At 44.9% G+C, this 72,089-nt stretch overlaps 1 pseudogene across 1 annotated transcript; it reads right to left on the reverse strand.

The window, feature by feature from the left end:
* Positions 1–46,661: 46,661 nt before the first annotated feature.
* LOC308643375 (transmembrane protein 132B-like) lies at positions 46,662–57,855 on the reverse strand (annotated as a pseudogene). Its single transcript has 2 exons — positions 57,837–57,855; positions 46,662–47,735 (listed from the first exon to the last, which is right to left on the reverse strand). The product of its transcript is annotated as a transmembrane protein 132B-like (transcript).
* Between the last annotated feature and the right edge of the window lie 14,234 nt (positions 57,856–72,089).

Here is a 72,089-nt window from a genome sequence, read left to right on the forward strand (position 1 = left end):
ATGATTCTGGAGACTCCACTGGACTCGGTTGTCAGTGTCACCACAAGACAGACATTACATGAGCTAGTGTTCCTACCCTATAGCTGTGAGCCTGGAAATCAGAAGCACGGACATTCCCAGTTGGTGTGGACATCTAATGAGGAGTTAAATTTCCAGCCAGGGTTCTAGATATGGAAGGGCCAAGGACACAGAATAGAGCTTCAGAAGCCAGAGGAGCCAGTGTTCCTGGGAAAACCAGTATTCAAATATGCTCTGTCTGCATTTTGTTGAATCCATGGATGTGGAACCTGTGAATTCAGAAGGGCAAATTGTGAGTGTGAATGTGTGTGTGTGGGGGGGGGGTGTGGGTGTGTGTGTGGGTGTGTGTGTACAGAGAGAGGTGACACTCTAATCTGAGTAGTCAAAACTCTACTGATTTCAATAAGAAATATCCAGCCCACATATGTTATGGTATTAATTGCAGAATGGTAAATTTGACACAGCTTGATAACAATATATCTTGAAGATACAATAATCAATATGTTTTACCCAACTCGTGCTTGTTTGTAAGACCAACGATTCATGTTCTGAAAGCACAAGTGTGGTCTGTGAAAACACTCCCCGCTTCAGTGCTCCGGGGCACTATGCTTTGAGTGTGGAGGTCATGGGCAGCGGCCCAGCCCATGCTATGAGAGACCCGTGTTCAGTGTGAATGTGACCCCCGTAATCAGGTGGGAGTGCAGTGGTCTCAGTGAATTCATGTATTAATCTCAGGCCATTATTGCAGTCCCATCACGGGTGCTAAGGAGGAGCGTGGGCATCAGTGTGGAACATAATCTCCCGTTGGGAATTGCAAGTTGGGGGCACATTTCTTCCGGCAGCTGGGCTTCTGTTCATGAGGGGCACATGCCCCTGACCATCCCGGGTCACCACAGCTGCTTCACGTGACATGCACGCCCGTTTCACACACGCAGGGCTGCAGGCTCCATCCGTACCAACAGTTTTTTTTTCCCCACAAAATGAGCCACATGCATGGTTCCAAGTGATTGATTTCTCTCCTTTCAGATGTATGCAGTGAATTTCCAAAGCATTAAAATGGGGTTTCGGGGAAGGAGTAATAGAAGAATGATTTTCTCTAAAACACAGGTCTTTCACATCTTTGGAATTTGTTTTTCTAATATTGCTTATTTATCTGTCTATCAGTAACAGTGGCAGATACTTATATTTTGATGAAGGTTTTTAGAAAATATGCCAGTTTGGGACCAGGAAGAATGACTACTAGGGAAAATAAGTTCCATATTTATTTAAATGTAATTTTATATTTATTTGTGTTTTTCTCCAAAGCAGAATATTGCAATATACCAACTTGTTCCAAATGTAATTCTTCATTCAGGGGAAAACTTTTACTTGTATCTGCTGCCCCAACCCAGAAGACAGAGTGGCCCTTGGAAACACAGCTGCCATCTGAAATGCTCTCTTTATTTTTCTTCAAAGGGAGTATGTCACTTTTGGTTGTTTCCTCCCCAGATTTCATCTGCTGTAACCTCTGGCACTAGGAGGACGAGGATGAGATTCTGAGCATCTGTGGTGATGAGGATGGAAGAGGAGACCTTTAGAGGAGGAGGAGGAGCAAGCTGAGAGGCCCAGATGTGAAAGGTCATCCGTGTGGAAAGCGAAGCCCCCAAGGACAGGGACAGGGAGAGAGCCAGCCAGGAGCTCAACCCTCACGGAAGGAGGAAGGTGACAGGAAGGTGATGTGGACAGTGCCAATTCCTACCACAAAGACACGCAGCCCTGGCTGAATGTCCTCCACAGCACCACGGTTCACAGTGATAACCCAGGAAGAGCAGGCAGGACCAACAGGACACTACCTCATGCCTGGGATCCAGAGAAAGAAGGAATGGTGACAGTCTGTGCTGACAGAGAGGGCAGATGAGGTCACCCGGCATGAAGTAAGAGGGAACTTTCAGAGCAGAGAGTTTTCAAGTGGAGAATTTTCTAGAAATGTAGAAATTTTCTAGAAATATTTCCAAAATTCCTTAAGAAATAGAAAAAAAACCCCAAATCTCAGAAGTTAAAATAAAGATAAAGAATTATTCACAAAGTAAGTACTGAGGATTAAATCTTATAGTAATATAAAAGTCATTTTCTTGCCAACAAATAAGGTGTATCTCAGGGTGCAAAACCCAACGTCAGTAAAACCCATCAGTGAAAGAGCAGAGCAGATCAGACATCCTCATGATCATATGCAGAGAACTTAAGATCCAGCACATTCCTCATCAAAAAATCCTCATGAATAAAAAGTCAGAAGCAGAACAGCAAATACCCTGATGGTATAGGAAGTGCCTTCAGCTCACTGGGACGGCCCACCCGAAGCCGTACTGCATCACGCCTGGGGTGGACCACGAGCAGAATTGTCCTCTCTGGCCTGGAAGGCTGGACTGTGCCTGAGTGCCCCCCAGTTCAAAGAGAAGTGACAAACAGCAGGGACGCACAAGGGCTAGAGCATGAAAGGCAGCCACCATCTGCAAGTGACACAAGCAACTCATGGGACACTCCAACCATCGGGAGACCACTGCCTTCTCTGGCTACGACGCTCTCTAAAGCACTTCTTATAGGAATGGTTCTCTGCTCTCTGCAACTTACATCAGTCCAGGCCATCTGGCCACCTCAGTTCTGAACTCAGACCATTGGTATTCAGCATGTAAAACCCCAGGAGGGACAGGGGCTGGGGACCTCTTCACCAGACGGTTTGGGAGGGCTGTACTGTGATCACCCAGCTGGGTAATATGCTTTGACTCCTATGCAGAGACACTTCATCTTCCTCTGAGGACAGTGGTGCCCTGGGCATTAGCATGGATGGTTTAAGTGTGGCAGTCACCCTGAACTACTCACCCACCTCAAGGTGAGCCATTTACTCACATTCTGGTTCCCCAGCCCCCACTGCCTGTTGTCAACTTCTTTGTCCTAGGCCTGCAGAGCCTGCTCTCTTTCTTCTTGGGGGTACTTTGTTGCCCTGGATGTTGAACCTGGCCACGGGACTTGCTTTGATCCATGCAAAGTTAGTCAAGGTGACGTAAGCACGAGATTTTAAAAATATGTGCCTGTGGTTGCTCACCCAAGCCTTGGTGCTTAGCCCACACCCACCCAAGATGGATGGGTCAACAGCATGCTTCCTCCTCAGACATCTGTTGAAGATTAACATCCCCTGTTTCCAAGCAAGGTCAGAGTCATTATCTATGATCCTCCTCTTACCGAGTGTGTCATCCGTATTTAAATTTGCCATCCAGCCACATACCTTTTCCCATTTCCACAGATATCTCACTCCTCCTGGGCCCTCGGTGAGGAGTACATATAGAAATGGTCCATCGTGGCAGGAGACAAAGTACCAACCTCTCTGGAGAGTAGATGGTTTCCCATGAACAGATGGGGAGAGGAAGTCTGCAGAATTCCCTCTCTGAACAGTGTTCCACATAGAAAGCTGGACTCTGTCAAGCTAGGGAGGAGATTCTAGACACTCTGGCATCTTGCTATATTTGAACAGGGTTTGCAGATTTGGGGCCGGAGCCAAATTGCTTAGAACATCAAGTGTGAGCCAGCCATCCTTCTCCTCCCCTCCCGCAAAGCTCTTGTCTTCATTTTCTCTAAATAAATGTTCATTTTCATTTTCAAATACTCGCTCTGCTACATTGCCTGCTGTCTTCTGCCATGATTGCCTCTGGCTCCTGCAGAGTTGGAACTGGGAGGGAGGAGCTGGGACAGAGGAAGGCCTGATGTCTCTGACCAGAGGGAGCCTCCTTGTGAGCAACTTCAGCTGAGTTCTCTCTCAAACAGTCCACGGAATCCTGGGGAGTTCCACATTGTCCCTCTCAGAAGAAGCAGTGTCCTCTCAGGTGTCCTGAGAAATCCCTGTCCCCCATCACAGTGTGGGCAGGTCTGCAGGTCTGGATCCACAGGGGACCCCAGTGACAGTACCCTGAGACCTCCCTCCTCCACCTGCAGCAAAGCATTTCTTTCCCAAATGGAGAGCGGGTGGCCTGATACCTCTGCCAGGCATTTCTAGAAGTGGGTGAAGAATCCATGCCTGGGCCCCCATGAACCCCAGAGAGCATGAGTCGCTGCACCGGGGTTTCCCTGAACTCTGGAGCAGCTTCCCTCCCTCTCCATCCACATTCCCTTGGACATTCCCCCCTGCCGGGTTTGCCAGAGAAACGTTCAAATTGTGACATTTTATTGAGGGCCCTTTCTGGACACAAGGACCCATTCTGCCTTTGCCAGAAAATGAACACCTCCGCTCTCCCAAGAGCTGTCCTTGGAGAGCACTGGTAGGAACTGGTGGGTAAGGACCTGAGTCCCACTCACTACCCTTTAGGGCCCTGAGCTCCAGGTCCTGACTTTTCCAAGACTTGCCTGTCTCAGCTGGTGGCCCCGTGGAGACCAGGTTGGCAGTGCTCCTTTTATATGCTCTTCCCTCCCCGTCTCCCTCCCCCATCCCCACCTCTGCTTTCTAATGACAACCACCAAAGAGAGGAACGGACTCCTTACCTCTGTCTGCTTCTAGCAGACAGTGACCAGAGAAGAGCTCATCCTACACTTGGATAATTTTGAGAAAAGAGCACCAACACTCCCCCAGAGTAGGAGGACACTGGAACTAAAGCGCCCAAGCACTTGGACCTGCCGCCTTGTGAACTTTGTGTACCATTAACAGTCTTTACAAGTGGTTTCCTATGACCTCACTTTGGAAAATGGATGTCCTTCTTACCTGCTGTTCACTGAAGCCGAAACCAATCCCTTATCCAGCCTCGTTTAGGGGATAAGAATTGAAGAGAAATACTGGGCCCCCAACATTGACTTCATTTTCAAACACGCACATGCATGCGTGCGCACACAGCTCAAGCCCATGGTCATTCCCAGCGTGGTCTCCTGCTATGGGGCAATGGCCATGTTTCTCAGAAACTCTTCACTTTCAGTGTTGGCGCTCCTGGGCATGCAAGCTGAAACCGCCATCTGCAACCTGAATTGGAAAGAGCCACAACGGAGAGACTGCAAATACAGACTTCCAATTACCAGATTTAGTGGATATTAGTATTTCATAAAGAGACTTAATCTATTTCATTACATTTTACATTAGTTGTTCTAGTAAATCTTTCCCTACCAGCAGTAGTGATGAATTTAATAGACTTTATAAATAATTGGTCAATATCAAACGTGTCATAAATTCACCCCAACTTTGGAAAGAGTCCCAGTAGCTACTTTTTGTGTTGTATTCTTGTAAATGGTTCATAACTCACAACTAATCCTGGTTTAAAATGGGACAGATATTTGTGTCAAAAGACAAGTTTTGTTTGAGTGCAAAAAATGTGTTTAATTCCCTCTAATTATAGATATCAGGAATGGTAAACCAGGGCCAGCACATTGCTACAGACAGTTTTAATGAATGACTCAATAGTGGGAAAGTCCAAGGGAAGTAAAATAAGTGAATTGCAAATTAGAGAACAGAAAGCTTCAAGAACTCTTATTGCTTAACTTGAAATGGACACAAGATTTCTGGTTGAATTTTGTAATTGTTGGTGGTGGGTGTATGCCATAAAATAATAACGTCTTGATTAAAACAATAAATTTATATTCTGCATCCATGTAGGTAAAGCAGAAACTGGTGATGTGTTTTAAAATATTAAATTTCTGGGTGCGACTTTGGGATAAATGGGCTGTCTTGACTTTCAGTCCTTTAGTCTAGCGAAGGGCCCAGTCATTTGCCAGGGCGGGTAGTGGTCTTATGAATGATTTTCAGCTCAGAGGTAGGTTGCATGTAACTTTCATTCTGGGGACTGGACTTCCTTAAAGGCAGGTAAGGATATCTTAAAAGTACTTGGCCTTCTTATTAGCTCAAAGGAAAGCGTTTATTTAAGCCTCAGAGAATGTAAAATTGCGTTCTTTGGGACTCATTTGACAGCAAAGTCAATATTCCTCTTTAACTCCCAGAGGCTGACTGCTGGGGTTCTGTTAGCGGGCACACTGCTATTTAGTAATTGAGAGACTCAGGGAAGTGGGCAGAAAATGCTTTCATGGGCCACTGGATCCAATAACACTGAACTTTTATAATACTTTCATGATTGGAAATATTGGATATTCTCCTCAATTAATGCTTAGACCCCAGAAATGATATCCTTTCTCAGAACATGAAAGCAATGCCAAACTCAGCAGCGGGTCTTTCCACAGCTCCCCATCACCCAGCTCAATGCTCACACTTGAAGCTGCTCTGACAGGTTTCATTTATTTTGAAGAGTGGTCGTCATGCTTAGAGACGTTGGGCTGCCTTATCAGGTTTATGATGCTTAGTAACAGATAAGAGAGATCCACCGGAGTGATGTAGGCATCTGCCCATGTGCCAGGTTGCTGTGACCCGTGCTAATGTAGGTGTCTGGCAGGTGTGTCTAAACCTGGGGGCCATGAGGGCCGTGGAGCTGACGCAGATCAGCGGGCAGCGTGCCATCTTGGGACAGGAGCGCAGTGTTGGAGACTGAGCCCTCAGCACTCTTCTTGCTGGTTCCCAGACCAGTGCCCTGTGCTCTTGGCTCAAATGTGTGGTGGATGGAGATGGGCACTGCTTTCACAATGTCCCTTTGTCACCTAGGTCAGCCTTGACTTGGGAGGGGGAAGGAAGATTCTCTTCAAGTCTGAGACTGGTGAGGGCTGAGGTTCTGTGATCTCCTAGATCTGGGGACCTGTGCTTGATCATGACTATGGGTTATACTAGGGAGAGCAATCACGCTGTGTTTCCAGATTCATCCCGCTAGGTCTTTTTACTGACATTGGCCATGATTCATACTTTTTTTTTTAGGTTCTGGGGATTGAACTCAGGGGCACTCAACCACTGAGCCACATCCCCAGCCTTTTTTGGATTTTATTTAGAGACAGGGTCTCACTGAATTGCTTAGCACCTGCCATTTCTGAGGCTGGCTTTGATTTCACGATCCTCCTGTCTCAGCCTCTTGAGCCACTGGAATTACAGATGTGCACCCCCATGCATTTTTCTATCAAAACTTACAGAGCAGGTCTAGGGATGTACAGAGGTTAATTAATGGGGAAGAGTGAACACAGAATGACAGGAGCTGTGGTTTATAAGTTGATACTTTTGAATATATGTAAATAACCCGCTGTATGTGTCACATTTAGTTATATTGACACAATGGAATATTATTCAGCCTTGAAAAGAGGGAAGGCTTGATATATACATAGCAACATGTGTGAATCTTAAGAGCCCTATTCTGAGTGCAAGCCAAAAAAAAAAAGAGAGAACATAATGTACAGTTCTGTTTGTGTGAAATGTCCAGGTGGACAGATGCACAGACACAGACTGCAGACTGGAGTGTGCAGGGATTAGAAGGTGAAGGAATTGAGGATAAACTGCTCCATGGGTAAAGGGTCTACTTTGGAATGTGAAAGCACTTAACATCAGGCAGAGTGGTGGGCTCCCAGCATGTGGGTATAGTGACGACCACTGCGTAGTTCACTCTCTTGGTGGATAATTTGGTCGGTAACCAGAATGGATTGAGGGATGCCTGCGGAATTGGTAGGTTGGTAGAAACAGGGTGCTTCCTGAGAAGACTGGTGTGAGAGTCAGCTTTGGAATGGGGAAGCCCCCCTGAATGCAAGTGGCATCGTCTAATAGGCTGAGGGCCTGGATAGAATGGGGTGGTGGGGCGCTCTTGCTGGAACATACTCAACCCTTCCTGGGCAGGTGACTTTCCTGCTCTTGTCCCGTGTGCATATCAGACTGCAGGTTGGTCAACTTTGAATGTGGTGGCTTGCACCCATGGACCTTCAGGGGACTGCAGAGGCTTCAGCCTCTAACTGGGGCTCCACATAGGCCCCCCTCTTGTTCTGAGGCTACCAACTTCCTGGACTGAGAAGCTACTGGTATTCGTAGCCCTCCAGGCACCAGCCACTATAGAACCTTTCAGCCTCTGATATTATAAGACAACCTAATAAATCCCTTCCTAAAATTATACATTTTCTGTTCCTTCTATGTCTCCAGAGATTCTTAACATGACTTTAAAATGGTTAGCTGTATGTATGTTCTTTGAATTTCTATTCAATACATTATTATAAATGACATTTTTGGATTTTTTTCCTTCAGAGGTTGCACAAATATTATGGCATTTTGTCAACCTGCATTTCCTGCACTTTCCAGACTTCATAAAAGATCATACGGAGTCAGCATTCAGGGGTCACGGAGAGCCGTCAGAAACCTGATGCACCGCAGCCTCTCTGGCTGCAGCTCCATGACCCGCAGGGAAATCAACGGACAGGGGAGGAGTGGAACAGGCTGAGCGCCACTGGAGAAAAGTGAGTGTGGAGTGTGGAGAGTTCGACTGCAGAGAGACGCTCAGGGTCCTCCAGAGAAGACCAGGACGTGATGTTGAAGTCCTCAGAAAAGATGGGAAGGCATATGGGTGCAATTGGGGAGGGACCCATGTGGAGAAGTTAGAAAAGAATGTGAGAAGCACAGGCAGATTTAGAGAAAAGGAAATGGCACACATTCAGGGAACTCATCACGCACTGTGTCCCCAAGCAGCTCCAAACCTGCTCTGACCTGTGTTGAAAGGGCAAGACCTTAAGCCTGTTGGCACTACAATAAAAGTTGATTAAAAGGCGAACACGTAACAATATGGTACACACATACTTCAGGCCCCTTAGTTCAATGGAGGCTTTGTACACGAGCACCATCCCATTCCTTTCCCATAGGGCTCTGGCAATCACAGGGTCTGCTTTAGGATGACACGCCCAAGACCGGCCGCCTGTGCACACGTGCAGTCTGGAGGGGCAGGCAGACACCATCTGGGAGGTGGATCCCCAGATGAGTGAGGTGAGTGGCCTTGAAGACATGCTTCCAGTGCTTCTGATTGGAAAATTCCAAAATGTGTTCTACAGAGTTTCAGAAAACCCCACTCTCCCACAGTATGACAAAACATAAAGTCATGTCCTGTGGTGCCTCGTCCCCCTCCCCCCACCCGGCAGCCTACTCCATCTCCCTGTAGCTTCACTTTCACCTCTTGAATCACCAGCTGCCAGCAGGCCTGTCTCAGGGCACAGTCCGGTGCTGGCACTTTTCCCTGGGCTTGTTGCTGGTGTGACTGGTGCTGCCTTTTTCTTGCACCAGGTACGTCTGTAGCTCACCATCTCTGCAGCAGTCAGGACAGACACACGGGGGAATCAGTCAGAGCAGGAGTTTCTTTTCTCTCATTCAGATCTATCTCCAGCAGTGAGCTTCCATTACTCCGAATCTTACAGCCTTTTCTTTCAATAGCTGATATCTACCAAGGCTTTCCTAAGCATCCAACCACATCTTCCTTCTTTCCCCACTCATGTTTCACGTACCAAACTGTATTTAACTCCATTACCCAATCACATTAGCAAGTGTGCAACCCAAAATGCTGTCTGTTAAAAAGTGTGCACAATGTGGGAGCAAATGTAGGGTCTGTTGATAGCAAGTCTCATTTCTAGAGGGCCTAGTAAGGAGGTCCGTGTAATTGTTGAGGGTCTCGTTAATGACGACTGAATTATGGGAAAAGGGATGAATGTAATGAACATGAGAGCTAAGAGCTAGATTCAAGAAGTACCACTGTGTTTATTTTACATACTATAATTGATGTGGATCTAATATGTAATGTGTATGTATATTCATAGGTATATATACATATGCATATGCAGAGAAATCTGTGACCATCTGAAATGATTTTATGTGATCATATTTTTTTTGTGCTATTCACATATTAAACTTCAAAATCTCACTGTGCACATCAGAGACCTGGCTAGATGGCTAGACTTGCCCAACCAGTCCTAGGTTCTGCGGAGTCTGGGAAATGCCAACCGGGTTAAACCTGCAGTCCATTTTATCCACCCATGCCAACACGTAACTCGACTCTGGCATGAACATGAGATGACACTGTGTTAGCAGAGGCTCCAGATCACTGGGCATTTTAATTAGACAGGAGGAAACTGTGCACAATTCTTTTTCAAAGTGAGCTATCAAGAATTATTTAACTGTCTGGACAGAAATGCCAATGCAGAGTGAAACACTGCTTAGTAATGAGAAACAAAAAAAAAATAGAAATTTGTCAGCCTTTGTCTTTTATTATAAAATCAAACCTACTGAGCAATATAATACACATTTTTCTAGCTCAGACTTTCAGCTAAAGGTGTACAGAGAGAGAGAGAGAGGGAAATGTTTGCCTGGTAATATGTATTCCTACCACTCTCTTTCTCTAGGGTCTTATTTATAGTAGAATATTCATATTAGAAATGAGAATCCTGAAAGAATAAAGCATAAAAGTTCTAACTTAGATTCCTGGATATTTATTAAGTTCAATTATATCACTGGTTAAAAATAAAAGAAATTTTTGCAACAGAAACCTTCAGCTCCTTCTAGCAATTGACTTCAATCAGTTTAGCTTCAGTTTAGGTCATGATGAAAAAACAATTGATTGTAAATCATTAGTATTGACAAAATAATTCTTGCCAAGCTTTGAAGTGCTATTGGGATGTGGAAATCTGACGACGCAATGGTGAGCAGGCCAACGGTGCTAACGAGCTGGCAGTCAGACCGAGATGAATCAGATTGCGATAGGTCGATGGGCAAGAAGACGGTGCTTTGACTGAAGAGGGGGGTCAGGTGATGCCCAGGGATGCGGGTATCACGGCTCCTCTTCCCTGGGTCTTCTAGTGTCTTTGTCCCTTTCCTAAGAGCACCCCGATTCATTTTACTATCTGTGTAAATTTAACATGGCCCCTACTTTCCAGTGCCAGAGAAGTGGGCAAAAACGTCTAACCCTACTGAGGAGGTATTTTCTGAGCAAAGAGGCAAACACCTCAAATGGCTGAATTTCCATCCTCTCCAAGACACTGCTCTGTCCTCCAGATGGTGCTTGACAAGAGCAAGCACCATTGTGGTCCCTGATTCCTTCTTCCCTTCTGGGTCAATATATCCAGCTACCAGCTAATCTCCTTGTCCATCCAATACATTATCCAATAACTTATCTTTTAAATTAAATTGTTTACTTTACTTTCATGTCAACTAAGAATTCCATGTGATTAAACACACAGTTCAAAATTTAAAGCTTTTAAGAATGGATACATCTATTGAGTATGAGAATGAATGTTCCCAGGTATTCTTAAGTGTATGTGGAATGTGCGGTTTCAAAACCCAAGAACTTTCTTCCCAAATACCCTATATAGAAATTGTCCTCCTGCAGGCTGTCTAAATCATGCAACTGCTGGAAAGTGCTCCACAGGTTCAGGGACTGGGGGAATCCATGTGTCTGGGAAGGGTTCAGTGTTGAAACAGACAGGAGAGAAATTCCATACTGAAATATGAACAATATTGGCTAAGTATATATCTTTAAACACTTAAAATTACGTTCCTTACATACAATACATTACACAAGTCATGACACCAACTAGAGAGTGCATTAAAGAGATAATAAAATCTTAGCCAAGACATGTGGGTTAATCCATCTATGCACTGTGACCGAGACTGACCTGTCCCCTGAAAACTGGATGCTATCATTGCTTCACATTGTGCTGTCCCTGAAACCTGGCATGCAAGACCTCTTTATGATGGTGGGGATTGTGTAATGGGTCCTCAGAGCAGAATGTGAGCAGAAGTGACTTGTGTCATAATGAAGCAGGAAGCTCAAAATGCAGAGGCACCTCGGTTTTCTCATCCTCTCTTACCGCTGGCTTGTGCATGTTGAGCATGGCATGTTGGAAAATAGAAAAATACAAAGTGCCATTTACAGAAGTATTACACACAATCAGGACAACTGCTTTCATATTAGGAATAATGGAAAAAAATTTCTACTAATTTGAGCTCTATTTTGGGGGGTGTTTGTTACAGCTGCCAGCAGCAGCTTAAACCTCACACACATGCATACACACAGGTAGAGCCCTGTAGATGTCTCTACCTGTTTATGGCTTTCTAGGTCTGGAGACACAGTTTTCTTTCATTCACTCAGTAGGTGATGCTGGAAACCTACTATGAGCTAGGTGTTCTACAAAGGGCTGTGGACAGAGTTTACTGTTTGATTTCCTAATGCGCTGGTTCTGAATCATTTTTGTCTGCAGATCTCTCATAATTTTAAAAATGACCGATGACCCCAAAGAGTTTGTATGTGTGACTTAGAATGTTCACCTTCACTACATTAGAAATTAAAACTAAGCGTTTTTTTAAAAAAAAAAATCATTTAAAATAGTGATATAAATCCATTACAGGTTAACATATTTCATGAAAATAATTATATTTTCCAAACCATAACTGATTGAGAGGAAAAGAAATATTTAAGGTTTTGCCAACATCGTCAATGTCTAGCTTTATAGAAGTCAGCTGAATTCTCAGTTCTGCCTTTACATTCACTATGCGAGAGTGTCATTTGGTTGAAATTTATGAAAAATATATAGGCTTACTCAGATATGTGAGAGTTGGAAAAATGGAAGCATTTGAAAAATCTTTTCAGATAAGAGTCAAAATCTATTTTTTGATACTGCACTCCAAATCCACAAGTGGTGGTTTCTTAAATATCAGGTGTATTCATGAATTTGAAGCCACATCAATGCCCATTCCATACTCTGCTATATTAAAAACGGTTAGTTTCTTGCATGTAGAATAGTTATTTTAGCTCTTCATGATTTTTAACGCCACACAGTCCTCACTCATTTGGAAGCTGCCTGGAAGGCAGAACATACGCTTTTCATTATACACCCCCAGTCCTCTCCTTCAGAGCTCCACTGACCTCGTCAGCATCATTTTTGAGCCCTGAGAAGCTGTTCAGCTGGTAGGATTCATGCAAAATTTCTGAAGCTCTCAGTTTTACTTGAAAACTTAAATTTTATCCTGGGAAGCAAGTACTGTCAATTATTTTCTTTGAAGTGACAAACTCGATCCATTTTTGAGAAAATATATGCCAAACATCAAAATTGGAATAACTCCATTTGTCAGCTGATCTTTCATGGAAACAAAAGGAGTTTCATGACAGAAGGAGGAGGAGGAGGAGGAGGGGGGAGGGGAAGGGGAGGGGGAGGGGGAGGGGAAGGGGAAGGGAGAGGGGAGGGGGGAGGGGGAGGGGGGAGGGGGAGAGGGGGAGGAGGAGAGCAGCTATCTTAGTTCAACTTACCAGAACTCAAATACTAACAACACTGATTTCTTCCAGACCATCCTGCTCAGTATGAAGCAGTGCTGTTTTAAGCAACCTTCTCATGTCCTGCACAAAATATTTAAAGAGATCTGTCATGAAGTGTTGAGGTTTGGTAACATTAAGGGCATTCACTGCATCATCAGGGATGATAATTGTGCCCACCGGTTCACATGCACTCCATGCCAAGGATCCCACCATTTTACTCTCCACCTTCAGTGCAAAGGCCAACAGACTTGGTCAAGGATAAACCATGGAACAGGTTTTCAAATGTCCATTTCAATGCTACTCTTGCTTTCTGTCAAACAATCACATAAAGAAGAACTTGGATGTTTACTGGGAACTTGCCCAGATAAAAATAAGTAAGACAGCAAGCCCGCCACATGAGCAGAGCCACACAATTTTAATGCAAGCATGTGATTCTGAGTATGGGGTCTTGACTGATTTTCATGAAGGCAGCTAAATCTTTAAGATGAGATAAGGCATCATGAGAATGCTGCAGCTCTGTAATTCCAGTTCTGTAATTCCTTGCACTCGGTTCTCACCCACCAAGCATCCAGCAACGTCAACTGTGCAGAGCTTTAATGTTCTCTGGCCAATGTGCATGCCTCGGGGCAAATGGAACTTGGTAATTTATCTATCCAAAAGGGTCAGTGCCTTTCTCCTCCATTTAATTTAAAAACAAAAACAAAAACCTTTGACTTTCAGCTAGCATATAATATCTCCATTAAAATATTCAATTTCCTCTCTAAACTCTGAAGGATTAGTTACAAAATGATGCTCAAGTATGGGACTGTATTATTATTTGATATGTTCTGTGAATAAGAAGCAAGAAATTAAGACTTACTAAAATAAAGGAAAGCAGTATTTTGTTACATTTTTCACCTCAAAGTTCCAAGTAGATTTTTCAAAGCCAGTTTCTCCCTTTGATGAGATAGAGAACTATTTCACCAGCCACTGTATTGTTGTCCAGCATTTTATGTAGATAATGTTGTGCTAGTTTGTGAAAATTGGTCTTCAAATATCCCTTTTGAAATCTAACTTTCCGTCTTCAAATATAAGAAAAATTTAATGTGAATACAATTCATATTCTACAATAAAAATTTATCATATCATAAAATCATAACATTATGCCAAAATAAAACTAGAAGTTTTTGAAAACAAAATATTTCAAAGCAAGGCAAGAGTGTGGTTGTGTGTCTTCAAAGATTCAAGGAAACCTCTGTGTTTTCAAATAGCATTTTATGCCCATAACGAGGCTGTGGAGGGGAGCAGGCAGAGCTGCAGATGGCAGGATGTTAGCCAGCTTTCTGTCACTGTGACCAAAACACCAGACAAGAACAACTCAGGGGAGGAAAAGTTTATTTTTGGGTCATGCTTTCAGAGTTTCAGTCCATGGTTGGCTGACTCCATTGATCTGGGCCAGAGGTGAAAGAGGACATCATGGTGGAAGGGGGGGGGGCGGAGGAGAGCAGCTGGCTATGGCAGCTCAGAAGGAGGGGGAGAGAGAGAGAGATAGAGGTAGGGAGGGAGGGAGTGAAAGAGGAAGGGAGGGACTGGGAAGGAGAGGGAGAGAGAGGGAGGGAGAAAGAGGGGGAGAGAAGGGGAGAAAGAGAGGAAGGGAGGGAAAGAGGAGGGGAGAGACTGGGAGGGGAGGGCGAGAGACTGGGGAGAGAGGGAGAGAGAGAGAGGGAGGGAGAGAGGTGGGAAGAGGGAGAGAGAAAGAGAGAATAAAGAGCCAGGAACAAAATATAAACCCCAGAGGCACACCCCCACATCCTGCCTGCCTATAGCTACCATCCAGTTAATCCATACTGGAGGTTTCATCCTCTGATGAGGTGACACCTCTTTCAATCTAATCAACCATTGCCCTCTGAAGTTCCAGCACTGGACATCAGGTTTGCACTTCACACCAAATCACAACAGTCTGTATAGTCTGACCCAGTACTGAAAGCCAGCTGAAGACGCAGCCTTTCTCTAAACTGCTTCAGGCCAATGCAGAAATAGAGGGTACACGAGGCCACTCCCATGTTCTTCACAGAAGTGACATCATCAACAGCCACATGGCCCCCGAAAACTACCCTGGGCCCTCCCAAGATTGTGTAGAACTGTCCTGTGCCTGACTCTATCTTGCACAGTGCTTCTGTCTCCCTGAACCTGGTTTCCCAACACTATCCAGAGGGTCATGAGAATATCAGAAAAATACCAGAACTTTCTGTGTGTACTCTGAGCTGCTTCAGATGATATGTTAACATGCTCCCTTCCATTTATAGAATATCTGTTTTGTCACACCCAAAACTTAATCCTCACAATAATCCTGAATTCCTGAGAAGAGCTGGGCAGGGATGGTGAGCACTTCCTAGGTGTGAATACTGAGGCCCCATGGCTTGCCCAGACCACGCTTCTGCCTAAGTCAGGACGAAACACCCAAGTCCCAGAGTCCAAATCCCACTGTCTCCCCTCACACCACTTTTCCTCCCAGCGCCTTCCACATTCCCTGGGGTCTGACATGTGTGTGAAGACACAGGGGCTCAAATCAGAGCAGAAGTGTAGCAGCAAGCCAATTAGCACCAAATACACACCCAAGGAGAAGCACAATTCACACACGGGCAGTGGACTTTGGCATCCAGTGTCCTTGTCCTGACAGGTCCCAGTCCATCTTGCCCTTGTCCAGCCTGAGCTGGGTGGTGGTCCCCAGACTGTGAGACATTTCCCACTCATCATTCCTCATCCTGCAGCAGTCACCTGGAAACTCAGATGCCCATCTCATTCCATCTAAGAAGATGGGTCTCAGAGAATAAGATTCAGAGGACAGACATTTACAGAGCCTCTTGCTACATCTGTCTTCTGTCACTACATTCTCAAAGAACCAAGAAAACAAACAAGTACACACACATAATACATCACTCAACCCAAATTCATTTCCCTTAACAAGGAAGCTTAGAATTGGTAATTTATAAGGAGAAATGATATTTTAAAATGAAAACCCTCCAAACAATTGGACAGCTAGAGTCTTCTGAAGTCAGACGAGGGAAGGCGCACCCTGAGACACCATATGACCAGCAGCAACTGTGAGCAAAGCTGGTTGACAATCAAAACACACTGGGCTGTTTACTGTGGGTTTTAAAGAGAGGAGTGACTATCAAGAGCATCAGATTCAATCATCTTTTGTGTAATGAACAATACTTTAAGGAGGATGTTCTACTGCAATTAAAAAATTAAATTCAACCAAATAGCTCATATTGAATTGGACACGAACACTGGAGAGGCACCTTTCCTTTCAACAGGGGGGGTGGCCATCATGCTCTGTCCCTGCCCTCGGGGTCAACTCCCGCTGTTCTCCAGGGCTGGAGCAACTAGGAGGCAGGGAAGTGTGTGCATAGGGAAGGCTTGGGGGCAACACGAGGGCAGACCTTGAATTAACTGCAAAACCTGCCTCAGTCAGTCACAGCTGGGCCGGTAAATCATCAGGACAGAACAGGGATTCAGTGGATGTGAGATTTAAATGGGAGGAAACAGCTGCAAATAAGCCAGGTGCATGCTCAAGAATTTAAAGAAGGGCAAGGCAATTAAAGTCAAGGGTAGCAGAACGCTGTGCAGGAGGAAGTGAGTGTATTTCTTCAAGATTTGTACTCCTAAGTGCCAACACAGTGAAATTCAAATGAATTCCCCACATAGACGTTTCCCAAAGGTTAACCCATAAAGACTCCCTGGACCCACACAGAAGGGGCAGAGAGGAATTACCCGGAAGTTGACAGGGAGATGTGGGAGGGGAGAATAAGGACAGGAGGATTAAAATCAGAAAATATACCTTCAACGTATGAAAACAAATGAGGAGATTTTTTTTTAAAAACCCTCAGGAGCCAGTGATGGTAACTCACAGAATAGCCTTTTCTTACAATCACAGTTCTCAACAAGGCATCACACACACACACACACACACACACACACACACACACGCAAACACACATGATCATATGTTCACCATATTCTAAGCTTAAAGGGGAATAAATTAAGTACAGTTTATAAGAAACCCATACAAATGGTTGAAATAAAATTTTGTTAAAAAAGAAGAAATAATTGATCTTTAAATATAGTTCATGTATATGTAGACCTAATAGCGAGCTCCCCAGCCTTCACTCATCTCTGCTTGCTTTATCCCCTGCCCAGCTTTTTACCCAGTGGGCTCTCATTGTGTAGGCTGTGGTCAGTGACTCAGGCACAAGGACACTGGGAAGCTCTGGACAGTTCCACAGAGGCTGGTCACCACATGGGAACTAAGATCCAGAGTGGGGATTCGCAGGAGAACTGATCCACAAAGTCAGCTCCACTTTTAGGGAAGACGTTAGGAGACACAATTTCAAGAATAAAAGCCACCATGACAAAAAGTGGTAACCCAGTGATCCTTCCATGACACATTAACCAGGGCCATCTCGACGTTCCCCAGGCTCAGCTGGGAGCAGAGGAAATGCATGTGGCCAGGTGGTGGGAAGGGTTGCTGTCTCCTTGGAGCATGCTGCTAACTGGAACACCAACCTGACAGGTGGCCTCTGGACCCTTGAAAGAAACACATTTCCAGTGGAGGAGGCATCAGAAACAGGGTCTGTGGCAGGAAGATGCCATCCTGGATCCTGAGTCAACAGGCAGTTCTCGAAGCAGAACTGTTGCTTTACCGTGTGGGTGCTTTAGAGGAGACCGTTCTGCCTGGTTGAGTAAAATACCAGATTAATATTCAGCAATGCTCTGTAGAGTTGAAAGCAGAACGAGTTCCCCTTCACCAAACTGCAAAGTGTCCAACAGCAACCAATTTTCTGTGTCATTTCTTGCTCCTAAAATCTGCAGAAAGTGAGCAGGGCTGACCACTCAGGAGGCTCTCTGAGACTCCATTCGGGGAGCACGTTGGCCCGCCCTGTGTGAGGACCTTCTGCAAAGGTCCAGGCCCATCCCTGGAGGCCGCCTGTCTCCTCCCCCTCCTCAGGGTTTTGAGCCCCTCCTCCGGGTGGGTTAGATGACAGTCCCTGGGGTGGGCTTTGATAGTGTCTCCCTGCTTCCTTTTCACTGGGGGCATCATCAGCATCATCAGGATCATCGTGGAACGAAGGTCTGCCTTCCCAGTAAGTCATCAGGGCGACCCTTGGTCAAGGAAAGGGAAGCTTAGGGAAAGCCAATGAAGCCAGGAGTGAAAGAGGGGCCCTTGGAGCCCTACAGCTGGGTGCGAATTCCAACAGCGGCTGCTCTAGGGACCCAGGACTCCACCAGCTGCAGCTCAGTCGGGTTTCCCCCTCAGCTATTTCTTCTTCTCCCTCTTTTTCATTGAAAAATATTAAAATATGTGTAAGGAAAGGAAAGGGGGGAGGGAGAATGAGAGGGAGGAAAGCCGGAAGGAAGGGAGGGGAAAGGAAGGCAGGGGAGGAACAGGGGAAGGAAGGAGGGGGGAGGGAGTAGTTGCCCTACATTGCTTTCAGTATTCTCAGTAAAGTTATGCAATTTTAATCATTTACTGTGAATGCTGCAGATCCTGACAATGGTCCGGAGGGGTTGAGGGGGTGTCACTTTTTATGAAGGGTCAGCTGATGGGATAAAAAGAGCAGAACAGAGAAAAAGTGTGAAGAGATCAAGACGCACAATGGTTACTGTCACCAGAAGCACAGGGATCCTGTCCCCTATCTTAGCTAAATGAGGAAAGGTCTTCCCATTCCTAGCCGCATTGGTGGCACACACAAAATGGGGGCACGACTTGGTTTCACAGAGTCGTGAATCTTGGTGTGGTTAACATGTTAAGACCCAGGGATGAGCTCTAGTTATCACTGCTCGGCATAAAATCCCTTCAAGATATGCGTGCTCAGGAGAGAATGTGCACAGGGTGGATGCTCTGACCTCTTGCCTGCTCCGCTTTCCACCAGGGAGTAAGTTATGTAGGTTCTTAAATTAAAATGGGTTTGGGGGATTCAGGCACTCACGGTACAAAGAATCAAACACCTTACCAAGTCTAGGCAGGAAAATTATACGTTAATAGATCTTTGCATTAATGTTTTCTCTTTTTTCTTCCCATTTCAATAAAAGCTTGACTCACAAACAAACTATATTGACTAACACAATTAAGAAGAAAGAAAAGGAGTTTATTTTTTGTCATCTTTTGAACTCCCAATGCTGAATTTCTCTGTATTTTATTGGCAATTAGATGGCACTAAAAACTGAGAATGGGTCGTAATGGAATAATCAAGAAATTGATAATCATCATATGGAGCAGAAATTAAATTAAGAGCTTGAATTTTGAAGCCCATTATGTTGTCTACACAACATTAAGTTATTCAGATGAAATTTTTTAAATTCAGTGAATTCAGCATTTAGTGAGATGACAAATTAATCAGGGTTTCCTCCCCTGACTCTCCCAAACACCACTAAAATGCAAATATTGATTATATTTTGAGCCATAAACCCAAGAGACAAAGAGAAGGGAAGAAAACACAACAGAAAAAGAAACAATGAACAACTGGAGAAGACACTGAGCAGCAGGTAGGGAGCAAGAGGCCCAAGGCACTCAGCCCCCTGCAGGAACCACGGGGAGGGTCCCGGGGCCCCTCCCCACGCAGCAACTGGGGAGGGGCCCCAGGGCACCCTCTCATGGTGCTGGATTCTGCTCTACACAGTACAGCAGGGGCCCCAGGCATGGCTGAGGTGGAACCTTGGTGCTGCACCCATCAAGCTAAGATCTGAGACCCTCAACCCACTCCTCAGCTACAGTCCTAAGGGGTGGCAGCCTGAGCCACACCCTCCTGATGCCCAGCTTTCAGGACAGTCACATAACTTGGGCCGGGACAATCATTGCACAGAGTACCATTGAGCAAGTGACAGACTTCTGCACACAGAAATGTGTGCATGAATTTATATATGACAACAAGACTTCTGAAGACAGGGCTTGGCTTGGAGGCCAAGGGGTGCTGTCAATCTCACAGCCTGGCACGGGGATCCTGGAGTACTGTCAACCTCACAAAGTGTTTGCTTACTCCAGGGACCTGCGGGGGATGCTTGGCAAGGGCAGAGTTTTGACCACCCTATGTCCTTGCCTAAGAGACGATTACGTTCCTCATGTTAGGACAAGGTCCCATCGCTCCAGGAAGCCCAAGCTGGTTGGCCAAGACTCTGATTTCCCCAGCCACACCACCCTGAAATACCTGAAACCCTGACTGACCCCCTGACATGTCTAAATACTGCCCTTGGCTAGCCACTTTACCAGGCCCTCATCTCCAGTCTGAGGCCCATTTTCTTCCTGTACCCCAGTATCATGGTTCCTGTGGACAGTGCACAGCAACACCATCAAAATCCCAGCTGGTCTGAAACCATGTGTGGACACATCTGAGGACACATGGACACATGCTCTCTGCTGAGGTTCTCAGAGAGCGGAGGTTGTGTTGGATCTGTCACATTAACCAGGTTTGCAATTACAGAGCCTTCCAGTGTGTCAGGATCCCCAAGTCCACTAGGCAGGACTTGGCACAGAATCAACCTATTCCTATGATTATAGAAAAAAGTACACAGCAGAGATACAGGAGGAGAAGTTCAGAGGAAATCAGGAATGAGCTTCCAGAGCCCTCCCATAGGGCCACACACCAGCTCTCAATTCCTCCTGCCTCATAACAGCACATGTGAAGTGCATCTACCATTACAGACGCAGTACCAGGGACTTGACTGTGAGCTGGTCACCAAGGCGGTCTCTGCCAGCACTTACCAAAGTCCCAGACTCTCAAAAGAAAAGCAGGAGGTCACCATAAACCACAGGGTGTGCATGAATAATTTTGACACAGTGAGCCATTCTCAGGGAATGGAGGGAAATTCCTGAGATCCAAGTTCCAAGATGCCTTCCAAAGGAGAGCATATTAGGACACAATCACCACCACCATCATCACCATCATCACTATCACCATCATCGTCATCCTTTGGGTGCAAGGGGTTAAACCCATGGCTTTGCATTTGCTAAACATGTGCTACACCATGCTATACCACATGCTATACCACTGTGCTACACCAGAACATTTCCAGACCATATATCACTCATGGTAGGACAATGTGGCTCATAGAAAACAGAAGAAGACTTTGGGGAAAGGAAGAAATAGCCTAGGGAAGGGAGGGAGGGTCGGGGGCTTGTTAAGAGCAAGAGTGAGAGTGACAGTGAGAACTAGGGTTAACTGACTGCCCTATCTGAGAAATTGAGAGAGTTTACATAAGGAGCCTGGAAACTTCCACGGAGATCTTATTTTTCTGCCCCAAAGGATGCCACCTGCAGAATAAAGACATCAAGTATGCAGATATCAGAAGGGAGAGCACTGTCCCTGGTCTTCGAATGTCATCATCAAGTGAAGGACTGTTAACGGGGCTGTCATGACATAAAGCAGTCAAGTTTGCTGAAGAAACTGTTCTCATCAAGACCCTTGGGAAATCATTTCTAAAAAACCACGAATAATGATATGGATTCCACCCTTCAGAGGACCCTTGGTAGAGGCCTGGTATTGGACATTGATAATCTTCACATGATGACTCACTTTTCAGACACTGGCCTCAATGCACAAGAGGAGAAAGAAAGAAGTGCCACAGCCCTGAGCTCTGAGAAGTCGCTCGGAACAGCTCAAGGGCCGAGCTGCTTGCTTTGGAATGTGTCAGTGATCAGAAAAGCAGGTGTGGAAAGAGATGGACACAGCCCACGTGGTATTTCCCAAACTGGACCAATACGTGGCCCCCCACTGAGACATGAAATAATACCGTGATGTCCTTGGAACATAAATCACTGGTGTGGAAAAGCCCAAGTGACGGGTTGTCACATGAAAGTCAGGTGTCATGATGTCAAAAAGAGAGATGATGTCACAACTGAGGGTGCCTTTGAGGTCTCAGGGGTGTCGTAGTATAGAACAGGAGAAGGCTGAGTCCCCAGGTGACCCTGCAGAGCAGAGCAGGTGGTGTCTGAGGACCCTGACTGATACCGTGAGTCTATGCTATTGCTCGTCAACTTGCCTTAATGACCACAGGTGCCGTGATGACACTCACAATACACAATCATAAGCCCAGAGTAGCGGGGAGCGTCCTGACATCATCGAGAGGGTGATCTCAAGGGAAATCACTAAGGCTTCAGAAGCCCCTCATTGTCTGCCATGGTGTCCTTAACATTTAAGATCACACTAGTGACGAAGTGAGGAGGTTCATCAGGAACAGGTACAGGACCCTAATGGAGCAAGAGCTTAACTGCTTCTGTAATCCACGGGCCTATAAAAGCTTTGTGAAACTTCCATCAAGAAAAGGAAGTAAACTCCCTTGTTTCCCCAGGCTTTAATAGGTACTGTGTTGTTTGCGTATTTACAACTTTTCTGATTGAAAAGAAAATATTTCTTTTCTTTACAGGTCATTTACTTTCCTGTGTTAAACTAAGAAGATACAAAATAAAAGCCTAAGATGCCATTCACTCTAATATGCACTCAATGCAAATAAATGTGCTTGAGCAGTCTGTCTAATGGTGCAGGAGGAGGGAGCTCCAAAATGCCCCGTTCTTCAGGTCAGAAAATATTCTGGGAGGCTTTGATAATTGACCTTTCCCTGAGATTGGCATTTCTAGTTCACTTGTCCAATTGTTCTCTGGGTACTAATCACTCATCCCTTCTCATGCATAAGGAAATGAGGTTGCAAAACTGTTAAATGTCACCAATACAACTGAGAGCATTTACCGAGTGGGGATTTCCACAATTCAAGTGAGGCAACGGGGTCTGCTTAGTCCTAAACTGAGGTTCTCTGGCCCTTGTCCACTTATGGTCAGGGTGAGACCAGGCGCCTGCTGGAAGTCTTTCCATCAGCTTCACAGCTAGCACGTCCCCATGGTAAAACTCCACAGCCTGGATTTGGATGGTGTTGGTGTGGCTTGCGGCTCCAGATGTCGCTAGTGCATATGTGTGACAAACCACACACTGGCCCACATTCAAGGAGATGCACTTTGGATCTTATCTCTCTGCAGAAGGAGAGAAGAAAAGTGTGTTGCCATCTTTAACTTAACACAAGGCCTGAAGGCACAGGCTGCCCCTCACTTATTCCTTTTCCTGGGTCCCCTATGCAATGAACAACTGCAAAATGTTTCTAGCTCTGTAAACTTTTAATGCACAAAGAAGCCTCTGTCAAGCTCACAAGCCTTGAACACTTTACAGTGCCCCTACAGTTTAATTTCCTCTTTGTGAGACCCTGTATGATAAACCCGTGGAACTACTTCTGGGTCACTGTTCCTCCTTCAGAGTGCAGACTCCCACCTGGCCCCAGCTTTTCATGAAAACATCTCTGTGTCTTCCTTGTGTCTGTTTTTCTTCATCTCCCATCATCCCTACTCGAGAATCCTTTGTTGATGCTGCATGGGTTATGATAAGAGCTAAAGTTTTTTTTTTATTCCAAGTGTTGCAAGGTTCAGAAACACTGGTCATTATTTAAAGAGTTTCACATAAAGAATATTACCCTGGTCCCCAGGAAATGTCATCTAATGAACCTCACAAAAGTCCAAGTTTCTGGCCACTCAATTCCATCTTTTTTCATGTGTTAATTCCAGTGGTGACTTTAAATCAGGCAGGAGAGACACCTGGGAAAATTTTACCTAGATAGAATGATTCAATGGAGCTGGGCCCATGTGCACACCTATAACCCCAACCGCTCGGGAGGCTTGGGAGGCCGAGACAGGAAGATGGCAAGTTTGAGGTCAGCCTCAGTCACTCAGTAAAACCCTAATTCAACATTTTAAAAATTGAGAAAGGGCTGGTGGTATAGTTTAATGATGGAGTAGCTCTGAATTCAATCTTCAGTATTTCAAAACAAACAAACACAGACTGCTCAAAGGACACTGCTTCATGACTGTTTGAACAGTTCAGGAATATAAACTCAACAGTCACAGTCAGATACAGAGTGCCTGTGAGCACCTCACCTGGACAGACTGCAGCAGGTCTGGTCTTTGTCCCCTCAGTCCCAATTACTAGGGTGTTCATATTCTGGTTCTCCATGCTTCACCTAAAGTGGCAGTGGATATGCTTCCAGCAGGCAGGGATAAACCCTCCACTTCCGGAGCAGGACCACTGCAAGATCAAGATTGCTTCTGGATGCATTCCTTTGGATGTCAATCACACCGCAGCTGGAGCCGGTGCAGGGACACAGTTCCTCTAGCTAAATCTGATGTGCCATCTCCTGCTCAATACCTTTGAATATAAATGTCCCATTTATACAGCATGTTCTCTCTGAGCTGTGGGAAGCATGGTCCCTGCTGCCTTAGGAGACAGCTGTTGCTCTCCAGGCTCTTGATGACCTAAGTACACAAAAGCACCCATCACATGCATGTCCTGGGAGAGGAGAGCCCCACAGCAGGCAGGCCAGGAGCAGGGAGGTTTGCTTTAGGGTTGGAACTGAACTGGCATAACTTCATTGTGACCTGGTTTCCGTGATGAATTAGGCAGATAGCCCAAGACAATCAGTGCTTAGCATTGCCCTGGACATAGAGACTAGTTTGAGGCTGCAGGTAACCCAACCTGGGTCAGCTGATGAAGTCCAAACTTCCCCTGTCCTGGGACAGGGGTGTTTAGGACACTGTGGTTCCAGGAGGCCTGTACTGCAGCAAACCTAAGCCTCAAAAGGAGGGGGGAAGGACAGGCTAAGAGAACTTCATGACACCCAACCTGACCTTGGGCTAAACTCCACAGTCCTCTTTGTCCTTCAATTTAAAAATATAATAGTTGTGTCAGTTAAAACAAGTGACTGATGAAGCAGACAACTCCAGACCTCCTGGCTTAACACACAGAAGACCATGTGGTCACTCAAGGGCTTCTTCTGGGTTTAGGCCCTTCTGTGTGCTGTGGGCTACTCAGTGCTCTGCTGAAGCTCCCACTGCCAGCAGGAAGCCGGGCGAGTGGGAATGTGAAGGACCAAGTGCAAGGCCTTGTAAATCAACAATGATGGCCACAGCCTCACTCCATGCACGTCCCCTTGGCCAGAAATCAATCTTAGCAATGAGAAACATCCAGGTGTGGTCCAGGAGGAAAAGGAAGAGAGTCCCCTGACTGTGAAGCCACCCGTACTAGGACGGTGTGACCCACTCACTGGTGTGGGGGTGTTGAGAGGATGTGAGGAGATAATGCAGTCACGCAGGTGTTCCCTGGCCACTGGGCTGCACAGTGGCATTTTCAACATCACTCTGGAGCTCGTCACTTGGTGCCAGCAGCATGTCTTCAGTCGTGCCACCCACACGGGCTCTAACTATGGCCAAACATCTCCTTGGGGGCAAAGTTAACCTCGCTGAGAACCACGGATACAGGCTAAGTGCTTACTCCTGTAATTTAGAGTACCTGAGGGCTGGGCTTAGTAAGTGCACTGTCACCATTAGCTGTGAGAACTAGATTTTAAAGTGTTCCTAGGACTACTTGGGGCTTGGAATGACATATATCAATGTTTCCTGTGCTGGAAACATTGTTGCCGAGGCCAACACTGTGTTCTCACACAGATTCATCTTTTTATAGATGAGCTCCTATTGATGTAGGAGTAGGAGCCATAAGTGGCAATAATGTAGCTATTTACTCATTTATTACATTTTTTCAAAGCAGTTCGTATTCCTCTCTGTAGAGACTGTTTAACATTGATGATGATGCCTCTCAGTGCAGTGTAGACATTGCAGTCATATCCGCTCTCTGATCATGTAACTGCCTAGAGAACCAATATTTGATTTCCCCAAGTCCCTAAATTATTGTTCTAGGATTAATGTGCAGGTAGGAAAAGATCATAGCCAGGTAGCAGATGGAGAGACAAGGAGATATATTAATTTTTTATTAGAGCATCATAATTGTACATAGAAACTGGCTTCATTTTGACAAAATCATACATGCAAGGAAAACACAAATAGCCCAATTAATAAATGGTGAAAGACTTAAACAGACACTTTAATTTTTAAGGATAACAGACAGACCTGCTACATTGGGTCAGAAAAGAGTGCACATATCATGACTCTCATTTCAACATGGCACCTCTCCTCAGCTCCAAGTGGTAGGAGGATGTGAGCCGAGTAACTGTTCATGCAAGACTCGCACCCTCAAGTCCAGGACTGAGATCCTAACAGTGGAGGAGGGAAAATCCACCCAGCCTTGAAGGCCCCCAGTTATATACCAAAAGACAGTGAGCCCATCAAGGCCACCAAAGGCACCCGGAAGCCAGTCAGGGAAGCCCCCACTCCAGGGAAAATCTCCAAGAGCACTCACCACCCAAGACTGTTCTGCAACGTGAGATCCCTCCTGCTCTGAAAGTCTCCTTTCACTTCTTGCCTGAGTCTCTGCCAGCTCACAGGGATGTGCGGCTCTGACTGGAAGGACCTGTCCACAGCTTTGAGAGACTGTGCAGGCGTCCTCGCCTTTAGATGCATCTTACAGAATAAACCATCTCAGAAGTCCAGCAGGGAGAGCAGGAAATTCCCTTCAGATCTCAAAGGAGGAAACAGAATTAAAAAGAAAAATCCTCAGTGCACAGGATTGTTCCCAGAGGAGAGTTTTGGGATAGTTTTAACTCATCAGCTTTGGTCTCAAAGCTCCAATGCAGAAAAGAGTATTTTTCAGATGAAGATGCCTCAGGTGTCTCTCCTGATGACAACAGCAGCTCTCGACACATCGCTTCTAGGTCAGCGGCTCTCAGATTACACACCTCTCAGTAACATCTGCTGCACTTTCTCTAAATCCCTGCGCAGCCTGGGCCCCACAAAAGCCACTTGCAGCATCCTTTGCTGCTGGACTAGAAAGCTACTGATGTCGGCTCCGCAGAGCTGGATCCCGTGAGGACCGAGGCCCTACAGTGTGGGCAGGTAGTGCTCTTAGAACGTGAGTCCTGAGTTTCCTTAAAATTTCAGGACTTATGGTGCTGACTGGCTGCCCATGTGCTTGTGTGGGGACAGTCAATTGCTGATTTTTATGACGCCTGCCAAGGGCAGTCAGCTCTGCGTGGAAAGCCAAGGGTGAGGACCAGGAGGAAAGGTTTTCTGCTCAGGACTCGAGGTGCTGTAGGACCCAGGGGAGGGGCCTGTTCTCCTAAGAACCAGACCTGCCACTAGTCTTCAGACCTCCCTGAAGGTGGGACTCAGGACTTCTGGGAAGAGTGGGCCCCGTGCTAATGTCCCCTAACTGTCTCTCCTGGGTGGACACTCAGACCGTGTGCAGCCTTGTTTCCCTGCCAGGACCTGAACCTGGGCTGAGAGTCCTAGAAAGAGCCCACCCAGGTGGAAGCAACCCAGCCACCCACTTCACCTTCATGTGCCCCCAGAGCCCCAAGAAAGACTCCATCTCTTCTTTTCCCTGCTTCTCCCTTCCATGTCTGTCTGTCCTTTCTCTCTCATCCAGGGCCCTTGGATTACTTGTATCTCCCTCTCTCTCCTTCTCTCGCTTTGCAACCAAGGATTCATTTTAAAATGCTTATTTTTAACTTGTTATTCATATTTTAACTTTATTTTTAAATTTTGTTTTTGTGGTTCTGATTATCAAATCTAGGACCTCAGGCACTCCAGGCAACTACTGAGCCCCAGCCCCGGCACTAACTTTACTTTTTGACGGATACATTATTTTTATATATATTTAGGAAGTATAATGTGATATTTAATTGGATAATGATGGACTTAGAATAATTAACATATTTTTCACCTGAATTTTAATCATTTCTTTATGGTGACTACATTCAAAGTCTTCTATTTTGAGATTCACATCATGTCACCCTCCCATGCCATAGGCATAGGGTTGCTTACTCCCCTTTAACTCTTGAGTAACCCCTCCTCTTCCACTCTCTTCTACTGCCAGTCTCTGAAAATTACTATTCTACTCACAAATTGTATGATCCCACTTTTTTAGATTCCATTTATGAGTGAGATGGGGTGGTGCTCGTCTTTCTGGACCTGCCTTATTTCATTTAATGTAACATCCTCCAGGTCCATCCATGCTGTCACTTGTGCCACAATGTCATGGTTTTTATGGCTGAGTAGTATTCTATTCTGTGTAAGCACCATGTATTCTGTATCTATTTGTCCACTGATGAGTAGTTAAGAGTCAGGAGATCCCTGTCAATGCACTGATGTCATTCTTCCCAGAGATAGGAAAGCAGTCCTGGTATGCTTATGGAACCCTACAGAAAACTCCAAGTAGCCATAGCAACATTGAGCAAAACGAAAAATGTTGGAGGTATCAAATGACCTGGTTTCAAATGTACTACAAAGCCATACTAATCAAAACAGCATGGCACTGCCATAAAAGCAGACCCACAGACCCACAAACAGAGAAGGGATCCCAGAAATAATTCTACACATTTATAATCAATTGGTATTTTTATAAAGGAGCCAAGAATACAGATATGGTTTAGGAATATGGAGTCCCCCCAAAAGCTCATGTGTGAAGCAATGAAAGAAATTTTAGAGATGAAATAATTGGGTTGAGAGAGCCTTAACCAAATCAGTACCTTAATCCACTTAATGGATTAACTGGGTGGTAACTGGGCAGAGTATGGGTGGAAGGAGTAGGTCACTTGGGGTGCGCCTTTGGGTATGTATTGTCCCTGGTGAGCAAAGCACTCTCTCTGCTTCTGAATCACCAGGCCCTGAGCTGCTTTCCTCTGCAGCTTTCTGCCATGACATCCTGATTCACCTCTGTCCCAGAGCCATGGAGGCAACCATCTAGGGACTGAGATCTCTGCAACTGTGAGTGTGAAATAAACTTCCCTCCTCTAAAATCGTTCTTGTCAGGTCTTTTGATCACAGTGTCGAAAAAGCTGACTACGCACAATGGAGGAAAGTCAGTCCTTAAATAATGGCTCTGTGGAAACTGGATATGCATAAGAAACAAATGAGACCCTCAGCTCCCCCCAGTTACAAAGATCAACTCAAAATGGGCTCAAAGCTTAAGTGCAAAACCTGTGAAACTGCCAGAAGAAAACATGGAGAAATACTTCAGGACACAGGTCTGTTCGGAACAGGTTTTTTGAATATGACCTTGAAATCCTAGGCAACCATTTGTATATCCATAAGACACTCATTTAAAAAAAAAAACTATATGGAAATAGCAGATCAGTGGAGTAGAGAGAAGGGAACAGGAGAAGAGAGAAGGGGAGGAAAGGGGAAGGACTGGGACTGAATTAGAGCAAATTATAATCCATGCTTTGATAATCATGAGAAAATGAATCCTAATGTTATATATAACTAAAAAGAACCAAATTAAAAAAGAAAGAAGAAAGAAAAAGGCAACAAAAGTAAGAATTGGCAAATGGGATTACATCAAACTCAAAAATTTTGACACTGCAAAGAAAACAATCAACAGAATGAGAAGACAAGCTACAGAATGGAAAAATATTTAGAAAGTTAATTTAGAAACTACACATTTGAAAAGTGGGTAATATTCCAAATATGTAAATGATTCAAACTCAATGACAAACCAAATAAGCCAATTTAAAAATGGACTAAAGGGCTTAATAGACATTTCTCAAAAAAGACAAATGGCTAACAGAACTGTGAAATACTGCTCAAAAATTACTAATCATCAGGGAAATGGAAATAAAAAACTTGATGAAATGCCACCTCACTCCAACTGAAATGGCTATTACAACAGAGGACAGCATGCTACTGAGGACATGGAGAAAAGGGGACTCTCGTCCACAGTTGGTGGGAATGTGTGCTGGTCAGCTCTTCCTTGCTGTGGCCAGCACCCCTGCTAAGAACAACCCAGAGGAGGAAAAGTTTATTCTGGGCTCATGGTTTCAAATGTTCAGTCCAGGTCAGCCGAGTCCACGGCTGTGGGTGGAGGTGAGGAAGAACATCATGGCTGGAGGGTGTGGGGAGAGAGCTGCTGAGCTCAGGGCAGCAGGAAGCAGAGAGGGGGCAAGGAGCCAGGGACAGATGTAGTCCCAGTCATGCCTCCAGAGACCTGCTTCTCCCAGGCCCTCCTCACCTGCCTACAGTTGCCACCCAGCAGTTCCTTCAGATTATTAATCCATCACGTGGATCAAGGCCCTGGTGAGATCAGAGCTCATCCTCTGAGCCTTCCACCAAGGAACACTCCTGCACGCTGCATGAGCTTTTCAGGAATGTGACCCAGGTTCTGTTTTTCGGACATCCTGGTGACTGATGAATCTGTGAACAGGCTCTGCACAGACTGTTATCCTGCTACAAAACTTTCTCCAAATCCATTCAGCCATCAGATTCTCCTGGGCAAATAAACACAGACCTACTATTGGTCCACACTCTAACAACAAAACAGGATAATCCACATACGTCAAAAAGTAAACAAATATAAACAAAAAGTAGTAAAACCTCTCAAATCCTGTGATCTGGAATTTACAACATCCATAATTTTGTAAAATCCAAAATGATATCCTCAATATATTGCTATGAAAAAAAACTCACTTAAATTAATGATTGAGATGATTATGGTGTAAAATTAGTTTCTTCTTTCTTAGCCCCAAAAGATCCCTTATCAGAAAATGTTGCTTTTTGCATGGGAGAATAACTTACTATTCAAACATGAAAACTTGTTTATGCATATCCTCATTGTCCTTCACAGGTCATTTATGCATAACAAGATGAAATTTATGTTACTTAGCTGGATTTGTTAGTGGTGGTTTGGCAGTTAATTATGGTGCAATTGTGTTAGGAGCCAATAGTGGCTGTAATTGGAGGTCAAGTTTAACTGTGGCTTGAAACTGAAATGACATGTTCCAGGGGGCAGTATACCCTGGGACAGGGGGTATCTGAATGTCACCTGCTATCTGCTCCTGGTGGCTATTTTTCCTGCAAGACTTGGATGGTGTCTTGTACACCTAGTTCCATGGAAAGCAAGACCACTCCACAGAGAGAGGTCGAAGCAAACTGTGTCACTCAAAGTTGGGTTTAAAGAAGACTTCATCTGCTTCCAAGAAGACCAAAGCATGCAGATGAGGGGGAGCTGAGGAAGGCAACCCCAGGACCTTTGCAGTTCTGTGTCTAAGCCCAATGGCTATTCTTTTGTGCTCCATGGCATCTTGCTTCCACCACAGTCCTCTTGGATCTTTGCTGAATGAGGTCATCTCTTTCACATGCAACTATGAAGTGCAAGCTTCACAAGGGTCCAGCACATGCTGGGCTTGTGAACTGACCCATCTGGTCAATTGAAATGAAGCCCAAGCAGTCTAGAACTTGACACGGGTCAGCGTAGAGTGTTATTCGCTGAAAACAGGAGAGCTCGTCGAGATTCCTCTCCTAGGAGCTTGCTCCAGAACACTTTTTACTTAAGAATCTTAGACATAGAAAGATATTTCTAAGGTTGTCTGGTTTTACATATCACCCAATTCAGCAGTACTTTCTATAATGTCTCTAGGGACATTCCACCCACTTTGGGGACCGCCTTGGAGCAGGTCACACTCTTCTGCTAAGCAGACAGCTCCTGTGAATCCCGAGGAGGGGGAGGTTCTATGTCCCTTTGAAGCTGGGAGGTGAGATCAGGAACTCCCTGCCTGTCTCCTGCCAGCTCAGACTCAGGAAGAGGTGCTGGTCTTGGAATCTGGGAGCAGGGCCCTGAAGACAGCAGAGGGCTCCCATGCAGACCCACCCGCCTCCACTGGGCCCACGGGCCCCCAGCCACCCTTCTGTTCTTCTCCTGGCTTCTGGTGACTACCATTCACTTTCGGTAAAGCAGTGTCAACAGCCCTGTTGCTGCAGCAGCAGTCAGAGTCCACCAACCTCTACCACAGCAGGAGCTCCTCGCGTCCCTGTGTCCTACAAAGACAGGGAGCTCAGTGCTCAGGGAAGCCCAGCTCAGCCTACAGGGCTCTGGTTAGGGAACCCTTTCTCGAGGGCTTCCACCTGCTCTTTAGAGTTTTGCCTTTTGCAAATTTAAAGTAAATGTGTGCCTCACTCACCTGCCAACTCCAAGTACATAGGGGTGCCAGAAATCAGATAGTCAGGTATATAGGATAAGAGAGAGAGAAAAGAAACAGAGAAATCAGGGAGGGGGAAAAGTAAAGAGAAAGATGATAATCTAAATGGTTCAGGGCTGCCTTCGGTCCACACTGTGAGCAAAGGCACTAGATCAACACAGAGAGGATGCGTAACCCTGGTGCCCCTCTGTTGTGGCCCCCTGGAGTCACTGAGAATCATGTCATCCTGAATAATATCCTCATGTTGTCATGTACCAGGGCCCTGAAGTGTCCATCCCTGGCCCTGAGAAACTGATGTGACTCCATTTTTTGGGAAACCAGCTTCTACCTCAAGGCCTGTCCAAAGGGAGGGGGCATGACCCTTGTCCTTGGAAAAGCCCACAGAGTGCTCCTAGGCACATACCCACCCTGCTGAGTTGTTTGTCTCTAAATAACAGCAGAGATCTGCAGAGCCAGGTGTCCCTGATTAGTTACGGTAGGTGAGGACCCATAGCAACCTGCTAGCAACCACCAATCAGCATGAGACAGGAAAAATATCTGAAATGCCTGGTGACCCTCCCAGTAGTTTTAGTGATTGATAACATGATTAGGCAACCCTGCAGTTTAGTATATACACTCTGGCAACCCTTCAAGGCCTAAACCAATCAGTTCAAACGTATCCACCACTTGAACTAACCAATCACCCTTACCCAACTTGTTCCCGTCAATGAATGTGCTAATCAATGTTAAGAGTTGTTATTTGATTTTCCTGCGGTATGAAATGATTTGCTGTGTGATGTTGTGACGCATAGAGTATCCCCAAAAAACTATAAATCCTCACTGAACTAAAGGTCAGGACTCACTCCTCTGGACAGCTGCATCAGAAACAGTTTTGAGTCCAGGCTCGAGCTTGCAATAAAGACTCTGTGTGATTGCATCGGATTCGGCTCCTGGAGGTCTATGGTGATCCAGGAATCTGGCATTACAGCACTGCGAGCTCAGCTGGAAAGACAGCCATCACTTCCTGCTAGAAGGGAACGGGCTGCCATCGACCCCCAGGGACCCCCATGTCCTGCAGTTTGGGTGTTTGGGGGGATGTCTGAGGGCGCTGTTAGCCCCTGCTGTCAGTTCTGAACAGTGCTTTCCCTGCTGTAGCTGTATGAGCCCTTCCCTTGCTGCCTGTGCATCTTTGCTCAGGTGACAACTTATCATCAGAGTCCGCTGAGGATGAGTTTGAAATAGCAACCCCACAGGCTGCTGGCTGATCACATGGCCTGTCCTGGGACACTGCCCTCACATCTGCCCCTCTTCCTCCCTCTGCAAGAGTGTGAGCCTCCAGAGTCTTATCTCTTCTGTGGACCAGGACAGCCCCTGCCCCTGGAGTGCTGGTGGTCACAGAGCAGGTGTGCAGGGAACACCTGTGGAGCACATCAATAGGCAGCTACTGCACAGGCCCAGCCCAGCCCAGTGTGGCCTGGGGACCCTCCTTCCTTTCTCTCCTGCTTCTAGGGAGAATCCAGTACAGCTAGTATTTCTTCCTGAGAGTCCTGCTACTTTCCCATCCAACCTGCTGGAAAAAAACCTTTGATACACTTCTAAGAACCTGCAGCTTCTGTGAGGAGCAAGATCTGTACAGGTGGGGGTGGGGCAGCTTGACAAAGGGGTTGCTAAGCAACCAGAAACATCTGTTTCCCTAAGTGAAAATGGCTACAGGGATGCCTGGTTTGCCTCCAGAGGCAGGGCTGCCCTGAGAGAGTCAGTCCCACTCCCTAGGTGGTCTTTAGAGGGTTCTGAGGATGGAAATAGATCCCCTGGGTCAAATCCCAACTCCACCTCTTACTATGTGATCAGAGCTTCCTGCTCAGTTTCCTTGTCTCCAAAATAGGAAAAAGAGGAGCTTCTACCACATGGACGTCAACCTCAGGATTATACTCCCCATCGATACCCTTAGAGACTGCCATCTCCCAACACTGTTCTGCTATCAGAGAAATGGAGGAGGAGAAGGGCCACTGCTCTCCAGGAGAGGATGCCACAGGAGCAGGCCCACTTGCCTTCCCCAGGAGAACTAGCACCCTTCACGTCACCTCCTCGGGCTTCTAAGATGCAGTTGGCTTAGAAGCGCGGGGACCTCTTTCCAAAGCAACTCTTGCCTGCTTTTTCCAGAAAATTTTGATTAACCAATTCCTTTTTTTTTTTTTAAAGTTAAAAGGCTTTATTGAAATATATTTTACATATCATAAAATTTGCCCATTTCCAGGGCACAATTCAATGGTTTTTATTAACTCTACTGAGTCGTGCAACCCTGGTCCTAGATGAATCAGAACATTTCTGTACTTCACTAACTCCTGCGCCCATTGGGCTCCCGCGGCCCGGACCCCGGCCCAGGCAGATCACAGACCTACTTTCTGGTTTATACTTTGCCTTTTCTGGATGTTTCATATCTGTCCAGTCATATGACATGATTCTTCTGAGGCTGGCTTCTTCCATGTGACATAATGCTTTGAGGTCACGCGTGCTGTAGCATGAATCCGTGGCTTTTTAAATTTCTGATGACATTCTACTGCACGGTCAGCCAGGCTTGCTTTTCCACCACGTGGGGACAGGCAGCTTTACTGCCAGCCTGGTGTGCTGCAAGTGCCGCTGCTGCCCATGCACTCAGGGGGGGCGTCTGTATGGACCAAGGCTGGCCCCTAGGGGGATCACGAGTTCCAGGCAGCCTCAGCAACTCGGCAAGGCCTCAAGTGAGGCCCTGTCTCAACATAAAAAGTAAGAAGGGTTGGGGACCTGGTGCCGGGTGAAGTGCCTCAGGGGAGGGTGCTGGGTGGACACAGGGCTGTGATTCACACCCAGGATCAGCTTTCTGGGAGGCAGTTTAACCTGCATTTCCCCCAGCAGCACTGGGGTCCTCTCCTCTCTGCAGCCTCTCTGCACCCTCTATCATCTCCCTGGTGAGGGTGTCACATGATACCTTGTTTGGGTTTTTTTCTGCTTTGTGTTAATGACTGACCATGTCTTGCATCCTTTGTCTGCACATTTTGCCATTCATATAATTTATTTAACAAGTTTTTGCCCAATTTTTACAGGTGTGTCTTACTGTTGTGATATGAGTCATTTATAAATCGTAAAGCCTAAGGATATATACTTGCAAATATTTTCTCCCAGTCTGTGGCTTGCTTTTGTTTCATTTTTAGAGGTGTAGCTTATGGAACAATAGCTTTGAATTTGATGATGCCATTTGGCACTTCTGGCTAAGTGTTTCTGTCCCCTGCCACCCCTGGTCCCCTGCCCTTGGGGTCTTTGTATTGGGCCTGTTTGATACTAAACAGTGGCTGGTTATTTTCCTGGGGTTAGGGCTTTCCTGGGGAGTGAGCTTCAGGGCAAGTCCAAGTCAATTGATGTCAATGCCCCATGCATGGGCTTTTCCAGGGAGCAGTCAGCAGGTCAAGCAGTGGCAGGCTCTGGGGATGGAGTATTTTGAGCAGCTGCCCCCAAGATCAGAATGCCACCAACCCTGCTTTTCCTCGGGCTCAGCAATTCTTTCCTGAACAAACCCTCTTCAGTTTGTGGGCAACCTTCAATTAACTTCCAGAGCTCCTGAAGAAGCTGATTTTGCCAGGATTTCTCATGCTGGTTTGGCAGAGCAGGTTCATGAACATCACTAGTCTGACAATACACTACGTTCTTAAGGTTGAACCTGACTTGCTGCTGCCACTAACCTTCCTGAGGGACAAGGAAATTTCTGTCCCCAAAAGGGTCTCTAGCACACTCCTAAGCACACACGGGGCACTCAGGAGTGTGCTAGAGACCCTTGTGGTCAGACACTAGCAAGTGGCAGGAGTCAGAGCCAGTCCTGGCAGTGTCTCATTTCTTCTTACTGTTGAGGACAATTCCACCGAGTGGTGGCCTGGCTGGTGTACTCACCAGGGACAAGCACCTGTCCTTCCTCCCTTGACTCATGAATCAGCCTGCCATGTGGCTTGGGGGGTAGAGCACTTACCTAGCATGCCCAAGGCCTTGTGCTCCACCCCCAGCACCGAGTCTATCATTGACAGTTCTCTCCTGCACAGCAATAGCCTATTCAGTTTCACATAGTGTAAGATTTTTAGTAAGGGATGCTCTCAGATTTTATTTATTTATTTATTTTTTGGAAAAGTATTTTCACTTCAACTTTTGAGTGTTTTCTTTTTCACAAATCATCTCATGGCTTGCATAGCTTCTGATGGCCCTGCTGTCTTGCTCATTTCTGTCCCTTAGATGTAACATCTCCATTTCCTGCAGTTGCCTTCTGTATTTTCTCTCTGGGGCTGACAGGATATGTATGGTGGGGTTTATCTGTGGACATAGTATTCTCTCAATTCTTTGCACCTGGGAGTTGTGACTTTTAAATTGTAGTAAATTATCAGACAATATCTTCAAACATTTCTTTCTCCTGTCTTGTGCCTCCCTGAATAGGATTTCTGTGCTACATACTTAACACAGTTTGATATGGTCTCACAATTTTCAAATTCTTCATGAAGTTTTTCACTTTTATCTTCCTGTGTTTCAGTTTTGCTTTAGTAGTATACGTTTTGTTGCTTACTTTTGAGTTGGCTTTTTTCAGGCGGCTAGTGACTCTGATGTTATCCTGCCCAATGCCATCTTTTCCATTTTTAATATTATTGGACTGGTTTTACAGTTTTTCTTTGCTGATATATCCTTATCCATTTTTTGCAATGTTGCCAGTCTTCTCAAAAAAGATTCTTCAAGATATATGCAATTTTATTGAGATATCACTGGTATAAAAACCTTGTACTCTATGTGTACACATGCCATGTGTAGCTGGTGTACAAAAAGATGTTTTGATACAAGTCATAAAATGTCACAATACACCATCACCACAATGCTTATCATCTGCCTGCACATGTGTGCAAGAAGATTAAATTAACATTCATCTCCCCAGCAAATTCCCAGTGTGCAGCGTGGTCACATAGCTATGCATTAGGCCTCTGGACAGGCACCTAACACACCTGAAGCTGCGTCCTGTGTTAGTAGCCCCTCCCCCTTGCACACTGACCTCAGGCCTTGGAGATCTCTGTTCTGTTTTGCAAACTTGACTAGTTTAGATTCCACATACATGGGATCATGCAGTGTTCACCTTTCTGTCTCCTGCTTGTTTTGCTTACATGATGTGGTCATCGTCTTCCTTTGGTGTTTTGTGTCTCTCGTGATTCTGTATTGAATATCAGACACTGTATGGAATGTGGCAGTCTCTGCTGAGGCCCAGGAAGTGCCCTCCTCTTCGTCTTGCTGGCTGTGAGCAGGGTTGGGTGGATCTGGTGAGGAACTGGCTGGGTTTGGGGTAGTTTTTCCAGAGACCTTCACAGCCCTCAGATCTCGCAGCCACCCCATCGTGGAGCAGAAGACCTGGAGCACCAGGAGCTTCTCTGTGCACCGCCATCATCTCAGCGTTCCTCAGCCCTCACCCCTGTGTCTGTGCCCACCCCTCCACGTGGCCGGTACTTGTCACTGTTGCCTGGAGCAAAGTGAGCTGTGCTGGTGTGGGCATTTCACATGCTGCTGCTCGGGTCTCAGAAGCACGCCATTCCTATGCACTTCAGTCCCTGGGAGGAATGTGTCAGCCTTGTTGCCCGCTCCTTCCCGGGCACCAACACGGAACTCTTTTCTCAAGGTGTCAGGTCTTGGTGCAAACCAAGGACCATTGGCTAGTCCTGAGCCACCAGCAATGACAATGTTCTCCTTCACATCAGTGCAGTCTTTTGGCCTGAGTGAAGCTGAGCCTGAGCTGGCCTCTCTGTCCCCTGCTGGACAGCAGGTACATTTCACCTACAGTCCATATGGAATTAAGGGAGCAAATTTATTTAGTCAACAGCCCAAGCTAAGCCATTTTTAAAAGGCAGGAGAACATTATGTGATGTTTCCCTTGCACTTCACACATTGCCATTGATGAGAAGAGCTGGAGACACAAGTAATTTTATTCCTCCCTGGTGATGGTAGTTGCTCACCTGCTAGTCTTTGCCTCCAAGGTGACCTTGTGCATCACCTATGATCTGGGTCACCTGCTTCTTCTCATAGGCACCCACTGGAGATCCATGGCAAAGTGCCAGTGAGCAGGTACCCACTCCCCATGCTTAAGGCATCTAAGATCTCCTAAACTGCTGCAGTAGCTCAGTTTTATCTTTTAAGAATTAATTTACTTTTTGTCTAATTTTATGGCTGTCTCCTTTCCCTGCTGTGCTTTATCAAAGGCTGTGTCTCCCACTCTCTTTTGTGGGGCCTCTCATTCTGAATTTAACTCACCAGTGTCCAGTGACATCCTGGATTTCAAAAGTCCTGTGGTTATACTGATTAACCAATTTGTCATCTTTTTGTTAATATGAGAGCAAGATTCTCAGGCAGCTTTCATCTTCTTGGGGGAAGTCAAACTTTAGGACTTTTTAATGGATTAATAGAACCCAGTCAATCATGGCTCTCCTACAGTGCCATGATCAGCAACAGATGCTTCTCGTAGAGTTTAAGTTGGATTGAAAACTGCAAAGGGAATGCCAGCTCCTTCATTCTGAACAGCACGGAGGAGCCAGCACCAGAGAGCCACCCACAAAGGGGTGCTTGGATGATGCTTAGATTCACCATTGAGACTACTTCTTTGCAATCTGATGCTACCGTAGACCTGTTCACACAGCACTTTGTCACCTAGCCTTGCTCTGTTCCAGGCAGAGACTGGGTGCTGCATCCTGCCAGCACCTGAAAGACCCGGCCACCCTGCACACGTCACCTCCTTCCAGGGGTCCTGAAATACAGCACGGGCTGGCTGGGAGAGAGGTGTGCCCTTGGTTCACAAATGACAGCACTTATGTTGGCCTTGAACTGCCTGCTGGTTTCCATTTGCTGAAACTAGATGAATCCTGGGCTGGGAGAAGAGGGTCTGAAATGCTCAAGTGGTGTTGAAGGCACATGCTGAGACCTGCCCTTAAGATGTGACTCTCCCCTGCCTTCCCCCACTGAGAGAACGACAAGACAGAGCACCTGAAACCAATCTCCATAAAAGGTGATGCGTTTTGCAGAGGTGACAGGAAAAGCTCCTAGTTTTACTAGTTGGTGACTCATTGCTTGTTAGTGCTTCTCCTCCAGGACCTGGAAATCAGAAAGTGGCCTGGTCCTCTTAAGGACCATTTGGGAAAACTCACATTCAAATGTAGCACAGACTCACTTCTCCCCAAGTGCTTTTCTCAGGTCAGTGAGCTTTCTCTCAGTGCACAGGGCCGCTCCTCCATCCCCAACAGCTGCCTTACTTTGGAAGTCAAGATGGTTTTCACAAAATAGAATGCCCCTTCCACTCCAATTAGGTTCCCAGCTCCAGCGAGTCTGGCGGAGGCCTCCTTCCACACCTGAGTGTTCTCCGATGAGGCTTCCTCTGATGTGAGGCCTCCTGTTCCAGCTGGAGACGTGCCCCTCGAGTCCCCGGAGCTTCACTTTCTGGGTTTTCTTCACTGAGTGCATCCGCTTCACTTCCTCTCTTTCTCTGTCAGGAGGAACCTTTCCCTCAACAGTCCAGATGGTTTCTAAAGTGACCTTGCCTGACAAGCACCGTGTTCCTCAATGTTCACTTATTCTCTGTTATCCCCAGCTTTCCACCCTCCACATCATGCCCTCTCAGGGCAGCAGGTGCATGGGTCACCTTAGGAGAGGTCCTCGCTCCAGTAAGAATGGCGGTCATCAAGAATACAAACAACTGCAAGTGCTGGCGAGGATGTGGGGAAAGGCCCACCCTTACATTGTCAATGGGACTACAAATGAGCACATCCACTCTGCAAAGCTGTATGGAGATTCCTCCAAAGACTAGCCACCATAATATCCAGCTGTCCCTCTCCTCAGTATTTTTCCAAAATAACTAAAATCAGCACACCATACGGAAGCAGCCACGTCAGTGTTCGCAGCAGCACAACTCACAAGAGCCAAGCAATGGAATCAACCTAGATGCCCATCAACACATGAATGGATAAAGAAAGTGTGGCAGATATTCACAGTAGAGTTTACTCAGCCACAGAGAAGAATGGAACTCTGGCATCGGCAGGAAATGGATGGAGCTCAGTGAAATGAGTAGAATGCCACGGGTCCAGTGTTTTCTCTCTTATGCATGGGTGAGACTGCAATAAGAGGAAAGAAGGTGAAAATAGAGGAAATCTCTAGAGTAGGAGGGGCTTGGTGGGGTGGGAGGAGGAACAGGACAAAGTTGGAATGAAATTGACTAAATCATGCTATGCCTGTACGTGAGTGTACCACAGTGAATTGCACCTTATGTCTATTTATAAAGCACTGATTTAAAAGACTATAAATAAATAGAAGGAAGATCAGGAGAATAGAGGAAAGGGAGGGCAGAGGGGAGGGAAAGGGGAAGTACTGGGGACTTCAGTGGACCAAATTCTATTCCATGCTTGCATGATTTTGTGAAAATGAACCCACCATTACGTGTAACCACAATGCACTAAAAAGAAAAAAAAAAGAAAGGTTTCTATCAGGAACTAGGAACAAGTCTGCCCATTAGCAGCTGTGTTTTGTTTAAAGCTTTTTTTGGGGGGGGGAGGGGGTCCAATCACCTCTCTTTTCTTTCCCCTCTTTCAACTTACTTGTGAAAGTAATTAATTTCCATAAATAATTTTCAATTACTTTTTGTTGAGAGCCATAGCCAAAGGGGCCCCAGCAAACTTCCAGCTGCCAGCAAACTTTCAGACTGCCATCTGATGATTGGCTCACAGCGGCCCCAGCAACTTCTAGCTGATTGGCTCCTCTGCAGTGATGCTCATTGGGCTGTTTCCCCGCCCTTTTAGACTATGGAGCTGCTCATTGGGGGACTTTTTTGGCTCCGCCCACGCAACCCAGCCAATGGGCCTCAAGAGCAGGAGGAGTGGGGGAGGTGGAGAGGCTTGTGGGAAGCCGGTGGTGGCAGTTGGACTCTGAAGGTTTTTCCTGAAGAGCTGTTTTGTTTGGCGTGTGTGGTTCTAAAAATAAAGTTCATTTCTTTTGACAAGTTGCTCCTGAATTGTGCCCAGCCAGACTGCAGCATTTGGTGGCCCATACGGGGAACGACTGAGGGTAAGTGATAAGGTAAACTGCTCGCCCCTGAGGGCAGGGCGAGAGGATGGGTAGCCATTTTAAGATTCTTCTTTTGTTTTGTTTTGCTTTTGTTTTAAGTTGCCTGTCCCTGGAGATGAGGAAAAACTATTTGCGTCTGAGGAACAGATAGGGAGATAGGGAGAAAGGACGGATGGACATTTCAGGAGGATAGAAAGGCTAATATAATGATTTTTTGTGGTTCCATTTTTATTTCATTCTGTCTTGGCTTTGTTTGGTGTCATCTTGTTGGGTTGTATTATAGTAGAAATATGGGATCAGAAATTAGTAAAAAACAAACCGAAAGAGTGTTAAGTAAATTGTTAGAGGAAGGAGGCATCCTGGTAAAATCAAGAGCAGTCAGGGCATACGTTGATACAATACAAAAATGTAGCCCATGGATTTTTAAGGAGGAGTTGTTGAATATATCACAATGGAACCATCATGGTGAAGATTTAAAAAGAATAGAAAAGCCCAGGGACTCTGCCAGTTGGCACATTGCCATTGCGGACGTTCGTATCTTGTTTGCTTAGTCCAAAGCCTTCAGTTTAGACAAAGATAGAGGAAGAAAGCTTAGAGCAGAAAAAGCCATCAGGGGGAAAGTTACAAAAGGAGACTGCTACTAACACCTTTCTATCACCAGAGGGCATAAGTGTCCAACCAACAGCATCACCGCAGAGGAGCCAATCAGCTAGAAGTTGCTGGGGCCGCTGTGAGCCAATCATCAGCTGGCAGTCTGAAAGTTTGCTGGCAGCTGGAAGTTTGCTGAGGCCCCTTCGGCTGTGGCTCTCAACAACTTTTGAGAATAATAGTGGATTATTTTTGCCAAGCCTGGCATTTTCTTTCATGTGCCCTCCAGTCCTTCCTCTGCTGCCATTCACTCTCCGCCAGGCTCTGAAGCTAATTATCCCTCTGTGTCTTAGAACTGTTGGCTTTTTCTTCTAAGAACAATGATGGGTCCTGACTATGAGCCACATAAAGACCTGCCATGGAGACTGGGACTGTCTGTATGTCTGTTGAGAAGTTGTCTTTTGTCTTTACAAATGTGGTGGAGCTGTTCCGATTACTGAGAGTCATGGCACACTCAGTGTCATACAGTGTTTACTTAGTTACTTTGTCACTAGTCCAGTTATAAGCACAAGGGCTGAAAAATAATGGACCATACAAAGGTCTTTATTTACTTATTTCCCCATGATGGTCAATGATTCTGCATATGATGGTCACAAAACGTGCTTGAGGTGTACTGCAGCTGAGGTGTCATTAACGTGGTAAAATACTAGATCATAGCAGTTGATCACTACGAACACACAGATAGCTGGTCCCGACCAGGATGAGAAACACTTAGGCAGGTGTCTTGCCTGCTGTCTCCCTCCCAGTCCTGAGCTCCAGCACCATGCTGCTTCACCGCCTCAGCCTGCATTCTTTTTCATCATAAAGCATTTCTGAGGGTACCTGTGCTCGGTGAATCAGGAGGTCACGATTTGGGCTGTGGATGGCATTCTGCTATGTAGATCTACCCAGCTGAGCAACGATCCCCCTCATCATTGACATTAAAGTTGTTCCCAGTTGGTATTTTGTTATTGTAATTGAAGTTGCTACAAATGTCCTCATCAGGTTTCCTTGGCCTTTGTGTGACATAAACATGTGTTACTATATATTTACATATGAGTAGTTTCCCTTGTGTTCATACTAAATTGAGAAATTGCTTAGTTATAGAATATGTGTAAAATGTTTTAGAAATTTGCTATAAAAACTGCCAACTAATTGGCAATATTAGACAGTTTTAGCTGATCCACATTTTCACTAACTTTGGAGTTTTTCAGACTTTAAAATTTGGGTTGTTCTAGAAACTAAGTAGAGCTAAGTCACTGTAGTTTTGAAATGAATTTTCTTTTCTATTTTTGCCCAGGGCATTGTGCCCACAGGCGAGCTCCACCACTGAGTTACACTCCAGCCCAAAGCCATTTTCTTCTGCCTGTTTAAAAAATTAGATTGTCTTTTATTCTGGAACAATAGCAGAATTACCTATCTGTATACGATTTGTTAGGAGATGTACTACAATTTTTCCTCCCAATTTATGTTTGCCAATTCGTTTTGTAGCTATATCTTTCATCTGCAGAAATATTTTTAAATGTTTTATAAAGGGCATTTATTTTATTTTAAACAATTTTGAAACATGATTAAGAAGTCTTTGTCAAATCCAAAATAGATTCTATTTTTCATTTCTAGGTTCTGTTTAAAGATTTATTCTTGTAATTTTAACCCTTTGGGTCTGTGATCTCTCTAGAAATCAAATAGTGAGCTATTTTAGTTCTAACCTTAATAATGAAAAATGGAATTCACTATTTGCAAAGTGTTGTATTTAGGAGGAATATTTAGATACATTAAAATATTTAACTGAAACTAAAAAGACAATTCTGCATATTGAATTTTTTTTTTAATCTGAAAAACTGACTTTGAGTAGCAATAATATTTTGAAGGCAGGGCACAGAACAGGAAGCCTGCCCAGTGTGGGAACCGACGGCATTACTGCTTTCTTGGAGTGGGAAGATTATTTCCCTAGTGGACTTTAAAGCTTTGGGGTCTTATTTCCCATCGGGAAAGTCCTAGTGTCCTGATCATCTTGAGTAAGCTTGTCCAACACAAACACTGAAACACAGGTCATATTTTATTCTAATTTTTTCTCTATGAAAAAAATCTAAAAACCAATAACAGAGAGATTTCCATAACACATCTGACTTTTATAAATCCAAAGATATCATTGATGAGTGCTAAAAATTTGAATACAAAAAAATATATATATTCTGTAGTGTTTGTCCAGCCAGGACATAGTGGGGAGAACTGGACAGTGGCCTCTAGAAATCACAGGCCTAGTTGTTAGTTGTGCTCTATTAACATACCTGTGGACTTACCCAATAAGTGGGTTTGGGGCTACCTCACCTCCAAACGGTGACATAAACAAAATACCCAATTAAAAGTAAAAGAATAATAAATAGAAATGCAGCATGATTTCCTCAGGCCTCCTGAGCAGCCCTTCCTCCAGGAGTCAGCCAGCCTTGCAGACTCTCCATCCTGCAAATGCTTCCTTCCCCAGACCACTGGAAGGATTCTCAGGCTCCAGGGCCTCGACTCTCAAGCACCATTCCAACAGCAAAGGACCTAGAGAACATCTGTGATGGGGCTTACCCCCTCTCCACAAACCCTCCAGCCCTGTGCATGAGAGAGAAGCAGAGGAAGTTGGCTGTCAACTTGAGGAGACCTCAGAGCAGATGGGTTAGGAGGGTGGATTCACCCATGTGGAAGTATACCGCAACAAGGGGGCAACTGAACACCTCTGTTCTGACCGGCTCAGCCATCAGCCCATCCAAGACATGGCAGAGCCCCAGATGCCTCCTCTGTCTTTCCAAGTTAGTTCTTAGACTTGTTGTGGCTCAAAGTGAGACAAGATAAAAGAAACTGTAAGTCTAACCCTAAAAGGCCCCATCCCATCTATGGGCCCCAGCCTATTTTCCTCCTGATGTGGTTTCCTGAGAGGCCCATGAGCCTTGGAGCACTGTGAGTCCAGTCACTAATGTCTGCAGGGGCTGCCGGAACAGAGCCAAAGGGGAGATGTTGGAGGAGCCACCATGTGGGTACCTTCCAAACCTTACCACCTGGATGACATCCACCCAGATATCCCTAAGAGAAACACAACATCTTGACAGCCCTGTGCTCCCTAAGGAAGAGAACTGGGCCCACCAAGTGATACCACCCACACATTTGTCATGGTCACTAAGCACAAAGTTTCCCTTAAAAGAAGAGCCCAAGGTCCTGAAAGCACTTATTCTTGAGATAGCCTGCACTTTCAGGCTGTCCAAGTGCACCTTCCTTGTTTCCTAAATAAATCTCTGCTGTGCCTGTTTTTGACACATCCTGGATTTTTTTTCTGTGAGGTGTGTCAAGACCCTGCAAGGGCCTCTCTTCTGGGAGACCTCCTGAGACCCCTTGCTGGTGCTAAAAGATGTTCCCAAGGAAGCCACGATGTCCAGTATCTGTTTGCCATTTCAATTTATTTAATTGACAAGCTGTCTCGTTCTCTTAATCAGAAGCTTGCTCTAACTCCATTTCATACCACTGTTCCAACCACTGTTTATTTTTTCAAAAAGAATTGGAGTGATATTTTTCCTTCCTCCCCTTCTTTTTCTGACCCTTAATTTCCTGACAACTGTATTTTGAGGTTTAGAGTGGCCATTTATTTTCATGACTGTATTGAGTGTGCTCATTGCTTTCCTACCTCAGGACACATTCTGTGATGTTTTCTCTTGGCCAGAAGCACAGATGTGAATGTTTTCCTGGTCACTGAATAGATGGATTTCCATCCTGCTAAACAGAATCTCATCCATGCTTTCTCTGTTCTTCTTTAGTAAAATGGCAGTTTAGTCTATATCTGTTTTTAAGGAATCTTCTTTTCACAAATGTCCACACCAGTTTCATATTTGAGTCTAGTGAGTGAAATGTTTTTCACAAAATGTTTATGTGACTAAGTGTTTTAAGTGGTCCCTTTCCCCTTAGGAGTGGACTCTATAATTTCCCACATGGATTTTCAGATACTATGTATTTAAAACAAAATTTTTTTGTGGTTCACAGATATTCCCCAATTTTTGCAAAATTCATGTGAATATTTTTCACTGAATGTTAATATTTTTTTAAAAAATCTGCCATGCAATGCTGAATTAAGATGTGTCAATGAGAAAACAAGGGCTAGAGAAAATGAGGATTCAGTTACTTTGTATCCATAAACAGTAGGGTGAAGCAGAGAAGGGCCCTGGGAATTCAATCTGGATGTGGCAAGGCTGGTTCCAGGGAGCCCAACTCTTGTCTCATCCAAGCAAATGTCAGTTAAAGGAGACAAACCATGTATGTTGCAAAAAGCCTCTCAGAAGTCAAAAATAAAACAATAAACAACTCTCCCCCAAACAAAACAACAATAGGTGTTGGTATAAATGTGCATAAAAACAATGGGTGGAGCATATCACCAATAAGGGTGGCCACATTCACTCACCTGTCACAGAAGAGTTCTCAGGCCAAGAGTAAGACTTGTCCATGCACCTGACTGATGTCAAAGTATAGGAAAGTTAACCATCAAACTCCTCCCAGTTCTAAACATTTGTGTGTCCTGAGCTGGCAGATAAAATCCTTGGTGGAGAACTCCGTGCACTGGTAATGAGCGAGTACCAGGTGGTGCTTGACTGCTGACCCAGTGCTGCAGCAGTACTACAGGGGCCATGCCAGGTGCTCATCCTGGCTTACATACAAGCTGCACTAACTCTTCAGGCCACTTCCATGTGATTAGAAGAGGACCTTGCCTCCTTCCCCCTGCTCCCCAACACCAGGCTTCAACAAATAAATCCATATTAAATCACCCTCTGTTGCTGAACAAGCACACAACTCCAGCTGTTTGAAAAACAGAAGGCACATCAGTGAATTCAAATATAACACAGTATATCAAGTCTGTGAGTCCCCCAGCCCCATATCCTGGCAGACCCACTTGATGCTGTCATCACTGTCAAACAGGATGGAGTTGGTGTACGGGCCCCCATCCTCAGGGAGGATGGTGGTGTAGAAAGTAAACTTGACCCTCTTCCTCTTTGGGCCAGAAGAGTTTACAGGTTCGTTTTTCATCTCTTTCTCATAGACATAGTCAGAAGGTCTGAGCACCTGACTGTGGAAGGGCTTCTGGGATCCTCCTTTCAGCAGGAAGTTCCTCTCTTCGAACTGCAGCCCCCTGTCTATCATGATCGTGCACTCCTCCGAGGGGAGCGTGATGTCCACTGGGTTCTCCAAAAGCTCCACCTCGTTCCCAAGCCAGACCCAGTCGTGGGAGTGGGGGATGTTGCCCTGCTCGCTCACCGCAAGCCTTTTATGTCTGTACTTCCAGGCAAATGCCACGCAGTTGATCAGGAAGACCAGGATGGCCAGGCAGAAGACGCAGAGCAGGGTGTACATGCCGATCTCCAAGTCCGTCAAGCCCCTTGAGGCTACTGTATGGTCACTAGGGTTACTGGATTCTGGAAACTTCCCCTGGGTGGGGAAGCTGGTGAAGGCGTCTGCACCACCACTCTTGAGCAGCTTCCTGTCCTTCCCCTCCCCAGGCAGTGGCAGGGCTGTGCTCCTGTTGGTCCTGTCCTCTGGGCCAGCAGGGCCCCCACACTGGAGCCACTCCTGGACCACTCGCTCCTGGCTCCCTTCCCGGTCTATGGAGTTGCTCAGGTGATCTTTGTATTCCTGGTTCACACCCTCGATGTCATTGCTGCCTCCTTGGTGCTCCTCCTCAGTGCTCCTCCTGGATGCCCGGTGCAAACCTGACCTGGGTGCTTCCTTTACCCTCAGCAAGAACACTCTTTCTCTTGGTCTTCTGGCAAGACTCGCTGATCATCATCTCCAACTTTATCAGGGGCCCTTGTTCTTTGCTCTCTGCAACCACAACTGGCCACTGGGACTGCAGGTTTGGCTGAACAGACACCACCATTTCATCCAATGACGAGACAGTTACGGAAAAATCCTTTGCATCATAAATGTCTAAGTGTTACTTACTGAATTGAACAAAATTCAAAGAAAAAAAACCAAAATATTTGTTGTGATAACTCTTCTTCACATTTGCAAAGTTTTATCACAGAAATGTTAATTCCAAAACATTCTTTAAGTGTATATAATTAGAAAAAAAAAAAAGCCCCAGTGCTCTGTAACCTTAATCCATACTTGAGATACACTGAACTGTCATAAATAATGATCTACATCCCAGTAACATGACAAACAAACAATACAGTTTAAAAAGGGCAGGAAAATACACATTAGTTTATATCATGTCCTACAACTAAATTTTGCTGTGACCCTTCTTAAAGCTTTTTGCAAAATTAGGCCATGCATCCAAGTTATTTCCAAGGGCAACTAATCAGCCATCACCCAAGATGTCATTTGAACTATGATACGTTAGAAATTCAATGCAGATAAAGCCACACAGTGCTGGCTGAAGGTACTGTAAGAGTAAAAGAAGTTAAAGTGTAAAAGACCGGGTATTGTTAAGTTTCTAAGCTGAAAAGCTTGAGTTAAAATGTAAAGGACCAGGTATTGTTAAGTTCCTATGCTACACCCAAAACCTGAAATTCCTGTAGCTGTTAGGACAATTCCCGGGACTGCCCAGTAGATATTCCCCCTGACCATTTGGTTGTTTAATAACCTAGGACCCTGTGCAGCTTGAATCAGTTTGAATGTATACCCTCCTTAGGATTGACCTATCACTCCCGCCCGACCTGTTCCCACCAATGAATGTACTAATCATGTTCAGGAATTGTTGTTTGATTTTCCCACGGTGTATGATGATTTGTTAAAGGGGACCATGACGTATGTAAAGTTCCTGCCCTCCCCAAAAAGTGTACTTAAGCACTGCTCAACCCCTGCTTGGGGCTCTTGGCCGCTCTCCCTTCTTGAGTGAGCCTGGAGCCCCAGCACGCTGCATTGGATCCTCAATAAATCCCCTGTTGCTGTTGCATGAGTCAGTCTCTTGGTGGTCTCTTCCTCTGACGTTCGCCGGACCCTTACAGTACTTGGAGAAAAATGCATTATAATCCCATCCCACTAGAGAGACACAATGCCCCTGATATCTTCTTAAAGTGATTCACTAAAACTCTGAAAATGTGTGAAAGTTTTAGAATTGTCCATAATTACAGTAAGTAGACAGCAATTTGGTGCCTACTCACAGTAGCTGAAATGGAATTTCTAAGTGTCAAAAGCTGCCTGCTTTCATAAAAATGGAAAAATACAATTCTCTGTCATGGTCTATGGTAGACAGTCAATTGCACAGATGAACTTGCTGACGAGCAAATGGCACAGGGACCTGTGATGGACATTTAAAGAGCATCTGAGAAGAAGTGTTCCCCAGGGGCAGCCTGGGGAAGAGGCAGGGAGACATGTTGGGGTGCTATCTCAGCTGCACATGCCCTCTGCTGATCACCTTTGGGACATGAAGACTGAGAGGGACAAGCTCTCTCCATTAGCCAGGGTCTTAGAGGTCTCTGGGAACTCATCTCTTTAGGAACTTGAAGAACCTCCCAGGGAACCATTCTATTATCTCTGGTGGAGACTCGAGAAGAGAGTGAGGAGGGAGAAGCAGTCCATGCCTGGCATTTGCTGAGGACCAGCCACACTGGAATCACTGCCTTTTTTGGTGAAGATGGAGCTAGACAGATGGAGGATATTCTAAAGTGACACCAAGAACTCTTGTCTCTGTTCATTAAGTGCCACCAAATAAAAAGCACCAAAGGTGAAATAGGTGTAAGAAAAATGAACCTCTAAATTACAAGCATGTTTTATTTTAAATTGCAATTTTATCACAATCACTTAAAACACTGTAATTAATGTTTACACCAAAATATTTCCTAGTTCATTTTCAAAAGAAAACATTTGCTGAAATGATTTTTAAAACTTTCAATAATTGCTTGATTTCACCTTCCAATTAAAGCATTCCTAAAAAGGAAAACTTACAGCATTTTTTCTTTGACTTAAAGAATAAATTTATTTTAAAGAGTAGTAACTGTGTGTATGCTTTAAAAGAGATATTGGTTGATTTAGCAATAAAGATTATTTCAAAAATGATGCAGATCTTGGTGCTGGATATTCAGAATAAAGAATCATAAATTAAAAAATTAATCTGTGCTCAGAGAGCAATGCTAAGATAGGAAAGCTGTTGAGAAGATGGTTCCATCATTCCCTCCACCCCATTACCCTCCAAGTATGGCCTCCACATTCATGCACAGAGGTAGGCAGTCCCTATGACAGATCTGAGGGCCCCAAGAAAGCACAGCAGGAAAGGGGGTTTTACGGCCTAAAACTATCAATTCATCCTTCTATTTGTAATTTAGTTCTAGAGGACATTAAAGCTGCATGTATTAAACAGACATTAGAAAACAACTCAATTGTAGACTAACACTTTACAGTGATAATTTATAGTTTTTATTGAGAATGTCTGTTGCTCAATTTCCAAAATATCATTCCATCAGTATTAGCTAGAAAATACTTACAACAGGTGCATGAGGAAAGATACAAGATCTGTTAATTTCATATTTTCAGCAAGAAATCATTTTTTCATGTTCTTAACCACTGCCCATGTCCAATACAGTTAAAGAATTCAATTCCAAGTTTAGAAAATAAAATCCTCATGGTTTCTCTGTCTTCAGTTAGTAACACAGAAAGTGGAGGCTTATATTCATAGGAAAACAGCTTTATTCATTTTTCAGCTTAGCTTTTTCTACTAAAAGAGGTCACATTGATTGCCGCAGTCTTGGCTGGGCACAGAATCACGAGCCAATCAAGCAGGAACAAAACTTTATTTTGAAAAAGCCGCTAACACTCTCAGCGCCAGCAAGTCAAAAACCGGTCCTCCCACGAGGGTGTCCGACCGGAACCGCCCCGTCTCCTCCCACCTCCTCCGGAATTCCCTCCTACTATCCTTCCCCAACCAATGGGAACTCTCCAGCAGTCCCGTAAAGTCCCGTAACTTGAGTCCGGTAGCAGGCCAAGGTGAACAGCGGGAGTCCAGTTTGCATATGAATGTAAATTTTAACATAATCATCTCAGTGGCTAGCTGGCGTCACTTTACAACCAAAGGTGCCATACATCGTATATATGCTTGTGGCTCCTAGCATCTGCCCCCTTCTGTTTAATTAAGCAACAAGCAATGTGGCTAGGGACCGTGCCTGGTAGGTTGTCCAATTTAACATATGGTTCTTACCCGTCATGGGAGAACTGACCTTTAGGCGTCAGCTTCCTGTCTTAGGTTGAATCCACTGTAATCAGAGCAACCCGTCGCTGACTACCGGTCCAGCATTCAGCCATGCTTGTGGATAGGCCTATGCACCAGTGGGGGGGTGAGGTTCTTGCCTCACCTCTGTTGGCCCCCAAATTTAGACCATCACTAGTAGAAGGGAGGAGGATACAGAAATGCCACGACACCAAGCCAATTGACGGCTCCTTTGGAAAAATTGCGTCACTGGTGACACCATCAGCAAAGATATGCCAGTATTACCACAATAAACATGGGGTGAGCTGGCAAGGAAATTGCATCACTGGTGACACCATCAGCAAAAATATGCCAGCAGTACCACAATTCGGTGCACTAGATGATATTTTACAATGTATGCAACTGATATATAGTCCAGGCAAGTTCTGCAAGCAGTTCAAATTGGAGGAGTCTATCAATATGTCCATATCCTCCCAAAGTAAATCAAGTCCTTGATAGCATTACTTGTTGAGTTATATTCATTGATGCATCAGTTTATACAGTTTACTGTGATAGCTATCATAGAAGCTGTAGTTTGGTTTTATCTCAGTCTTCACTGGAATTGGGATGGAGATGGAAATTCTGGCAATGATGGTAAAGAGACATTATCCTGAACAGAATTATTAAATATAATAAAAAGAAAAGGTGAAAGTAAACAAACAGATCTGTTAAACTCCTTTAAAAACAATCCTTAACAGCCGTTTACCAAATTTAAATTAGTAAACAAACAGATCTGTTAACCATCTTTAACAACAATCATAAACAGCTGTTCACCTAATTTAAATTAAACCATATAAATCACGTGAATAAAGAAAAAATTCGGATCCATTTTTTCATGAGCGCTCCTCATATAAGAAATATGGACATACACACATACAGACATACAACACAAAACAGAAGTGTGCACACAACATACAACACATAAGACAATAGTAAATAAAGGCCTTGTAACTATACTTAGGTGAAATCTCCATTGCAATGTTTAAAAACTCCACAGTCAAAAAAAAAAAAAAAAATAAATAAATAAATAAATAAATAAATAAAAAATAAAACACAGTCAAAAAATAAAACTGATCAGAAAAACATTAACCTAGGTTTGTATGAGCTCAAAAATAAAATAGAACTTTATGATGTGGAAAAATGCAATAATAAAATAGATACTGAAAAAAAAAACCTTGGTTAATCACTGTCGCAGATGTAAGAATAGCCAAGCTGGAGCTCTGGATGTCAGCTGTTATGGATTTGAGTCAAATCATCTTCTTTTTCTGTAGAAATTGTTTTAGTTAATCTCTCTGGAATCCAAATCGGTTGCTGTTCATCCTGTGGGAAAACACAGACAGCGCCCCGATTCCAGACTATCACTGGATCCGGGCCTTTCCATTGTCCTGTTAGAATATCTTTCCAAAGTACCTTAGGCTTATGTACATTTTTGGGGTACAAATGTCTTTCCGCAGCACTAAGTCCCGATGAATCTAAATTTAAAAAGTTTAGAGTAAAAAGGGTTATTTTAAGTTTATCTTTGGGGGATATATACCCCTTTCCAATTCCCTCCTTTTGTTTTAATAAGTACATTTTAATAGTTTGATGAGCTCTTTCAACTATGCCTTGTCCTTGTGGATTGTATGGAATTCCTGTTATGTGAGTAATACCAAATGATGAGCAAAATTGTTTAAAAGAGGAGGAAGTATAACCAGGACCGTTGTCCGTTTTTAACTGTTTTGGAACGCCCACAGTGGCAAAATTTTGTAAGCAATGAGCTATAACATCTTTAGTTTTTTCTCCGGCATGAAGGGAGCCCATCAAAAATCCGGAAGAGGTATCAACTGTAACATGTAAATATTTTAATTTTCCAAATTCTGGCAAGTGTGTGACGTCCATCTGCCAAATATGGTTAGGTATTAGTCCTCTAGGATTGACTCCAAGATTAACTTGTGGTAAAAATGTCACACAATTTTGACATTGTTTTATTATATGTCTGGCCTGTTCTTTAGTTATTTTAAAACGCTTTTGTAAAGTATTAGCATTGACATGGAACCTTTTATGAAAATTTATAGCTTCTTCTATTGTGGAGAAAATATGTATGTCATGTGTAGATTTATCTGCTAGTTCATTGCCCATACTAAGGGCTCCAGGCAATCCTGTATGTGCCCTGATATGACCTATGAAGAATGGATCTTTTCGGTCCCAGATTAGACTTTGTATAGCGGAAAACAAAGAGAAAACAGTAGAGGAAGGGGAAATCCTACCAGCATCTTCAAGGGAATTAATAGCATTAACTACATACTGACTATCAGAAAATAAATTAAATACAGAATCTTTAAACATCATAAAAGCTTGTAATACTGCATTAAGCTCTACCTTTTGAGCTGATTGTTTGGGTACTAAAAATGTAAAAGTTTGATCAGGAGTAACTACTGCTGCTGTACCATTGTTTGACCCATCAGTGAATATATTTGGAGCATTTATGATAGGGGTTTTTCTTGTCATTTTTGGAAAAACTACAGGATGCTTAGACCAAAAAGACAACAAAGGATTAGATGGTAAGTGATTATCAAATGAAACACTAGTTTTACACAGGATTATTGCCCAAGTATTTAACTCATTAGCTAACTCATCAATTTGATCCATAGTATATGGAGTAATAATTTTATTGGGAGAAATCCCAAACACTCCCTTAGCTGCTTTTATTCCTTTGAGTATTAATTGTCCTACAGCCTCAGGATATCTAGTAAGAATAGTGTTAGGGGAATAAGATAAATGTATCCACAATAATGGACCTTCTTGCCAAAATACTCCTGTAGGAATATTTTTTGTTGGTAGTACAATAAATAATAAAGGCAAACTTATATCAATTCTATCCAAATGCATATTTTCCATATATGTTTCAATGATTTTTAATACTTTTCTTGCTTCAGGCGTTAACATGCGGGGTGAATTTGGATCTGATGGACCTTTTAGAATATCAAATAAAGGTCCTAACTCTCCTGTTGGTATGCCTAGATAAGGCCTTATCCAATTTATGTCTCCCAATAACTTTTGAAAGTCATTAAGTGATTTGAGTTGATCTACTCGTATTTGAATTTTTGGTGGACGGACCATGGTTGAGGATAATAGAACTCCTAAATAATTAATTGGAAGATTTAATTGTACTTTATCTATTGCTATCTCTAGATTATAATTTTTCAATAAATTTGTAAGTGTGGCATAACATTCTAGTAATGTGTTTTTATCTTTATGTGCCAGTAACACATCATCCATATAGTGAAATATTTGTAGTTCAGGATTTTGGTTTCTAAGTGGCTGGATTGCTTTATTAACATAAATTTGACACATAGTTGGGCTGTTAGCCATCCCTTGAGGGAGTACTTTCCATTCATATCTCTGATCAGGACCTTCATGATTCAGTGCAGGGATAGTAAATGCAAAATGTGGACTATCCTCGGGATGAATTGGAATTGAAAAGAAACAATCTTTAATATCTATAACTAAAACATGCCAGGTTTTTGGTAAAGCAGACAATTGAGGAATCCCTGATTGAGCAGGTCCCATAATAACCATCTCATTATTAATGGCTCTTAAATCTTGTAATAATCTCCATTTACCAGATTTCTTTTTAATGACAAAAATGGGAGTATTATAGGGGGATACGGAAGGTTGTATATGTCCTTCCGCTAACTGTTGTCTGACCAAGTCATGGGCTACTTGTATCTTTTCTTTAGTCAAGGGCCACTGAGGAACCCACACTGGTCTTTCTGATTTCCAAGTAATTTTGATTGTCTCAGTGGCCCTTTCTGAAAACCCAATTCATGTCTATTTATTTCTTGATCTATTTGAATAGGTGCTGTCATACCTTGTTCTTGTTCTCTTAATCTTTTTTCTTTCCTAAAGCCTTGTTTAGCCCTAGTAGTGGGCGCGTTAGGATTGATGTTATTTGTTAATGTCAATCCTAATTGATCTAGGACATCTCGTCCCCATAAATTTACAGGAAGATGATCCAATACATAGGGCTGTATAGTTCCTTCACATCCTTCAGGATCCCTCCAATCTAATACCATAGCACTTCTATGGGGATTTGTTGCCACTCCTAGGCCTCGAAGCGTTTGAGTGGCTTGTTGTAATGGCCAATGTTTTGGCCATTCTTGACGAGATATGATGCTGAGGTCAGCTCCTGTGTCCAGCAGCCCATTAAAGTCATGTCCTTGAATTTTTAATTTTAGCATTGGGCGAGAATCTAAATTTAAAGACAGCATAGCCCAATCTACACCTGTGGAGCCTAATCCCTTGGAACCTCTTTCTACATTACAACTGGAAAATTTATCATGCAGGCTGGGTATTATTAATAACTGTGCTATTCTATCTCCTGGTGAAATTACTGATATACCTCTTGGAGAACTAGCTATAATTTTTATTTCACCTTCATAATCGGGATCAATTACCCCAGGACTTATCATAAGTCCTTTTAGTGTAGAAGAACTGCGTCCCAATAATAAGCCTACTGTTCCCTGGGGAAGAGGTCCTTTTACTCCTGTGGGAATGATTTGAATTCCCATCTCTGGGGTTAGTACTGCTCTGGCAGAGGCGCAGATGTCCAGCCCTGCGCTCCCTCTAGTTTGTCTGATGAGGGATTTAATGGATAATGCGTCCTGGGCACTACCTTGATGGGGCTGTTGGGTTCCTCCATTGCCCCATATATTTGTGGTTTGGGGCCCCGGGGCATTGGGCCCTCTAGTCCGTTTTTTGGCAATGGAGCTTGATACCTTTCTCCACGATATCGTGGGTAAACACTTGGTCCTTGTCCGTTTTTTGATAACGGAATACCCTCTATGGTGGTTTGAGAACGGCATTCATTAGCCCAATGTCTCCCTCTACGGCATCGTGGGCAAATACCTGGTATTCTATTCCTTTGATATCCAGCTTTGTTAAACCCTCCTCTTATGGGGCAACTCCTTTTAAAATGTCCTGTTTGATTACAATTATAGCATGTTCTTGGCCTGGCATCTAAAGCCTGTTGTACTGCTGCTAAGACTTGCCCCTGTTCATTAATGTCTCTACATAATTTAATATATGTGTTTAAATCCTCATGTCTCCATGGTCTAATGACCTCTCTGCAGCAACGATTTGCTTGGTCATAAGCCAGTTGTTTTATAAATGGCATTACCTGTTCTGTATTTCCAAATATCCTAGAGGCTGACTGAATAAGTCTATCTACAAATTCAGCATAAGGTTCATTAGTTCCTTGTATTACCTTAGATAATTGACCTTGTAAGTCTCCATGCCCCTGTAAAGTTTTCCATGCCCTAACTGCATCTACAGCAATTTGTGCGTACACACCAGGGTCATATTCAATTTGTTGTCTTTGACCCTCATAAGGTCCCTTCCCCAAAAGCATGTCCATATTTCTTTGAGGGTACCCAGCTTCTGCATTTCGCCTAGCTGTCTCCATGCAAAATTCCTCATTGGCAACCTTCCATAACAAATATTGTCCTCCGTTTAGCACAGATCGACACATGTTAGCCCAATCTGCTGGTGTCATGTCCAAGTTGGTAACAGATTCAACCATGCTTATTGTGAAGGGAGCTTGCGGCCCATAGGTCGTTACAGCCTCCTTTAATTGCTTTATTGTTTTGAAATCTAAAGCACGGTGAATTCGTTGCCCTCCTGCCTGCTCAAGTACAGGGCATGCTAATCTTTGGGGTCCTGCCTCAGAATTCCGTCCATCAACTACGGTAGTTGAGGGCCGCTCAGCGGTAGATGGAGCTGTTGGCTGAGTTACGCCCTCTGGTGATAGAACGGAGTTGGTAGCAACCTCCTGTTGTAATTCTCCACCTGATGGCTGCTTGTCCTCTAAGCTTGCTTTCTTTAAATTCTCCTCTGTCTGACTAGCTTGAGAGACCTTCTCTTTTGCTTGACCTAGCGTTTTTTCTACCATAGTCTGGACCTCTAACAATTTACTTAACAGTTTTTCGGTTTGTTTTTTATTGGATTCTAATCTACTATAACCTAACCCAATAAGGTAGGATAAAACAAAGCCGAAGCAGAATGAAACAAAGACGGAGCAGACAATGGTTGTATCAATTTTCTCTTTCTCAGGGCTGAATAACTTCAAACCTTGAGCCAACCATTTTTTCCAGTTCGCCTGAGAAAATTCTAGGGCTAGGGAGCTCGAAATGAAAACAAAATAAATCAAAACAAGAACACATTGTTTTCTGAGAAGGTCATCCATCCTGTCGCCTTCCCTCAGGGGCGAGCAATTTACTCACCTCTAAGCTTCAGGCGTTCCCCGCACGGGCCGCCAAATGCCGCAGTCTTGGCTGGGCACAGAATCACGAGCCAATCAAGCAGGAACAAAACTTTATTTTGAAAAAGCCGCTAACACTCTCAGCGCCAGCAAGTCAAAAACCGGTCCTCCCACGAGGGTGTCCGACCGGAACCGCCCCGTCTCCTCCCACCTCCTCCGGAATTCCCTCCTACTATCCTTCCCCAACCAATGGGAACTCTCCAGCAGTCCCGTAAAGTCCCGTAACTTGAGTCCGGTAGCAGGCCAAGGTGAACAGCGGGAGTCCAGTTTGCATATGAATGTAAATTTTAACATAATCATCTCAGTGGCTAGCTGGCGTCACTTTACAACCAAAGGTGCCATACATCGTATATATGCTTGTGGCTCCTAGCAATTGATGATGTTCATTTATTTTTTCTCAGCATCATCTTGTGAGATAGAAAAATGCAGATCATTGTTTTCATCTCACAGACAATGACATGCTCAGAGGGGTCATGGCTCCTGCCTGTGCTACCCATACACCAAATGGCCTCGGAAACCTTCCACTCTGCAATCTTTCAGTCCACACCTTCAGCCACCTGAGCCATCATGACATTCCTGAAGGGCATTCATTTCCCTTGAGTCCAAGGAGCTTTGGGAATGTGACTGGATGCCATAGTCCGCATTCTGTGGGCAGCTGAGTGCCTCTAATGTCTTCTCATTCCTTCGGCTGCACGTCAGGTACTATAGCTCCTTCTCAAAATCAGGATCCTCCTAACTTGAGAGGCTCCAGTAAAACCCAGGACACAGAGTTGTCTTGGTGTTTCTTTCTGCTGCAGATATTAGCGTCCACTCAAAGTCTTACTGGACTCCTCTTGGTGACCATCACGGCTCCCCAGAGAACTGAGGCAATTGCTGGCTGTGGACAGGAGGGCAAAAGAGACTTCCATGCGGAGCTTCCTGGTCCTCCAAGAAGGGGCAGCAGACACCAGATCCTCCTCATTCCAACTCCATCTTGGTTTTGGGAATCAAGGTTGGAGGCCAAGCTCAGACCCAGCAGGGAGCGCGGGAACCCCAGGTCCTGGCCTGTCTTGTCCTGGGCAAGAAGCCTGCCTAGGTTGTCATGTGGCTGCTTGGGGTGGGCATGGAGCCAGGGAGCTGAACGTACTCTAGGCCCAACTCCTTCCTTACCTGGTGCATCACAGAAGCCATGGGCCCAAACCTGCAAAACAGTGATCAAGTCTAAAGTCATTTATGATGTCACTGTGAGAGTGAAGAGAGCTAATTCATGCAAAAACGTCACTGAGAGCATTCCAGGTTGAGGAAAATATCAAGACCTTCTCTGTCCCCTGCCTGTAGTCACCTTTGAATGTCCCCAACAAAACATCCTGAGAATGCTGGCTTCTTTGGGAGTGGCTGGCTCAGGGGAACTTGGTGATCTCTCTTATCTCCAGGTGCACATCCTCTGGGGGTCTGGCCCATCCTTGGGGTGATGAAGCCAGGCTAAGTCCTGAGGGCTGTTGGAGCAGTGTCTTCTGTGTTGCTGGTATTTAAAGAGGCCCACTGGAAGCAAGAACTTTGGAGCCTCAGTGGTGGAGAGGACGCTCTGCCAGGACTCCCCAGTCGGGACCCTGAAAAGAAGGTCGCACAGCTACCTGGCTTCAGGGGTTAGTGCTTCACCAACCTGGTGGGGTATTCTCTTCCCCATCTCTCCTTCCACTGTGCTTTCATGTTATTTGTGAAGTCAATGCTGCTATGTACAATTACTGCCTAATTCGGCAGCTTCAATGTCACAGACATCTTAGAGCAGGCCCATGGGCTCTCCCCACGTTGGCTCATGGCCCCCATTGGACGCTCTACAAACACAGCCTGGCTCTGTTCTCTCCCACTCCTATTATTATTATGGTTCTTTTTGATCTGAGAAGCTTCCTAACAGGGAAGATGGGCAGGGTGGCCATCAGCCCAGCCAGGAACTCTCAGATTCCAACACCAGAAGCTAAGGACTTTATTTATAGAGATAAGCTTCTGAGCCTCTCATTCAGTCTTTGATCCCAAGACTGGGGAACAAAGGTGGCCACACACACACCTCCATTTGCATGTCTATTCTGTCTGGAAAACCAGAACCTCAGCCCCCAGGCCACCCAGTTCTGCAATCTGGTTAAGCCTACACACTAAGGAATCTGCTGAGTCAAACACTCCATTTCTTGAGCCCACACCATTTCTAAAGTCAAGTGTGTGTGTTGGGGGTGGGGCACCGATCACTTAGCTTTTTGTAGTGCTTAGAGAAATTTTATCTTTATTTTCTCCTCCCCCGCTTCAGAGTGTTTGCAATGGGGCTCTCACCAGTCTCTCTGAAATACTAGTTGTGGAAATACCATTATAAAAAGTAAGTTGCTGGTGCTGAAAAATTTTTAGGACAATGCTGGGGAGCAAGAGATTACAGGTTCACTTCTAGAATGACCTCCAAAGCAATGAGCCAGCTGCTGTCCAAGTGGGGGTGCCATCATAGTTTCACAGGTCAGCAAGGAGGTCACGTGCCACACCAGCCTGCACACCCCTGCAGCTTCGGAGACCATGCCTGCATGGGCTCCTTGCCCTCTCCTAGTGGCAGAGGACTTAGCCTGGGTATTGGAGAGGGTGCAGGTTCTGGGTGCGTGGTGTGCCTGTTGCTCAGCAACATCTCACCACCACCTGTCTCCACATGGATCCTGAAGCTTGTCACCTAACTCAGCTTCTCCTGCCTCACATTCAGAACCTGGTCCTGGAACACAAAGGGGATCTCTCAGGCCCAGTAGGTCCAGGCGCTCAGGGATTCTCCCGTATCCAGCAATCCACACCTGGCCTCAAGGATCTTCGAGGTTTCTGTTGGTTCTCCACTGAGAAGCTTCTCTGACCCCCAGCTTTTGTCCTTTCCTCTGACTATGGAAGACACAGTGATGGCCACAGATTTTCTCACACAGTGAGAAGAGAGGAGGCTCCTGATTGGTTCCACAGTTCAGGGATGTCACTTCTGATCTCTGCATTTTGTCATCCTGAGACTTCTGCTGTCTTTTTGAACGTATTGCCTCTGGCTGCAAGACACAGCCACAGAGCTCTGGTACGTAGCCTTGTCCTGGTGCCTTGTCCTCTCAGAACCCAGAGGCAGACTCATGGCCAAGGCTTACACTGTCGACCAGAAAACACTTCCCTGAGCCTCCCTGAGTCTCCCTTGAGTCCCATTTGCTAACTGGGTGCCAAGTTCACATCTGCAGACTGGATCAGGGGGACTTCCTTCCTTGTGAGAAGGCAAATCCAGGTTTTGGTGGGCAAGAAGTGAAGTTGGGAAGAATATAAAATATAGTATCAAACAGGCCGTGTAGAGCCTACCCGGCCTCCAGATCGAGGAGACTACGTGGAGAACTCTGCATTCCATCTCCACATCCAGCCTCCAAGGGCAGATGGTGTTTGCACAGGGACTCCACGTGGAACAGTTTTTCAGGAATTTAGGACTGAGTTGAGTGGGAGCCAGCCACAAGCTCTTCCCAGGGTTTCAGTTCAACAAGGCCATTCTTGATCCCTTGGTTGACTCTGAAGGTCTCTCTGGTGGGGTGGACCTCCACTCGGCCTGTGAACTCTGGAGCCTTGACCTCACAGACCCCAGTCCCTTCCCTGTTATAGTCCTGGTGCTCTACTTTCACACCATGGTGGAGGTCACAGGGACGTCTTCATGCACACACACAGAGTTACTGGCCTGTGGTACCAGGTACCTCCTCTTTCCCTCGCCCCCTCCTCACGGTCACCTGCCTCTGCTCTGTTGCTTCCCATATTCCTAAGATCCCCTTCTTTCCTCTTTTCTTCGCCCTCCCATCTACATGAGAGAAAACATACAACCCTTGACTGTCCGAGGCTCTTGTTTCACTTAGTGTAATGCTTTGGGTTCTATCCATTTACCAACAAAAGACACATTTCCTTCTTCTTGGTGGCTGAGTAGAACTCCATCGTCTATATATACCACATTTTCTTTATCCATTTGTGGGCTGGTGGGCACCCAGCCTGGTCCACAGGTCAACCATGGTGAACGGTGCTGCTGTAAACATGTGTATCCACGTCCCAACACAGTGTGCTGACTCTAACTCTTCTGTATGCTTATTGAGGAGCTGGACAGCTGGATCATATGGTGATATGAGGAATGTTCTCAAAATGGTTGTAGTAATTTACAGTCCCACCAACAGTGTGTTGGTGTTCCTTTTTTCCTCAAATCCTGCGAATGTTTACTAAAATTTGTATTCTTGATGACTGTCGTTCTAACTGGAAGGTAGTTTTGAGAAGTATCAGCTCAGATGAAGTGTGATCACTTTTATTTTAATAATCCTCGTCAAGCACCAGACGACTGTCAGTGAGGGTTTGTTTCTGTGTCTTCTAGTGTATTCCATTGGTCTGCATGGCTGGTTTTAGGCTGCACCATGTTGGTGGTTACTAAGGCTGTGTGGTGAGTGTGAAGTCGGGTATTGGGAGCCTCTAGTGCTCAGGACTGCTTTGGCTCTTCTAGGTTTTTTATTCTCGCATATGAATTGCAGGACTGTTTCTTCAGGTCTGTGAAGAATGCCATTGGTATCTTGAAAGGATTGCTTTGAATCTGCGGATCACTTTTGGTAACATGGCCCTGTTAACAGTATTAATTCTGCCTTTCCGAGAGCAGGGAGCTCTTTTTGAACTTCCATCTCTCTCTTCTCAGCTCTGGGAAATGCCAGGTTCTCCTGGGATTCCCTACCTGTGCTGGCCCTGAAATGTTCTCCAGGAAGTGCACCAGGACGTGGGTCAGAGAGTCCAATTAATGTGCTTTCCCTGGTCGAGTGATCAGCACAGGGCCCTGCCTACAGCAATGTCTAAAAGCCATTGTTTTATGTACTTGGTCATTTTTAAGTTGTTTCTGTTGGGATGTAAATTTTGGTTCCTGTTATTCCATCTTGGCCAGATACGGATCACATTTCATGAGCTCTTTCATTTCAAGCATTTTATGCCTGACTTTTGGAGATTAAAAAATAGCACCAACACTTGTTAGCTTAGGACAGGATCCAGGCAATGCTAATGCATCAAATGATAGCCCAGAAGGGATTAAGACCTCTTTGCCTGGTTAAAGCTGGACATATGGAGCTAGGCAGCTTTCTCTACCTCTGGATTCACTGAACCATGGGCACACATGCTGTAACAAGCTTAGGTATTTGGGATTTGCATAGGAAATTAATCACAGGAATAAGGAGGTCTGCAGGATTGCTTTCCAGACTTCTATGCAAGAGAAGGACCAAGTCAAAAACACCTGGTGGAAGCCTGGTAATGTTAGCCACAGCCAAGACACTGAATTTCCAAATTTACACTCTAGTGAATACTTCCAGAAAGACTCAGCAATTGAAAGCAGAGCCAGTCTCCAATGGCTCCTGGAGGCAGGCTTGGTGCCCAAGGACCCAAAGTATCAAGAAATAAGTCCATGGAATGTGTTCTCTTATTTGACTTTGAGTTCATTCCACCGTGGGGAAGGTTATTTGCAACTTCTGGGAATAAAATTCTTGTCCTGAACAATATGGGAAGTAAAACCCACAACATTCACCAGTGTTATGGAGAATTATAATTGTTCCATACTCTCAATCTCCCATATGAGAAATCTAGATTTACACCACTAATAGATCACCATAACCCTGATGATTTTGTGCAGGTAGAATTTAACTAACAGTAGTGTAACACAGGAATAATGTTCAAGACCATTATATACACAGAGTATTCTATGAAGTGCTGGTAGAAACAGATAAGCAGGAGCTAAAAACAAAAGCCTCTGTAGGGACAGAACAGGAAACATCAATCAGAGAAGCAGACAAGGTGCTATTTAATTGAGAGTATTGGAATTCCACCTATTAGTCCAAAAACCATTCCCTTGCCCAGGACATCTTTGTAAGATTAACCTTCATCAAAAACACAGTTCCTCCCCTTTAAGTCCCCAAGATCTCCATGTGACCATCAGCCTGCTGCCTGAGACTAGATTGGGAATTACTTTACTCCCTTATATATCCCCCTAGTCTTACAATAATTATTAAAATTGAAACAATCAAACTTGATCCAAACTGATACTTCTCAAAAGAATTTCACAAACAGTAATTTTCTAGTTGTAGTATTTTAAGTGTTTGGCACTATTTTTTTCTTTACAACAATAATTTAGACTCTTATCACTCCTAATTAGAGATTGTCTGATTTCCTGATGGCCAGGTATGACTAATTCTCCATTTGCTCTTATTTGTGTTGTGTATACGTAAGTTGTACCACATGACGTTTTGATGCACATGTACACAGTGACTATGCAGTCAAGCAAATTAACAGATCTGTCACCTCACCTGGTTGTCTTTCTTTCCTTCATATATCAAGAATATTAAAATATTATCTCTCAGCATGTTTCTAGCATGGAATACAATGTCATTAATTATAGTCCTCATGCTAAATGCTAGATTTCTGGAGTGCATTTCTAGCTTTTGGTTACTATCAGGGACTTTGTGGTTTCACTACTAATTTGTGTATCTCTTTCTCTTCCTGGGGTCCTCCACGAAGGTCTTATGTTCTGGGAACATCCTTGCACACAGGAGTCCTCTAATGTGGCACCGGGGGCAGCTTCTTTCCTTACCAAGTCCATGTAGCCATGGCTGCTCCTTTCCTCTTCTGGCTGCTGCCTGTTGGTCATCTGCACCCACACCTGGCTTCCTTATAATGAATCCTCAGGGATCTGGGCCAACAAATGGACCTCAGCTCTCACTCCTTGTGAATGACCCCTTGGGCTGGGTTCTCCTGGAGATCTATTTATGTTAAGGACAATAAGCAGGAAGACCACTCTGGATTAGAATCAGAATTAGATTAGATGATTGGCTTCAACCCTGACCTGAATGCATTCTCTAATCCTGGCTATGAACAACGGGCTCAGGTTTCCACAGCCCTTCCTTCTTGGTCTCTGCTTCACATTTGTTAGACTCGCCATGGAGTCCTGTCTCCGCTGGTGGTTCCTTGGCAGCCTCTGAATCAGAACATGTCAAGCCAGAAATCCATTGCCTTAGAATTTTAGCAATGTCTTTGCAAAGTCTTTGGATGGTAACACCCGATTTGCATCCCATTTTTTTAATTGATCACTTTGGTCAGAGACCTGAAGTTCTGACTGGCCAGACTGGACCCATCCCCACAAGGACAGTGGGAAAGTTTGTTCTCAATGAGGAATGTGGCTAGAAAGGGGGATGACATGAGGCTAGACAGTCAAACCTCACTTTACCAAGTCTAATCACTCTGAAAAAGCCATCAGACAGGGGAGAAGCTGCTGGCAAAGAGCAAGTGCCCATGTTTACAAAGCACTTATTATACCACTGTTGCTCAATCTTTTTTTTAGATTTCATTTTATTATTATTGTTATGATGATGATGGTGATTTTTATTTGTTCTCCTTAGATGTACATGACAGCAGAATGCATTAGAATTCATTGTATACAAATGGAGTGCAACATATCACTTCTCTGGTTGTACACAGTATAGAAATGCACCATTCGTACAATCATACATGGACATAGGGTAATGATGTCCATCTCATTCCACCATCTTTCCTACCCCCTAACCCCTCCTTCACCCTCCTCTTTTCCCAATCCTACATTCCTCCATTCCTCCCATGCCTCCCCCCATCATAGATCAGTATCCACTTATCAGAGAAAATATTTGGCCTTTGTTTTTTTAAGATTGGCTTACTTTTCTTAGCATGATATTCTCCAACTCCATTCATTTACCTGAAAATGCCATGATTTCATTCTCTTTTAATGCTGAGTAATATTCCATTCCAAAGACAGTTTCTTTGTCCATTCATCTATTGATGGGCATCTAGGTTGGTTCCATAGTTTAGCTATTGTGAATTCAAGCTGCTATAAACATTGGTGTGGCTTTGTCACTATAGTGTACTGATTTTAAGTATAGATGCACAAGTGGGTTAACTGGGTCAAATGGTGGTTTCATTCCAAGTTTTCTGAGGAATCTCCATACTGCTTTCCAAAGTGGTTGCACCAATTTACAGTGCCACCAGCAATGAGGAGTGTACCCATTTCCCCACATCCTTGCCAACACTTATTATTGCTTGTATTCTTGATAAGTGCCCTTTTGACTGGGGTGAGATGAAATCTTAGAGTAGTCTTCATTTGCATTTCTCTAATTACTAGAGATGTTGAACACTTTTTCATATATTTGTTGGTCACTTGTATATCTTCTTCTGAGAAGTGTCTGTTCAGTAGGGACAGAACAGGAAACACCAATCAGAGAAGCAGACATGGTGCTATTTAATTGAGAGTATTGGGATTCCACCTATTAGTCCAAGACCATTACCATGCCACTGATTGATTGGGTTGTTGCATGGTTCTCTGTGTCTATATATGTTAGCTCATTAATCCTCACACAGAGGGGGCAGGTGACATCACCACCCTCAGGTGACAGGCAAGGACACTGATGAACAGCAAGGGTGAACGACTCAACACAGATAATGTGTGTACTGGGAGGTCTGTACTCAGCCATGTGGCTCTAGAGTCAGCTCCTGCAGCCACCTCAGCCTCTGCATTCAGCACGGGGGCCCTGGTTCCAGGCCTGGTCACTAACTCTGGGGCCTGCACAGTCACCCACTCAGCCACAAAAGATACCAATAACGCTCATTCCACCAGCTTCACAGGACTGCCATAGAGGACAACAAACTCTGTACACTCAGTTGATCAGTGAGTGTTCAAGTCACCAGTCTATGGCCCAGCACTGGATGTCCGGGTGGATGAGCAAGCCAGTGGGTGCAGTGTCATAGTAGGACGTGAGGCCCTCATCAGGCTGCTCAGGTGCCAGGATGCAATGTCCATTCATAGCACTAGGGGAAAATTTCCAAAGTGATTTGAATAAAGCAATTTTTCTCCTCACCACTGGGTAGGGGCCAGGGCTGAGCTGGTTCAGATATCCCTGGGCTCCTTTTACACACTGTTGTAAGGGGCTACTGGCCTCTTCTATGGAAATGTCAAACCTCTCTTGACCAGAATGGCACACGGGCATTGAAGGAAGCTGCAGAGCAGACACTTGAAGGGCACACTTCAGGTGGCCATGGAGCAGAAAGGCAGCAGGCCAGCCCCTAAGAACAGTGCCTTGGTGTTTGTGGATTCTGTTAGGAGACTTTTCTTTTCAATAGGGAGATTATTTTTACAAAGGTGAGAGCAACGCGTATTTAGGGAGTATACAGGAAGCTCACTTTGGCCCAGCTTAAGACTCAGCCTTAGCTGACATTTGACAGAGCCAGGCCTGCTCTTTGTGGTGTGCATCTGTAGTATCCGTGGGCTTGGGATGCAACTGGTGGGCACCCTGCAGGTGGCCAGTGGTTAGGCTGGAAGCCCAGGGGCATTTGTGCACTTTTTCCAACTTTAGCAGAATCTGATCCTTCCTTCACTCTGCTTGTCCCTGGAATTCCAGAGACTTCTTATGTCACCTTCTTGTGACATGCAGAATAATGCCCTCCGGCCCCCACCCAGAGGTTTTTACCTCCTGTCCTTTGAGCTGTGAATGCTGTTTCTAGGCCCTGAGGGTTGAGACTGCATACTAAACTGAGGTTCCTCATCAGCAGACACTGATCCTGCCTTTTTCAGGTGGGCTCAGTGCAGTCACAGGAGTCTTTCAGGTGGGCTAAAGAGGTGGAAGATAGACAAGCAGAGGGCCAGAGGCAGGAGCAAGAAGCCCCTGGCTGTGCTGCTCTAGGGTAGGGAAAGGCCTCATGAGCCAGGAAATCTGGGCTTCTACCTAAACAAGGAAAGATGAGGAAATACGCTCCCCAAACAGCCCAGGGAAGGAGCGGGCTGAAGACAACTTAATATGAGGCCAATGTGACTAACTTTCAGATCTACAACCTCTGGAACTATCCAGAATTACTTGGCCCAGTCATCTCTCCGCCTGGGAAATGTGAATTATGTTAGAGTCTGACCCACAGATTGATGGATTTGAAGGGTCAAGTGAGATACAAGGGGAAATACTGAATGGAGTTCTTGCCATAAGGAAATGTCAAAGCAGAATGATCTGCCTGAAAGGAAGTAAGGGAATAGTTTATTCTGAGCCAAAAGCGAGTAACCATGACCCAGAACATGATCTGAGTTACCACGGGTTCAAGTCATGACATTTTCCCCCAGGGAAATTTTTGTAGTCTGTGAGAAAAGAAAGTCAATCAAGACACTTGCTAACGACACTGGAGGGGGGCCAGGTAGGCAGCTAGAGCGAGACGGGAGAGCTCTTCTCCAGGTTGCAGATGGGAGCAGACAGCACCCCTGGCCTCAGGGCTGGTGGCAGCTGGAAGTGTACTAAGCTTAGTGACGCTTGCCAAGAAGTTTATCCCGGAATCTGAAGAGAAGTTATCAGTGCAGATACAGGAGCTACCAGGAATGGCTATCAGGGGCCTGAGATACCCAGATAGCAAGGCCTGAGACAGGACCTTGACCTACAACATCAGGTCTCCCTATAATCATATGGTGCTCAGGAGGTTTAAATTATGGGTCCATCACACCACTGTCTGAAGGGTTTATTTCAGTCCAGGGCCAAGGAAGTCTTCCAGTCATAGCAGCTTGTGAATTTATGAGCTGAAGTTCACATCCAAGAGGCAGAGTGCAGACAAGTTTTCTGTGATGCCAGAGGGCTGGGGTCAGAGGACTGCTCAGGGCTTGCCTCCTGGGGGCCCAAGAAGCAGGAGCCCCTGGTGGATGTGTGTATTTGCATAGGAGCAGCACATAGGTGGATGGGGGAAGTCCTTTTCCAACTGTGAGCAAGTTTCCAGAACAAAGACTTATTTCCTGGCATGACAGAAAGTCCAACTGAAGGCCCCTCCTCCTCTCCATCACTCCTGGCCACCCCACTCCTGCTCAGTTTATTAAACTCTAGTACCAGAGCAGGTGGGTGTGCGTGTCTCCTGTGATACAGCCAGGAAGTTGTACAGAATGAAGTCTACCTTCTCATTTATTTCTCTTTTTATTTGTACCATACAGGAATGGTATTTGTTTGCTTCACTTGAAGGTAATTCTTAAATTACCTTCTAGTTATTTAACAATAACAATCACCACATGATACAATAGCAAATCAGAGAGACACCTGGACCTTCTGGGGAGCCTGGGTTCTCTCTCTGTCTCACATCAATACCCTCCAAAGCATCTGTCAGGTGACCCGAACATTCTTAGAAAACATGCACTCACGACTTGTGAGGACGACACCCTCCCAGCCAAAATGGCAGTGCTCAGGGGCCCGGGGTGCTCAGGCTTCCTTCCCCGAGATCTGCCTCTTCCAACCCAGTTCTAGCCCACAGGCATTGGTGGACTCTGCCAGGCTCTGCTGCTCTCACCCCAGGTAGGTGTGCTCATTGATTACTCTGCTAATCTCTCCTTACCCTAAAAACGGCAGGTCTAGGAGACCAGGACCTTGTCCATCAACTGCCACCCTGCGTGGCACTTAGAACATAATCTATGCATACTCAATTAAACACCATCAGAGGTGAAGGCATTTGTTCCCGACACCTACAGGATCCATCTGTGAGCATATGGGTGCCAGTGGATAGTGCCATTCATCATGGAAGATTTGGGAGTCAGGTGGAGTTGGACTCCAACACTGGCTCAGCTCCGGCTCTCTAGCAGGTCTTCTCTATAAATTCAACCCTTAAAAAACAACTTGGTACCAAGTCTCTTTCTTAAAGCCACTACAGGTTAACCCAGGAAATCCACTGCTATCTCAAAGCCAGTGATGCTTTTCCAAAGGCCACATGAAGTCTCCTTCAGATGTCCTCTGACAGCACATCCATCAGAAGACACCTGCCTCCCCTCACCTGTCATAGATGGAGCTGGAAACAAGCAGCTTTCCTGGGGCTGAATGGCCTGAAGATGCCGATGCTCGTTATGGGCCCTTGAGCACCTCATTAGTGCCTTGTCCAGCTGATCACGAAGGCTGAGAAAGTGAGTTACTGTGGAAATAAACTGGCAGACACCATCGCCAAGGTGAGCAGGAGTAGACTTCTCTCACTCCATTAGAATGAAAGAGAGCGTCCCCAGCTAATGAGGGATGATAAGCTTCTAGACTCTGAACGCCATGATTTGCTGATAAACAATACGATTGCTAATACATGAACACATGAGCCCTCCTCTTGGTCAGAAAGTCCATGTTTGTATATCACATTGTCATCACACTATGGAAGTCAGGCTCCTGATCCTTCTTCCTGTAAAGACAAGGAAGCCATCAATCACCTGCTTCTGAATGCCCAGCTGGGGAAAGACAAGCATTTTGCTGTGAGCTCCTTTGGAACCAGACACTGGGTTCCTATTTCATAAGAACAAGGCCTGTGCTCTATAAGGTCGCACTGAGTGGCACTTCATTAATACCTAGTAGTCAAGAATGTTGGCTCTGGAGCCAGCAATGCAGGCTGTATGATGTTGGTAAGTTACTTAGCCTCTTGGTGGCTCTATTCCTTCAACTAAAAACAGTGTGATAAGTAGTATTAGGTCCTTTAATAGGTTGTTAGATGGTTTAATTCAGTCAGTATGGTTATAATAGTGCCTGGCACATAATAAATGCTCAATAAATACTAGTCTATTGAAATCATAAGTTAGATTATAGCTGGGTTAAGAAGAAGTCATAGAACAATAAGAGAGGTAAATAGGGAGCCTACATCCTGGGAACAAATTTTTACTCCTCACACTTCAGATAGAGCCCTAATATCCAGAGTATACAAAGAACTCAAAAAATTAGACAATAAGATAACAAATAACCCAATCAACAAATGGGCCAAGGACCTGAACAGACACTTCTCAGAGGAGAATATACAATCAATCAACAAGTACATGAAAAAATGCTCACCATCTCTAGCAGTCAGAGAAATGCAAATCAAAACCACCCTAAGATACCATCTCACTCTAGTAAGATTGGCAGCCACTATGAAGTCAAACAACAACAAGTGCTGGTGAGGATGTGGAGAAAGGGGTACACTTGTACATTGCTGGTGGGACTGCTAATTGGTGCGGCCAATTTGGAAAGCAGTTTGGAGATTCCTGGGAAAGCTGGGAATGGAACCACCATTTGACCCTGCTATTGCCCTTCTTGGACTATTCCCTGAAGACCTTAAAAGAGCATGCTACAGGGATACTGCCACATCGATGTTCATAGCAGCACAATTCACAATAGCTAGACTGTGGAACCAACCCAGATGCCCTTCAATAGATGAATGGATAAAAAAATGTGGCATCTATACACAATGGAGTACTATGCAGCAATAAAAAATGACAAAATCATAGAATTTGCAGGGAAATGGATGGCACTAGAGCAGATTATGCTTAGTAAAGCTAGCCAATCCCTAAAAAACAAATACCAAATGTCTTCTTTGATATAATGAGAACAACTATGAACAGAGCAGGGAGGAAGAGCAGGAAGAAAAGATTAACATTAAACAGAGACATGAGATGGGAGGGAAAGGGAGAGAAAAGGGAAATTGCATGGAAATGAAGGGAGACCCTCATTGCTATACAAAATTACATATAAGAGGTTGTGAGGGGAATGGGAAAATAAACAAGGAGAGAAATGAATTACAGTAGATGGGGTAGAGAGAGAAGATGGGAGGGGAGGGGAGCGGGGATAGTAGGGGATAGGAAAGGTAGCAGAATACAACAATTACTAATAGGGAATTATGTAAAATTGTGGATGTGTAACCGACGTGATTCTGCAATCTGCATTTGGGGTAAAACTGGGGGTTCATAACCCACTTCAATCTAATGTATGAAATATGATATGTCAAGAGCTTTGTAATGTGAACAACCAATAAAAAAAAATAAACAACAACAACAAAAAAAGAAGAAGCCATAGATACTCCATAATAGCTCCCAAAACCCCATACACATTGCTCTGTACAGAGAAAGCCATCTCCTGTCTACCTACCTACCTACCTTATTGTGAAATCATCTCTATTAAGTCCTAAGACATGTGTGCGTCTGGTAAACCCCATCAACAGGGACCATCCAATGCCGTGCACTCCACAGCTGCCCAGTTCCATACGCGCTCACCTGCAGCGACTCAGCCACACCTTCCGCCTTCTCACACTGCAAAGGTGTTCTATTCGGACCTGCTTCCTCAACTTTACATTCTCTCCTTCTGATTTTACTACATTAGGCTCAATAGCCCAGACTGTTGAATCTTTTTTTTTTCCAAATTGTAGATTCTTAAAAATATCTTTCTTGTCACCTCAAAGGATTACAATCCTGGGCCACACAAAAGATGTACTTTTCACATTACTGCCATTGACATGGGCATTGTTGACACTTTCTCCACTGTGCAGCCTCTCCTTATGTGGGCCATGCAAGGACACTCAGCCTCTAGAACTCTCCCTGGGAGAGGAACAGTCGCTGCACTTTTGAAGAGCAGACCTTCTGAAGGACGCTGATGAGCACCACAGAGTCCTGGAGGAGCCCAGGATGGGCCAGAGAGGTCAAAGAAGAACAGAGTTCCACCCAGTGCTCAGGTCATCATGGTATACTGTGCCACCAACGTGGACATTAAAGTGTTGACAAGGCGGCTCATTAATTAGATCCTCTCCATTGACACTGGCCCCTGGGTCTGCAATTGGGGGTCCTTCAGCAGAGTGTTCACATGCTCAGAACCTGATGGTCTGCGGACCCTGGGGTTTTCCTCTGAGCACCTGGCTGACTGCTGGGAAGAAAACCCCATTTTTATGCAGCGCACAGGGGAGGAGGCAAGAGCTGTTGTCTTCTGAAGTGAGGCATCTTCCAGGCTCCACAGGAGATGGTGAAGTACACTTGGACCTCAGCTCTTCA

The sequence above is a fragment of the Spermophilus citellus genome, assembly GCF_964194105.1.
Source record: "Spermophilus citellus genome assembly, chromosome: 3".
Lineage (NCBI taxonomy): Eukaryota > Metazoa > Chordata > Mammalia > Rodentia > Sciuridae > Spermophilus > Spermophilus citellus.